This window comes from Oncorhynchus mykiss, chromosome 23 (genome assembly GCF_013265735.2).
Source record: "Oncorhynchus mykiss isolate Arlee chromosome 23, USDA_OmykA_1.1, whole genome shotgun sequence".
In the NCBI taxonomy this organism is placed as follows: Eukaryota; Metazoa; Chordata; class Actinopteri; order Salmoniformes; family Salmonidae; genus Oncorhynchus; species Oncorhynchus mykiss.
The window spans coordinates 47,960,828-48,030,205 of NC_048587.1; the positions used below are offsets into that span (position 1 = coordinate 47,960,828).

A 69,378-nucleotide genomic window follows, 5' to 3' on the forward strand; every position below is an offset into this window, starting at 1 on the left:
TAAACACCAAGCATATCCTAGGAAAACTCTTACAGTTACAATGTTTCCGGAATAATGTTATCTATTAACCTTTAATAACAAAACAAAAATGCCATACATTTACATATTCCATCTATCGTCATGACCACCATTGTGGCTGACGGAAACCATTGTTCCAAAGTCCCTTTATTTTATTTCATGTTTAATGTTCTGAGGTTGGTTCTCCATAGTAACAGGACAAAGAGATGTTGTCTGTGGCCTAAGATTTACCATGTGCGTGAGGGGTCATAAAACCCCCACATCTTCAGACCCCTAGATCTCTCCTCTTCTGTTGGGGGTGAGTGATAATCTGTAGGGCTGTGGTTTCCTGTAAACTGACCTGATCAGGACAGTCATGACAGTCCCCCTCTGGTAGGTTCAATTTGGAAGGATTCTGCATGTTGCAATGCACCATAAGAATGACCATCGGATGTCCTGGTTTGTGGATCATCATAGCAGTCCCCCCCCCCCCCGCCTCCACCAGAATGGAGGTCCGGCAGTTGCTCCATGTTCCGGTCTGTCATCCGGTTATCCCAGCTAGTGGACCTAGGCAGTAACTTGGCAGACGTTAATAACACACAGGAAATACATCATTACATTTCCTCCCCAAATGAGCGGCGTTGTGGCTCTACTGCTTCCTAAGTGTCAAAGGAAATGAAACAAAGAATTGGAATAGAAACATAAAAGTTTACGAAATGTGTCTACCACATCTTAATCATCTAATTTGGACTATGTTCTATGTATGTCCAAGGTCTTGGCTAAATGACTCTATCATGAGTCATTTGGCCTGAAGGCCAAAGCTTACATTGGGAACATTACTGGGTTGACCTAGCAAGTTCGGGAGAGGAGGCTGGGACTGGGACCCCTGAGGGGGTTTCAGGATCTATTACCGTCTTTCCAAAAATCGGGATCGCTTCCGTCCCACTGGTAATAGACCAAAGGTCTTCCATTGCACGTGTGCGCCTGTGTACGTGATAGGTGCACACGCCAAGGGAAATAAGACCAAGGATCATGGTAACAGGATCATGGTAACAGTCAGCACCATCCAAGAGTGGGCGACAGACCAATCTTTTGGTCTGTAGTCAGTCGGGTCAACTAAAAGTGCCTCATCCAGTACGCTAAGATCAACAGTCATGGGTCCCTCATACTGGATTTGGTTTTGAATGGCTTATGGTAACTCAAGGGAACATTTCGCAAAAGCATCCGGCATTTCAATCTCTGTGTCTATCCTGTCGTAGGGACGTTGGTATAGGGCGAGGTCGTCTATGTGAATAATCGCCCCCTCTGGTACTTCAACAAAAACAGTCTGGTTGGGGAGGTTCAATTGGATGATGGAGTCATGGCGTTCGTAAGTCATAGTGGCGGACACGAACGGTGTGTTGACCAACCATCGGTTCCCTATCACCTCCACTTGTGTGGTGGTGGCCCCATCCCTGGCTGTTAGTTTGGCTCTACAGCGTTCTTTGCTGGTGCTAGCTTTAATACCACAAAGATGCTCAGTGTTATCCCTGGCAAACGGTTTGCTAGGACAGAGGTAGTGGACATCTTTGGTTAGAGTACACATTAACAGGTTAGGGGTGAGATAGAAATCTGGGTTGTTTTCCTGATAAGCTACAACTGGGGTCGTGGTAATCTTTACGTGGGTACTGTCGCGCCAAAATCCTACATTGAGAACTGTTTTCAATCTGTAGATATTCTCCAGTTCAACAACTGGCAGCGCAGTAGAAATCCCACTTCATTACGATCAACATCAATGTGTATTGGGATGGCCGACCCCAGACTATAGGCCAAATGTGACTGTAATGGCTTATCGTGGTTGAAGTAGCTGGGGTCAATATGTTGTGCACCATTGAGAGGGGCACTAGATATGAGGGAATTATATTCATGGCCAAGTGGTCCATAGAAGAGCTAACTTCACAGAGAAAATCCTCCAGTAACAATCGAACCAATTGAACATGGGCATAGTCAAGATTCATGACCTCTGCTAGCTTTCCTACAGACAGGATAGTTTTGTTCAGGAGAGTAGTGTGTGTGTTGACCACCAGAATAGTGTCCTGGAGAGACTTTCCCACATGTTGCAACCTGAGGGCCTGTGCCTTCATCTGCTGCTGGATAAGTGGCATCTCTTCAGTAATCTCCCTAACATTCGTCTTGACTGTGGCTAGACTGACTGCGTTGACGGCAGTGGTACCAAGGGGTACCAAGGGGAAATAGTGACCCTACGGCTGCCCCTATCGATAGTAGCGCCCCGATGAATCGTTTCTCTCACCTGGGCTCGACTAGTTCTGACTGGGTTACTGTGAGAGTTGGGCCAACATATGGGCAGTGTCTAGCTGGGCGTGCTTAATTGCCTGGCTGGCCAGTCAGCCCCGGCCCAACTCAAATGCGCTGCAGGTGGAATGTGCTGGCGGTACACTTTCTCTGCATCTAGGCGGACATACACCCTCGTGTGTACTCTGCAATTAGTTATGAGGAGTCCTGGATCGTCGCGGAAAACGATTCCCGTAGGGGGTCCGTTCGTGATTACATCTGCTGGATTGGTTTTGACCTGGGCGCAGAGTGTCAAGATCAGCCAAAGGAACTCCATCCTACAGAAATGCATAATCAGAGATTGTTGGATTATTTAAGTTAATTGTTTTTGTAAACAAAAATGTTTTGACAACTATTTTGGGGGTTTTCTTATTTTTAAACAGTACAACGCAGGACAATATCAATAGTGACAACAGATGTATATCTGGTAGCTGGGAAGAGAATACAATATGTTAGGTGCAACGTACTGATCTCCTGGAAGGGATCAGCTGAGGGTACTTAAGAATTTTCTTAGTACCTCTGACTTTGCTAGGTTTTTATCTATTCGGTGCTGGCTAGCACCCCTTCTATTCCCATGGGGGGAGTGTACCACTTGATTTGGTGTTGTGTTGACCTTTGCTAATTCTGATCTGGTAAGCTACAGGTGATAGCTTCACCACAATCTCGTATCGCCCCGTCCAGTGGGGCAGGAACTCTGTTGCGACGCCCGTGGTGTATATGTAGTACCACACCTTATCCCCGACCTCGAACACCTGGTGTGAGGCCTTTTTGTCGTAATAGGTCTTGTCACCTTCCCAACTGTCCTTGAGCATACGCAAAGGTAGTCTGGAGATGGTTCCACAGGTCGGTCACGTATTGATGAGCCTTGTGGGTCTAAAATCTAAATTTTTTCAGAATGGCACAAATTCCCCGATATCAGGGTACTCATGTCAACATGTTTGCTTTCAGAGCATATTTGATCCCAAATTATAAGGGGGAGAGATACCTCGGTGGCCACCCTCGCGGTGGCTGCGGCGACATCTCCCGGTTGGTACAGGAGATGCAGTGGAAGCGTCATTTACCGGCCCATCATCATCTCGAAGGGTGTTATTCCTGTAGACCTGGTGCACGTGGCTCTGATCGCCATCAGTACCAATGGGAGTTTGAGGTCCCAATCTTTGTGGTTGGCTGCCACATATTTCCTCAAGATTCTGATGATTGTTTGGTGGCTCCTTTCTACCCTGCCCGAGCTCCTAGGGTGGTATGCGATGTGGAGTTTAGCTTTGACTCCCAGAAGCCTTCACAGTTCGGTCATTACGGCTGCCGAAAAGTGGGTTCCTCTGTCGCTGTCCACGGTTTCTCCTGGCAGGCCGAAATGACTGAAAACGTGGTTTAGCAAAAGAACGGACGTGGATTCCGCTGTGTCATTGGTCGCCGGCAGGCACTACACCCACTTTGTGAATGTGCAAGTCACTGTGAGGAGATACTTGTTGCCTCTGGCTGACCTGGCAATTGGGCCGACCCAGTTGATCTGGATCGAGCTCCAGGGGTAAGACACACCCTTGCGTTGCAGGGATGCTCTGTGAAGTGGCTTGGAGGGTTGAAACTGGCAGCAAACAAGACACCCCCTCACGTATAGTGCCACGTCTTGTTCCATGTGAGGCCAGTAGGCCACCTGTCGCAATGTTTCACATGTAGCCTTGACCCCCCTATGGACTTCACATGGCTTGTCGTGGGCATGGGCTATCATTATCTCACACTGTATTTTAGGAACCACCCACCTTCGAGCGTTGTCGGTTTCTGAAACATACACCAGTAGGTCATCTACAAGTGTGAGGTGCTGTTTAGTTGCGTACAGCGAACGTAAGTCGTGTGAAAGCCAGTTTGGACACTGGGTGGTTGACAGGATCCGACAGGAACGCCATCAAAGTGGCGAGGTACTCATCTTGGTGTGCCATTGCTACCAGGTCGCAATACAGGAATGAATGCGTTAGCAACACATTATGTTCGTGCGAAGATGTTTTCCGTGGTGCTACATGGCTACGCGTTACAGTAGACACCATAGCTTCCTCAGTGTTTTTTTTTTCATCTCGAGCATCAAACACCCAAGGGGTGCTGTGAATTGCACCGGATTTCGCCATGCTGTCAGCATGGTTGTTACCAAGTTTGTCACGACCAGGTGATTTGGAGTGTCCTTTGACTTTCTTCCAATACATCTGTATGTCGTGTTTGGTGGTGAGGTCATCTCAAGCTAGGATGAGCTCTTTGTTTTTCACCTCTTTACCACTTGAAGTAGTCATGTGCTTTTGTTTCCAAAACGACAAGTGGCATAAGAAGGTGAGTCTCGCGTAGTTTGAGTCTGTGCAGATCGCCAGTTCTGTTCTATTTCGTGTTACACCGCCGTTTGCAGGGTGATCAGCACGCCAGCCACTTCTGCAAACTGGCTGGTCTTGCTGCCAAGCTGAAATTGAAGTGGTTTGCACGGAATGTTGTTGTGCCATACCAATCCCACCCCAGCTTGCAAGTGGTCTAGATGGCGGCAAGAACAGCCATCTACAAATTCCATTGGCATGTCAAGACACACGTTGTCTTCAAAGTAGTGATGGTTCGTAGGCAATGGCGGAGCGATTTCATACGGGGGTGGTGCGGAGTCGGTTTCATCATCACCACAGCGTTGACACACCGCCAAAGCACTGCCCAAAGGCAGGTTTTTCGCTTTTGCGTAGTTGATTATGGCTCTGTGGCATCATGAGCCAAGCCGCTATCCTGCTGTTGTGTACAACACCCTCACGGATTCGTTGGCTTTTCAGAAAAGTCAGAGGCTGGTGACATGTTTCTATGATCACCTTTTGTCCTCCGACATAACTGGTGAAGTGTTTAATTGCCCAGACTGTCGACAGCAGCGCTTTTTTGCAGTCTGAGTATTTGTGTTCAGCAGTGTTGAGTGTTTTGCTCGCGTAAGCAACCACACGTTTGTCTTGGTCGTTTTTTTGGTACAACCCAGCACTTTGGCAGTGCTCTGAGAAAACGACTTCCAAGAAGAATGTCTTGTCTTTGTTGGGGTATACCAGGCAGGGAGCCTCGCAAAGCAGGCTTTTCAAGGAAGCCACAACTTTGTTGTGAGTGACATCCCAAACGAATGGGATGTTTTTCTGAAGAAGAACGGTTTTGACAACTCGGCGTAGTTTTCGATGAGTTGACGGTAGTAATTACATACTCCCAAGAAGCTGCGCACCTCGTGAAGGTTTGTAGGTGTTTTGATGTTGCGGACTGCTTGGATTCTGTTAGACTGTGGCAGGATGCCCTCGGCACCCACCAGAAGGCCAACATAGTTTACCTTGGTCCTGCACCATTGTCCTTTCATGATGGCCAATTTAGCCCCTGCAGTCCCGAGTTGGGTGAGAACATGGTACATTTCATTGAGGTGATGTGACAAAGTCTCACTTCTCATGAGAATGTCGTCCACGTAGATTATTGTCCCCCTAGAGGCTGCGTCTGGCATTGGCTTGTGCGGTAAGATGTTGAACTCGGAGGGGGAGTTCGCATACCCGAATGGGCAACGATTGAACGTGAAGAGCTTGTTCGAGAAAGAGAAAGCCAACTTATGTTGGTCACGAGGGTCGACTGTCATGGTCCAGAAACCATTAGCAATGTCGACGGTGGAGAAGTACTTGGCGTTTGCCACCTTTGGCAACTCTTGGTCGAGCTGTGTCATTGGCCAACGAGGCAAGGGAACCAGTTTGTTGAGTTGTCTATAGTCAATGGTAAGACGCCATTTACCCGTTGGTTTTAGAACAGGCCACACGGGAGCGGTGTACGTACTGTTACATTCCCTGATTATCCGTTTAGCTAATAAGGAATCGATAATCTCTTGTACCGCTGCGTATGCTGCGAGCGGGATTTTGTATTGACTAACAAAGGTAGTAGTTACTCCGGGTGGCGTAGCAATACGCACCACATGGATACCCGTAACCCCGCAATCCAGTGAGTCTGGATCTCACTGTGTTTGTTAAACAATTCTCTCAACTGATGGCGTCATCTTTTTTAGCGCACGTCATCTTTTACCGCACATGTCCCCGATGCAGCACCTTCTAATTCGAGTGATGGTTCCCGCCTAAGCTCAAAAGTCGAGATGTCCAGGCTCTTAGCCCAGCTTGCTTTTGATGCTTCATCTCTGCTGGTGGGCATAGTTGAGGGCTAAACTGGAGAGAACCTTCACAAGGCCTCCACCTGATGGTCTTTTTTGAAGAGCATCTGTCGCCATGTCTAAATTTTTCTCGCTTATGGCATCCAAATCTAACATTTTCAGCCCCTCGGCATAGTTAGGATTTGCATCGTTGCTGAGGTCAGCGATCAATCTTTCCGTGGGTGAAGGTTCACTGATTAGAGGGGTAATGGGTGGAAACCTATCTGATGGATTGCTCATTGTTATGATTATCAGTTATTTCAATTTATGTAATGTTTGGGTTTTTGAGTTGGAGGATGCAAAACACGATTTAACTCAGTTTGTAAGCGTCAATGAATCATCAAGACTGGGTCAGTAATGTGAGTTGGTTGTTACTGAACTTGCCAAAACAGACTTAATTGATTAAATCGATTTAATGATAAATCTAACCTGTATAGGCTATTTGGGAATTGTAACTTTAATTCACCTGAAAGAGTTGCTATCTCTAAGTTAACATTGAAAGTTGAACAATGTCTCAATGATTAGAACACATTAGTTTGCATATTATTCCAATAATTAACCTGAAAAGGTAGTGTAGCAATTTAATGTATGTATTAAATTGAATGAGACAGTGATATCCAATCAGTTGAGACTGGTTAGATATCGAACAATATAACCTGAATTATGTAAAAAATTATTACTGGTGATTCTTCATCACCGGAGGTCATTGTTAACACAAGCTAAAATCGACCAGATACCAGTGAAGGTAGAATTTCAAAGGTCTCCCTAAACACCATTTTAAGCTGGTAAAACAGATTTAATTTATTAATCCATTTGAATGATTAGTCAACCTCGTATAGGCTAAAGGAATTAGCTTTAATTAACTTAAAATAGTTGCTACAGTGGGGGGGGGGGGGGGAGTATTTAGTCAGACACCAATTGTGCAAGTTCTCCCACTTAAAAAGATGAGAGAGGCCTGTAATTTTCATCATAGGTACACTTCAACTATGACAGACAAAATGAGAAATAAAAAATCCTGAAAATCACATTGTAGGATTTTTAATGATTTTATTTGCAAATTATGGTGGAAAATAAGTATTTGGTCAATAAAAAAAGGAGAGTAGTGAGCCTCTAGGTCATATACTAGATCAAGATAAGGGCAACATCAGAGGGGACATACAATGGTTGCAGACACTGCCATACTCCTCCCCCCAATGGGAAAAGTAGGGAGTGACTGAAGTACAGACGTAGTGGTGCCCTTCACATGGTTTCACAGATATATTCATTTTGAAGACCATGTTCAAACCTGACTTCTCACTTTCTGATATTCTGCCTATTACAAGACATGTAAAAGACAAGCCTGACCTCTCCCCTATCTGGGCCCCAAGTGACTTTTCCCTAGAGAAGAGAGAGGAAAATGCAACTGCCAATAGTATAGTCCAAAAGAAGACATTCTAATGACAAGCATAAAATAAAATAAAACATCTCTTAAACATCTTAACATCTATGTTACCTAACTAATTCTGATTCAGCTACGTCATTCCCCTCTCAATGGACTCTGTCCCTTCTGGTGAATCAGAACAGTAACTTTACCTTACTAACAGTAGTTGCAGAGTATATGAATACATCTCAATATTTAAAATAAAATAAAAAATCAAATCCCTTCAATGTCAAATACCTTATCTTATATGTAAGCTTTCTCCCCTTGTAAACTAAGTTTACAACCTTTATTCTACAAGACAGACTTGCACAGGTTTAATCACACAGAATAATCCATTGTTGAGAAAAAAAAAGAAAAAAAACATAACTTAGAAATGCTCCCTAAGTTACAGGAGAACCAGTATCTAAACAAAGGCCTCATCTCAACATATAGGACAGTCATCCTTCTAAGTCCTCATGCTCAGAGATGTCGTCAGGAATAGAGAATAGGTCAGGGAAATCATTCATATTCCAAATCATAATTAAAACCCCAACTATTTATCCAACCAAAATTTAGAATGACATTGCTCAGTGATTCAAATTGGTCTTATCACTCAAAGTAAAAAAAACTCAATTTAACACACATCAATATTGGCAGAATATACATTCATATTAACATTCAGTATAATTATCCCATAATTCTACTATTAACTTTTTTTAATCACGATTATAATACAGATCAGTATCTCAATCCATTCTTAATCTAAATTACTATAATTTTACGTGGTGTAGACCAATCAACCTGATACCACAAAAGTCTAAAACATTTTTTTGGGGCACAGTTGACCAACTGGCACTGATTCTTCTGGCGTCTTTTTCCTTCTTCTTCAGATAACTCAATGTCTCACCTTTACCACTCATTATGTCTTGTCCAATATACCAGCCGTCAACCAATATACCAGCAACATAAGAAAAGTTTAGAACAGATCTCTCTCCATGCTCACTCCACATGGACTCCTCTCACACTCCTGAGAGAAACATGAGAGAAAAGCAATTGATAGCTTAGATCGGATACTGTACACCGACTTCTGGCTTGGTTCCTTTCTCCCGGTAGAAGTGGTCCAAACAGAGCCTTATTCAACGCCTTTGTCACTTTTCTTCAGCCAGTTAGAGGGGGTTTTGAGGTACACACACTGTTTCGTCTAATTATCTCTTCCATGCATTAAGATACCGTCTGATGTCACTTTTCATGATAACCTCGAAAGAACAGATCAGAACAACAGTTTAGTTCAGCTCAATTAACTACATGATAAATTACAACTTTTACCAATTATTGTTAATACACATATCTAAACATATTTGAAAGAGAATAACACACATTCTATTGAAACTATTCTTTCAAATTGGCTTATACTCCCCATCTCACTGTCAACTCCATCGTAGAGCCAAAGGATCAGGAAGTTAGACCTATATCCCCAGGGAATAGAACAGAACAAACACAACAATACAATGCACCCCTTCACATATCACTCAAGGTGTATAAACTTCAATTCAAAACCTCAAAGAACTGAATCCTCCCCCACTTTTAACACATATCTCTCAGTATAAGAGTAATGTGTAACATAACTACTATTGGTACAAAAGATCAAACAAAATTTCAAATAACATAATCAAATAAAATCACTACTCTGAAAAACTCCACAAAGAAAAATTATTTAACCTTTAACATATGGTCATAGGAAAATAGAATTAAAGCAGCCTTAGTTAATATGGCTAAGAATTATAAACTCAATCATATTTATCAATTACACAAATTACCTTCAAATCAGTATTAGAAATGACCCTAAATTCATTATCCAAATGGCTTTCCAATGAGGGTGATCAAGCCACAACGGAAAGTCATGATAGAGGTCATAGGTCATACAAAACCCTTTAAAGAAGTATCATTTACTATATTAGACAAATAGAAATAGTCCAACATTTCCTACATGCTGTATCCTAGATTCCCAGAACATTCCTTTCTCAAAAGAATTAATGTGTTTAATTAAAACTCAGAAAATAAAAATTCCATGTGCGTGCGTGCGTGCCCCTTTAACTTTTTATGGCTGCAGGGTCAGTATTGAGTAGCTTGGATGAAAAGGTGCCCATTGTAAACGGCCAGCTCCTCAGTCTCAGTTGCTAATATATGCATATTATTATTAGTATTGGATAGAAAACACTCTAAAGTTTCCAAAACTGTCAAAATATTGTCTGTGAGTATAACAGAACTGATATTGCAGGCGAAACCCTGAGGAAAATCAAAACAGGAAATGGCTTCTATTTTGAAAACTCCATGTTCCATAGCCTCCCTTTGCTGGATTTAAATGGATATGAACCAGATTCATTTTCCTATCGCTTCCTCAAGGTGGCAACAGTCTTCAGACATAGCTTCAGGCTTTTATTTAAAAAAATTAGCCAGAACAATAACATTGCGTCAAGTGGTCACATGAGTTTTGCTCGCGCAACAGAATTTGGACAGCCATTGTTTTCCCCTCTCCTACTGTGAAAGACATTTGCGGTTGATATATTATCTATTATATATTTTAAAAACAACCTGAGGATTGATTATAAAAAACGTTTGACATGTTTCTGTGGACATTATGGAAACTATTTGGAATTTTTGTCTGCGTTGTCGTGACCGCTCTTTCCTGTGGATTTCTGAACATAACGCAACAAACAAACGGAGGTATTTTGGATGTAAAAATCATCTTTATGGAACAAACGGAACATTTGTTGTGTAACTGGGAGTCTTGTGAGTGAAAACATCCGAAGATCATCAAAGGTAAACGATTAATTTGATTGCTTTTCTGATTTTCGTGACCAAGCTTCCTGATGCTAAATGTACTTAATGTTTTGTAGTGAGATCGATAAACTTACACAAACGCTTGGATTGCTTTCGCTGAAAAGCATAATTCCAAAATCTGACACGACAGGTGGATTAACAAAAGTCTAAGCTGTGTTTTCCTATATTGCACTTGTGATTTCATGAATATAAATATTTGTTGTAATATTCATTGAATGTAGCGCTATGCTATTCAGCGGTTGATGATGACACTTATCCCGATATTGGGATTGCAGCCATAACAAGTTGAGATACCTTTTCCTTAAAACAAAATTTTAAAACAAATCAAACATAGTATTTTAAAAACACCAACAAATAGTCATAACAAATGTTTTGTGTTTGTTGTTAAAGGAATTTCACAATTCCTATATGTGTTCATTAACTTCTGGAAGCTACCCATCCCTTAAGTGGGATAATTCTCATCAGCAACCGCTGAATAGCATAGCGCCACAGTCACACACAAAGTGTCCTATCCTAGGCCCCCCTAGGCCCCATCCTATCCTAGACCACATCCCTCCTTTGATACCTGGCTCTGCCCAGGTAACAACCTTGCTTACTCTAAACAATGACTTAGGGAAGATTAGTAAATTATCCTTATGTTCTGACATTATCATGTAGGAGCACCCCTTTCATTCTCCACATGTCCAATTCCCCCTTAGGTGTCCATTCATGTCTATCCTGTATCAATTCACTGTCAAGTGTCTTATATACTTTAAGAGGTATCTGTGCTGCTTTGTATGTACTTAAATATATATATGTTTATCTATTTAAACAGTAACCCTTTTTCTCATTTCTTATTTCACAGACACTAGTCCTCTCTGCTCTCAAACCTTCAAGGTATCAGCAGTGCGGGGAGGGCTCCTCTGTCTGCCTTTTCCCCTATCTGTCTGTAGCATTTTTTCCTCATAACAGTCAGTAACAACTATGCGTTGTTTCCAAATATTAACTAAGTGTCTCACTGTTTGGCTTTATCTAAAATCATTGATTTGAGAAAAAACATGTCTATGGTGGCAATCTCTAAAGTCCTTACGTAACCTTAATCAACCTATCTCGATCCTAACAATAATCCTAAATCATCACAGATGTCATATATCCCTGTTAACTTTAATACTTTTTAAATAAAAATCTTCTAATGGTCAAATAAAGCCGAAACTAATGCTAACCATATCTATCCTTTCTGTACTAATGAGCTCTTTCCTTCAGGGGTCCACAGTATTTTATCTAACAATAACATGAGTTATCCTTAAAATCAGTTTCATCAATAATTTAATATATGTTGCATAGTGTGGGATACCTTACCTATAGTAATTTACCATCCCTAAGAACTGAAACTTATTTATTTTCATTAATAATTTTAATGCTTATAAAATCACTATTTTTCTATCTATGTATTTTCCTGCCCTATTGGCTTAAAATATTTCCTCTCCAAACCTCAATGTACCATATCTTCCCCTATTTATTATCGATGATAAATATGATTTTTGTTCCTGTTGTAATACCAAATCAATAATAGCCAATTCGAAACCCTCACAGCCAATGTTTAAAACAAAATCCTGAACCTCTTCCTCTTTCTCACCAGAGTTTATTCCCCCGCTCCCCATAATTTGTCCTGCCTCAATTCCACATTCTCCTCTGTGGTTCAAACTATAATTATGTCCAAGACCTATAAACTCCATTATAATTAATTTACCGTAAAACCAGTCTCACAAATTACCACAAATTCATTATCCAAATGGCCCTCCCCTGAGGCTGATCAGACCACAAGGGAAAGCAATGATAGAGGTCAAAGGTTATACCACCCTTTTACAGTCGTTTTACTCAATTTATATATTCCCAGAACATTCCCTTATCAAAAGAATTTACGTGTTAAATTAAAACTCAGAAAATAAAACTTCTCATATTCCGCATGTGGGTACCCCTTTAAGATTTCGTGTCTATAGAAAAATTTCCTCAAACTCAAAGGCTAAATACAAACACAACATATCCAATTTTGGTAGAAACATGCCTCTATCTCACTCATTCGCTCCCTTCAAGATTACAGTCCGTCTGCGGTCAGTCTCCCAAAATTCTTAATAGAAATATCCTGCCATTAGATACCCACAACTGTGATTAGCATGCACTGTCCCTAAAATGAACTAACCTGCAATCCACTTTGGGGACCTTTCATTGTTCCCTGCAATGAATACCTTAACTTCCTGTTAAATTTCACTGGTGTTACCTGAACAATCAAACCAAAATCCATAACCGGGAACTATTACAAAAGTTTTACGATACAACTATTCACACCTCCCTCTCTTATAGCTAAATATAGCCCAGTGAACACCACCAATCCGTGATGGCCACCTAGCAATTTTGTTGCTAGTTTTAGCATCTTTTCGGACTACCCTGACGATATTCAGCTACTTTTTAAAAATCTATTAGGAACTTTTAGCAACTTTTGAAAAGTGACTCAAAGTTATAATGCACGCATTTTCCCTCTAAATGACACAAACAATTTTCTCTGTCACCCTCAGTCACAACATCATTGCCTGGCTACAAAAAGTGCATTGTGAGTGATGTCAACAACAGGCCCAGGCCGCAGCAACTTCAGCAAATTGCAAATCATTGTTGGCTGACTGCAGCAGCAGTAGTACGGGTTCGATAAGCCAAACCCAATTTATCACAAATGTTGGATCTTGAATATAACTTACAACATCAATCAACATCTCTCAATCAAAATTGTACTGCCAGAAGTACAGAAAAGATTGGGAGTCTATACCTGAAGAACGGCCAAATCAATTTGAGTAACGTTATTGTGTATTCAACGTAATGACGCCGTTTTACGTTATCACACATCAAATCAACCTTCCTCTAGGCAAAGATATACCCCCTATTTGGATTGAGTTCTGCTTGAATTCTATCGTAAAAGTAAAATCAAACTTTCCCTACTCCAAAATGTAAACGTACCATGTGCTAAATTTATAAGAACATTCGATGGGCACAACTCCATCGTAATTGTCTTTTCGTTATTATTTAGAATTCATTAGATTTAGGTAACAGTCTCTTCTATGATTCAGCATTTTCAATACGACTCCATTCCCAATACGTTATTCCAGCAGATCATTTAGGCAACAGACACCGTCTTGCATCGAAATTCGCTTCGCTATTGTTTTGAATGAATTAGTCTCTCAATTTAACCTAAACAATCTATTAAAAAGTTACATTTATCCATTTCTTTAAATTTGAACCAAACAAGCTATTAAAACGTTCAGTTTATATCTTATACAAACACCAGCAACCGTATATTAGTTGAAAATACAAATAGTTGAATTACAATCAAAAACTCTGAATTTAGTCAGAGCGTTGCCTGGGAACCGAACCCGGGCCTCCCATGTGGCAGGCGAGAACTCTACCACTGAACAACCAATGCTATGCAAATGACTACTACTCTCCGCAAATGAACCCACTTTACAATTGTCTGTATTCGCAAAATCAAGACACATCACTATCGGCAATTCTCAGAAAAATAGCCCCATTTTAAAGGTCCAAGCTTTTCCTCAGCGAGGATTCTCATTAATCTCGCTCTTGTTGTTTCTGCCTCTCTCTTTTTCTCCCGATTGTCGCGCCTGACCTTCCCCTTAGTTAAATTACAATCTCTGTGGTTATGTCCTACTCTGTCACAATGTTTGCAGGGAGCATTACCCTCCCGGGCGAAATGTCCAGTTTTATTACAATTAAAACATCTCAGCACCCCTTACCCCCTTCGCCTGACATTCCCTTTCTGTCTGCCCCCGTCCTGCTCTCTCTGTTTCTACCTCCAGTTGATCTGTCTTCTAGCACTGCCATTAAGAACTCATCTTTCCTATTCTCTTGACTGACCCTATATACTTCTAAAATGGGTTCCTGTCCTTCTTCCCCCGCCCGTGGGTTCAGTAAGGCAATTAGGGGATATTGACTGACCTCTTCTCCTTTCACAGCCTCTACTCTTTTCCTGGCTTCCGAAAGCCAGACCCTAGCTGTATTCAACCCTTGTTGATTCTGCTTCTTCACATCCTTACCACATTTGCATGTATCTGTTTTATAAGCAATTCTAGCTTTTCAGCATACAGACGGTCACATCCTTACCACATTCCTTATGTATCTGTTTTATAAGCAATTCTAGCTTTTCTACATTTAGACCGCCATCAAATTCATACTTCCTTTTCCATTTTGGACCGAAATCAATGTTTCTTTTATTTTTCTGCTCCATATAACGCTCATCTCCCATTAGTTCTGGGACCTCCTTTGAGGATTTACTAGCCATGTTTGATAAATCCTTGCCGTAACTAGTCGCTATAGTATTTATCACTATCTATGTGTATATATTTCTATGATCTATGTATGTGTTATTTACCATTACCTAGTTACTTTAGTTGCTCTCCTCTTTCACTATGTGTGTGTCTCTTTAATGATAACCAATGTGTATGGACTTTTATATATTTTTCTCCTTTCTGGAAACTTTGTCTATAGATTTGACTTTTGATTGGACATTAGATCTCACCCGTATACAATTATAAGCTCATTATAAGCTATTGTTCCTTGGGAGTTTCGACGTTAATATCTCATAACTCACTCCTCTAGATTAGGTTTCCCTCTCCTGATTTTTGGATAATACTTTCTTTCAGTTTTGAATAGGTTAAGTTATCCTGTTCGCATAGAATTCTCTTCTTCTTTTAAATTTGGACTATGACTAGTTTACCGCAGGTCTATTAACCATTAGTTATTCTTAGCTGTTCAAAACGACCGTCCTATTTAACCACACCTACTATATCCCTTCCTTCCTTCCGTTATTTTTATTTGTGGTAGTGCATGTTACCTCAGGTCTTTTCGGACCCGCCTTGCTTCCTATCGATTTTGGTTAAACTATAGAGTAGAAACCTAGTGTATCTGTTCAGAATAATGAAGCACCTATTATTGATTAATTCTAAGCATTTTTAGAACATCCAATCAAGGATATCTTAAATCATTCCTCCCAAATTCGAGAATATAGACTACAGTCCTGCAGACTGGGAAAAGCAATGTACGTTAAATCTCATTACCACCTCTTTCGTTTACCAGTTCAACACTGGCCTGAAATAAACCCTCAAGTCAGAGGTCAGGTCTTTGTCTTACGGATCCTGGATCCGCCCGTGCACGGTTTTCAGCAGTTCCTTGGAACGACAGAGGCAGGTCTTGAGATCCGGTTCGAAGGACCAAATTGTTAAAGGAATTTCACAATTCCTGTATGTGTTCATTAACCAATTCAATTTAAATCACTCTGTCTGTTTCTAAGAATTTGTAAGATCCTTATTAGGATAAAATGAACAGAGACCAGTTGTCGTGGCTGAATCAGAATTACTTAGGTAACATTGATAAATAAGATGTAAATAAAACATCTTAATAATGCTTATGTGAGATATGTCATTAGAATATCTTCTTTTGGATAATACTGTTGGCAGTTTGCAGTTATCCCTTCTCTGCTAGGGCTTAGTCACTTGGGGCCCAGAGAGGGGAGAGGTCAGGCTTGTCTTCATATGTCAATGTATCTGTTAAACCATGTGATGCTATGAAGAATATCAGAAGGGGAGGAGGACAGAATGGAGGCTTGTCTTCTTATGGGAATGTGTCTGTAACTATTGTATGTCCCCTCTGAGATTGCCCTTATCTTGATTTAGTATATGACCTAAGAGGCTCACTGTCTTTTCTGATCTTGTCCAGGAGAGGGGTATTTGAGATGGAAGTATCTAGAATTGACAATTGATACAGTGCCTTGCGAAAGTATTCGGCCCCCTTGAACTTTGCGACCTTTTGCCACATTTCAGGCTTCAAACATAAAGATATAAAACTGTATTTTTTTGTGAAGAATCAACAACGAGTGGGACACAATCATGAAGTGGAACGACATTTATTGGATATTTCAAACTTTTTTAACAAATCAAAAACTGAAAAATTGGGCGTGCAAAATTATTCAGCCCCTTTACTTTCAGTGCAGCAAACTCTCTCCAGAAGTTCAGTGAGGATCTCTGAATGATCCAATGTTGACCTAAATGACTAATGATGATAAATACAATCCACCTGTGTGTAATCAAGTCTCCGTATAAATGCACCTGCACTGTGATAGTCTCAGAGGTCCGTTAAAAGCGCAGAGAGCATCATGAAGAACAAGGAACACACCAGGCAGGTCCGAGATACTGTTGTGAAGAAGTTTAAAGCCGGATTTGGATACAAAAATATTTCCCAAGCTTTAAACATCCCAAGGAGCACTGTGCAAGCGATAATATTGAAATGGAAGGAGTATCAGACCACTGCAAATCTACCAAGACCTGGCCGTCCCTCTAAACTTTCAGCTCATACAAGGAGAAGACTGATCAGAGATGCAGCCAAGAGGCCCATGATCACTCTGGATGAACTGCAGAGATCTACAACTGAGGTGGGAGACTCTGTCCATAGGACAACAATCAGTCGTATATTGCACAAATCTGGCCTTTATGGAAGAGTGGCAAGAAGAAAGCCATTTCTTAAAGATATCCATAAAAAGTGTTGTTTAAAGTTTGCCACAAGCCACCTGGGAGACACACCAAACATGTGGAAGAAGGTGCTCTGGTCAGATGAAACCAAAATTGAACTTTTTGGCAACAATGCAAAACGTTATGTTTGGCGTAAAAGCAACACAGCTGAACACACCATCCCCACTGTCAAACATGGTGGTGGCAGCATCATGGTTTGGGCCTGCTTTTCTTCAGCAGGGACAGGGAAGATGGTTAAAATTGATGGGAAGATGGATGGAGCCAAATACAGGACCATTCTGGAAGAAAACCTGATGGAGTCTGCAAAAGACCTGAGACTGGGACGGAGATTTGTCTTCCAACAAGACAATGATCCAAAACATAAAGCAAAATCTACAATGGAATGGTTCAAAAATAAACATATCCAGGTGTTACAATGGCCAAGTCAAAGTCCAGACCTGAATCCAATCGAGAATCTGTGGAAAGAACTGAAAACTGCTGTTCACAAATGCTCTCCATCCAACCTCACTGAGCTCGAGCTGTTTTGCAAGGAGGAATGGGAAAAAATTTCAGTCTCTCGATGTGCAAAACTGATAGAGACATACCCCAAGCGACTTACAGCTGTAATCGCAGCAAAAGGTGGCGCTACAAAGTATTAACTTAAGGGGGCTGAATAATTTTGCACGCCCAATTTTTCAGTTTTTGATTTGTTAAAAAAGTTTGAAATATCCAATAAATGTCGTTCCACTTCATGATTGTGTTCCACTTGTTGTTGATTCTTCACAAAAAAATACAGTTTTATATCTTTATGTTTGAAGCCTGAAATGTGGCAAAAGGTCAAGGGGGGCCGAATAAGGCAAGGCACTGTATATATATTTTACTAGGCATGTCCATTAAGAACAAATTCTTATTTTCAATGACAGTCTAGGAACAGTGGGTAACTGCCTGTTCAGGGGCAGAAGTACTGATTCGTACCTTGTCAGCTCGGGGGTTTGAACTTGCAACCTTCCGGTTACTAGTCCAGCGCTCTAACCACCGCCATAATGCCCAGCCCTACCTTGAGTCATACTAAATCTCTACTCTGACAATTAACACTAGAAAAGCTGGGCATCTTGCAATCCAGTTCTGAGCCAATGCATTCGAACAGTCTAATAAATACATTTAATATATACTATTCAGGGTTTAATACCGGTGACTGGTATCCCGGGACTTCTTGACCAAGCTCCTTAATAATGATGGGTCCAGTGGACCAATAATATACCCCACCAGTTTAATGCCACACTAAAGTAAAGTACTAAATATGCGCGTGGGAATAGCTGCATGAAATGGACATATCAACTCTGACTTCATTCATACATTAGACCAGTCATCACAATGCTAGCAGCCTACCATATTTGGCCTACTCAACCTTAATGTCCTCAATAGAAACCCTCACTTACTTGCATAATTTCAATAAATTGCATTGATGACTATCATGTGTAGGCTAGGCTACCTCTCGACTGAAGGCAATCTCCATTTAATTTTCACAAATCTCCAAACTAGCTTTGTGGACTTGGCAGTGTCTCCAAACTGCAGCTACTTACTCACTGTTAACAAAATGGCTGGTACATTGAGTCTACAAACATGCTTGAGGAAATAGACATTTACAACATTGTTCCATTATATTACTATAACGAAAGCGAGTGCACGGGTTTGACCTAGTCCGATTGGCAGGGATTTGATCAACCACGGCGCCACCCATGGTTCTGAGTCTCCGCTACTAGGTTTATTTGCTTGTCTGTTTAGGGGAGATGTTTCCTGTGACAGTCACCACAATAAGCAGGTTCAGAAAGTGAAAACAGCCACAATCTTCTGAAATTCCCCTGATAGTCAGATATAAGGGGTGAGAAAAGGGCCAATAAGCTGGCTGACATCTTTCAGTCAAAGGTCTTCACAAATCTTCACTAGGCTGTACGCTAATAACCACATTTTAGTCCTACATTTAGGCTACATCAATGAAATAGTGAGGTGACTTTGACAGAACATTGAGTTGATTTTACATTGGGACAAATAAAACAAGCACTTTAGATTCCTGTTCATATTCAGCAATTTACAGTGGTATGATCATGTCAGATTGTTTTCGATGGTATTATATGCTTTTTAAATAGCATTTCCATTTTAGTTGTGAATACCAGGATTTTACCGGTATGGTTGCATTTTTCTCTGGAAGGAAAATGTGTTGATTTTTGGGAGAGAAAAAAAATGATGCTGTTGTTAAAAATAATCATTTGGTTGTGTTTATGAAGATTTTAGGTTGGCCTACTATTACAATACCAAAAAAGTAAATTACTGTAGGTTATATGTAAAAATGAAAAACCACAACATCACAATTCAAGTGTTATGCACTATCACAAAGAAATGCATTCACATTTTAAGGCAGGTCTTTAGAAAACAATAAAAAATGAATTGTATTTCAAAAGAACAGAATCTCATATTTGAAGTTGTGTTACTAGTCTGTGCTTAGAGCCTATGGCTATGCTGCCGCAAGTGCTCACATGTAGAACGCATCGAATAGCAACTGGAATATTCTAAAAAAAGCGATTTGAAATTAGGCCCTTGCCTTCATTTGAAGTTGTTTGGCAAATGTACACTACCGTTCAAAAGTTTGGGGTCACGTAGAAATGTCCTTGTTTTTGAAAGAAAAGCAAGTTTGTTTTTTTTGTCCATTTTTTAAAAAATAACATCAAATTGATCAGAAATACAGTGTAATGTTAATGTTGTAAATGACTATTGCAGCTGAAAATACCTTTCTTTTTAAAAAATATTTTGGAATGGAATATCTATAGAGGCCCATTATCAGAAACCATCACTCCTGTGTTTCAATGGCACGTTGTGTTAGCTAATCCAAGTTTATCATTTAAAAAGGCTAATTGATCATTAGAAAACCCTTTTGCAATTAAGTTAGCGGAGCTGAAAATGTTTGGACAGTTTTATTGCTTCTTTAAATCAGCACGTCTTTAGACTAGTTGAGTATCTGGAGTATCACCATTTGTGGGTTCGATTACAGGCTCAAAATGGCCAGAAACAAACTTTCTGAAACTCGTCAGTCTATTCTTGTTCTGAGAAATTAAGGCTATTCCATGCGAGAAATTGCCAAGAAACGGAATATCTTGTTCAACGCTGTGTACTACTCCCTTCACAGAACACCGCAAACTGGCCCTAACCAGAATAGAAAGGGGTGAGAGACCCCGGTGCACAACTGAGCAAGAGGACAAGTACATTAGTGTCTAGTTTGAGAAACGGAGGCCTCTCAAGTCCTCAACTGGCAGCTTCATTAAATAGTCCCCACAAAACACCAGTCTCAACGTCAACAGTGAACAGGTGACTCCAGGATGCTGGCATTCTAGGCAGAGTTCCTTTGTCCAGTGTCTGTGCCCATCTTAATCTTTTATTTTTATTGGCCAGTTTGAGATATGGCTTTTTTTTTCAACTCTGCCTAGAAGGCCAGCATCCCGGAGTCGCCTCTTCACTGTTGACGTTGAGACTGGTGTTTTGCGGGGACTATTTAATGGCTGTATTTACATTTCTGATACTTATGCTGCACTGTCTGTTGCAGATCATTATTCACCCATGTCATCCTATAATAATGTATCCGAGCGGCTATTCCTCACGCACCTAGGACCCAAAATGCTTCAATGGCCTAAATATTTGTCATTTAACATTTAAAATGTATTACTTTTTTATGTGTGGCATAAACACAACCTGTCACAATGTTTTAATCATCTGATTAGGCTACTTAAAAAATCTAATTTAGCCTACCTGCCCACGTTCGTCCAAAATATAATTCCAGCATCCAAACTTGTGGAGTTGAAAATGCAAATAACTATACTGAAGTGCCCAACATCGGGCACTTTATTGATTGTGGTGCATTGGCACAGAAACCTGTTGGTGGAAATTGCATTGCATATATTTTATATTATTATAAATATAGCATCAATGTTGAAAAATGTATTTCCACCTGGCTGATCATTGTCTGCATCCTGCTCTGCTCGTAATGTAGGTCTATTGAATCCGTCAGGGAGAGCTGTTAGCTCGTCCGTGGTGGTCAGTGAACCCTCAACCTTCTGGTTGGTAGCCCTGCGTCGGACAGAGGTGCCGTGCATTTGAAAAGTATTCAGACCCCTTAACCTGCTTTTACACATTTTGTTACATTACAGCCTTATTCTAAAATAACCCATAATCACAAAGCAAAAACAGGTTTTTAAAAATGTTAGCAAATTTATTAGAAATAAAAAAACTGAAATGAACTCTACTCAGTACTTTTTTGAAGCAACTTTGGCAGCAATTACAGCCTCAAGTCTTCTTGGGTATGACACTACAAGCTTGGCACACCTGTATTTGGGGAGTTTCTGTGGATCCTCTCAAGCTCTGTCAGGTTGGATGGGGAGTGCTGCTGCACAGCTATTTTCAGTTCTCTCCAGAAATGTTCAATCGGGTTCAAGTCCTGGCTTTGGCTGGGCCACTCCATGACATTCAGAGACTTGTCCCGGAGCCTCTCCTACGTTTTCTTGGCTCTGTGCTTAGGGTTGTTGTCCTTCTGGAAGGTTCTCACATCTCCACAGAGGAACTCTGGAGCTCTGTCAGAGTGACCATCGGGTTCTTGGTCTCCTCTCTGACCAAGGCCCTTCACCCCCCCATTGCTCAGTTTGGCCAGGCGGCCAGCTCAAGGAAGAGTCTAGGTGGTTCCAAACTTCTTCCATTTAAGAAAGATGGAGACCACTGTTCTTGGGGACCTTCAATGCTGCAGAAATGTTTTGGGACACTTCCCCAGATCTGTGCCTTGACACAATCCTGTCTCGAAGCTCTACGGACAATTCCTTTGACCTCATTGCTTGTTTTTTTCTCGGTGGGACCTTATCTAGGCAGGTGTGTGACTTTCCAAATCATGTCCAATTAATTAATTGGATTTACTGCAGGTGGACTCCAAGTTATGGAAACAGGATGCACCTGAGCTCAATTTTGAGTCTATTGCGAAGGGTCTGACTACTTATCCATACGGTTTTTCTGTTTTTCATTTTTAATAAATGTATAAAAAATTATACAAACCTGTTTTTCCACTTTGTCATTATGGGATATTGTGTGTAGATTTGACGAAAATAACTTATATATATATATATATATATATATATACACACATATATATATATTAGAATAAGGCTGTGAAGGGGTCTGAATACTTTCCGAATGCACTGTCACTCACTGAGGTCAACTTAGGGCTCAGTCATAAATGAGTGAATAAGGATGATAGAACCAGACCCTTGGGATACGTGCTTGCGATGACAACACCACAGAGACAGCCAAGGAAGATACTTGACAGATCAAAGAAGGTAGAGATGAAAGTGAGAGTGAAGTGGTGCTGCCTGCGACACATCAAACAGGTCACTGGATCACACAGGTCACACACACACACACACACACACATACACACACACACACACCTGACAACACTCTTGTTTGAAATAGGATAAGCTATATTTGAGATTTTACATAATACTTTGTCAGAGCCTGAGGAAGCTAATATGGTTAGGAAAACAATAGTGAATTGTTTTTGCATAATGTGTTGTGATGATGATATATTTAGCCAAACTTTTTAAAGCTCCTCTCCTCATCCCAAAAATGTGTCCAGTAATTTAGATTTTGAATGGCCATTTATCTCATTAAAACTTCTTCAGGATTGGTGGGTCTCCTGCGGGATGGTTGAGCTAACGTAGGCTAATGCAATTTAGCATGAGGTTGTAAGTAACAATAACATTTCCCAGGACATAGACATATCTGATATTGGCAGAAAGCTTAAATTCTTGTTAATCTAACTGCACTGTCCAATTTACAGTAGCTATTACAGTGAAATAATGCCATGCTATTGTTTGAGGAGAGTGCACAGTTTTGAACATGAACACGTTATTAATAAACAAATTAGGCACATTTGGGCAGTCTTGATGATACAACATTTTGAACAGAAATGCAATGGTTCATTGGATCAGACTAAAACTCTGCACACTGATGTCATCTAGTGGCCAATATCTAAATTGCACCTGGGCTGGATAAATACATTATGTCCTTTCTCTTGCATTTCAAAGATGATGGTACAAAAAAACGTTAGTTTTTTTCTTTGTATTATCATTTACCAGATCGAATGTGTTATTCTCCTACATTCCTTTAATTTCCACACACTGCAAAGTGTTTCCTTTCAAGTGGTACCAAGAAAATGCATATCCTTGCTTCAAGGCCTGAGCTACAGTCAGGTAAGGATCTGATCAGACTGCTGTGTTTATTATGGAGGGAAGCGGTTGCCAGATGTTGATTTCTTAGTCCTGTCAAAACGGGCTCTGCACCAATCATCCGATTCTAACCTCCACATCAGTAATCTGAACCACCCAGCCCATTTTAATAACCTCTTAAACTTAGGCTCAATGAACTATAACCTGTAGACCCCAGTCTATTGATAGATGCCATCACCTCTTCAGTTCTGCCTTCTATTTTATCCGTTACTGTTACATGGCCTCATGGGTCACGGACGAGGGTAGGTTTGTTGTGACATGGCCTCATGGGTCACGGATGAGGGTAGGTTTGTTGTGACTTGGCCTCATGGGTCACAGATAGGGTTGCACATTTTGGGGAATATTCAGAGGTGTAAACCTTCCGTGGGAATTAACGGGAATTAATGGGAATTAACAGAAATGTATGCATATTAATACCATGTAAATGTACATTTTTTCTGCATTGGATATATTTACCATATCATATGGAAACATAAACCTTTTACCTTATCATAAGTAGACATAATTGCAAATTATTAAATTTGCAATAGAAATAAAAAATATATATTTAGTTACGAATTGAACTTTAATTAAATGAATTGACTCTTCACATGGGACGATTTCACTGAACAACAAAAGGGAATATTGACTGATTCCCAATGATCCATCGCATGTTCCAAAAACGGTTTCAACATACATCTGTAAAATGAGTCTAGAAACTAAGGCTTTGGTTGTCTTCCTCTCAGGCTTCCATGTCTTCTCTCTGGACCTCCTCAATGTCCACCTCTTGAACATCAGACTCTGAGGCCTCATCTCCACTGTCACTTCCCAACCTTGTCAGGCTCAAAAGCCTAAAATTTGCCCGGATGGTCACCAATTTTTCGACCCTTGTATTGGTTGCGTGCTTTGGTGTGTGTGTTCCCAAATAAGGACCAGTTGCACTCCGAGGCAGCTGATTTTGGTGGGATTTGGTGGATGATGGAGGAAACAGGGGAAAGAGCCTCAGATCCACAAAGTCCCTTCCACCAGGTGGCTGATGAGATATGTAGGCACAACTGCCATATTGGATCTCCATCCCAAAGCCCTTGCTTGGAAGTGCACTTTGCCTGACTGCCAAGTGTACTGGCTAATGTTATAGGTTTCAGGAGTTTCAGGTTGCTTACCACTCTTTCCCAAAATACATCATCCAGCAGGATCCTCTTGATGGGGCTGTCCATATCGGCAGACTGTGATATGGCCATTTCTTGGAGGTACTCCTTCCCCTCCAGGAGACAGTCAAACATAATGACAACACCACCCCAACGGGTGTTCCTGGGAAGCTTCAATGTGGTGCTCTTATTCTTCTCACTTTGCTTGGTGAGGTAGGTTGCCGCTATAACTTGATGACCTTTCCCATACCTAACCATTTCCTTGACTCTCTTGTAGAGTGTATCCATTGTTTTCAGTGTCATGATGTCCTTGAGGAGCAGATTCAATGCATGAGCAGCACAGCCAATGGGTGTGATGTGAGGGTAGGACTCCGCTTTAGACCAAGCAGCCTTGATGTTCGCAGCATTGTCTGTCACCTGTGCCGGTGTGTCTGTTGTCTCTTGTGTCTGTGCTCTTGTAGGATACTGGTTGAGGGGTGGAGATCATGTAGTTAATTATTCTTTGCGCATGAACATTCGACCACCCATCAGAGATGATTACAATACAGTCTGCTTTCTCTATGATTTACTTGACCTTCACTTGAACTCTGTTGAACTCGTTTAAAACGGAACGTTTTTTATCCAAAAATGAAAATACTGCCCCCTGGTCACAAAAGGTTAACAAGTTAGAAATGATTTAAACATGCTTTGCTGTAGGCTACTATTTACTAGTTAACAAAAAATAATGTATGTCATAAAATATATTCACCCCACCCAGTATTGTAATCAAAACGTACCAGAAAGCATGTAGTCCTTGGCTCAGACAGTGTAGTAGTGTGGGCTCAATAACATCTCATCAGTGTGCAAGATCTTGAGAATCAGCTGTACATGTGATGGAAGAGTGCACTGCACATGTGATGGAAAAATGCACTGTGCATGCAGACGGTTGCATTTCCATTGAATTGGGGATAGTTTAACCAAAATATGCTACAAGACCTAGAATTGCCTTGTGTGTCCCACAAAAAAGGTTCACTGTTATAAGCTAACTTTTCAAAATGAATTTAAGCAAAATTCCCAGGGTTAACTTCCCATGGAAAACTTCTGAAAAACTTCTGGAAATTTACAGGAAAGTTTCAGACCCTAGTCACAGACGAGGCTAGGTTTGTTGTGACATGGCCTCGTGGGTCACAGACAAGGCTGTTTGTTGTCACATGGTCTCATGGGTCACAGACGAGGCTAGGTTTGTTGTGACATGGCCTCATGGGTCACAGACGAGGCTAGGTTTGTTGTGACATGGCCTCATGGGTCACAGACGAGGCTGTTTGTTGTCACATGGCCTCATGGGTCACAGACGAGGCTAGGTTTGTTGTGACATGGCCTCATGGGTCACAGACGAGGCTGTTTGTTGTCACATGGCCTCATGGGTCACAGACGAGGCTAGGTTTGTTGTGACATGGCCTCATGGGTCACAGACGAGGCTAGGTTTGTTGTGCCTACCTGTTTCTCGTAAATAGAAGTGCCACTAACAACAGCCACTTTCAAGGCAAAAGCCTAGCTTGTCTGCTCTTAACAAAATTACTTCAAGTAGGAGCGTGCTTACTGCTTTGGATTGGATGGATTTTTTTTTGAAATGCTGCAGCTGTATGGCAGGAAACAACAGCCAATCTGGCCAGCTGGCTGAGGGAGTAGAGCCAAACCGAGCAGACCCCGACTATAGTGAACTCTATGACATAAGCCATAATAACGTCAGCTGGCATTGGCCTTGTCTCCAGTCATTTGTCTTGGCCTATTTTAATCACAGAGAAGCCAACTGCAGTAGCTTGGATTGGGAATGAGGGTCAATACTGTCCACAGCACAATATACTGTGACTGGGCTGTGACTTGCTGCAAAGGGACTGAATATATTTCTGACTGACACACACCAGGTGGGTGACTAGAGGAGAGGACTGGGTATTTACCCTGACTGAACAGAGGGGAGAGGACTGGAGCATTTACCCCGACTGAACAGAGGGGAGAGGACTGGGTTTTTACCCTGACTGAACAGAGGGGAGAGGACTGGAGCATTTACCCCGACTGAACAGAGGGGAGAGGACTGGGTTTTTACCCTGACTGAACAGATGGGAGAGGACTGGAGCATTTACTTGTGTGTTTTTAGACACTTAGCTGATCTATGACCTCCTCTGTGTAATGAGGAAGTGTGTGTGTGTGTGTGTGTGTGTGTGTGTGTGTGTGTGCTCTTGACATACAGGTCTGTCATATTGTTTCTTTGAATATTCTGGAGAACTATGGTTTTGTTAACTAAGGCTGTAGAGATTGTGATATTATGCAACATTATCATATATTATTTGCTAAGTTATGTTAACTGTTAGGCCATATGTCACCATCCTGCGTCTGTATGCCCAAAGTTGGTGATTTGGACCTGACCGTTCCGTTACGACTTCTGAGTCACCATAAACCGTTTCAGTAGGATACTACTCAGGAGGAGCAGAAGGTAACCTGTTTTACACACCCTCATGCATTATCATACACTTAAACCATTCTTGACTTTGCACCCAACAACCTTCAGCCTCATGAAAACACAAAACAGTATTTTAAAGCTGAATTGTAAACACCAAACACATTTATATACACGCTATGCCTATAATCTCCATAGCCATCTACCATTAGGTGTAGCTGGGACCCATCGTGTGGGTTTCCCTTTGATGAACACATGGTACTCGTTGTTACTGCCTGTAGCAGAGTAGAACAGCACACACGCAGGGTCTGCCTGACCATCTGGGCATGGGCTGTGATTCTGCCAGGAGGAGCACGGTTGACATTTACCACAGTGTCTAGTCATGCATGATGTTTGTTTTCTCTCTGCGGGAACCAGGTACATCCCTCTGTTTTCCCTCTGTTTTGAATGTAAACAAAGCTGTTGACCTCAATCTACAGTGGTCGCTGTGGTCAGTCACCAACTGTGCTCCTGCAGTGCAAAAGGTTTTGTGCATGCTCACTGTTTTGTTCCAGCCCAACACTAAAACACCTCCTGATTCAATGATCACCAATACCTTGAGTTGAGTCAGGTGTTTTAGCATGACTTGCGCGCACACACACTCTGTCCAGGCTTGTTGCCATTGGCAACCTATGATTTGAGGAGAGTGCACTAGAAGCTCTGTAGCTTAGAGACTGTCCTGCAGTGTTTTGTGTCTTGTTTGAACTGGTTGGTGCTGCTGTCACAGGGTTGCCCTTCCGTGAAAATCCCCTCGTGTCTGAGAGCGTGTCCCGCTATTGCCTTTCCTTCTCTCTCTTCTCACCTCCGGAACATCCCATTGCCACAGAGACCACAACCTGTTGTTGCTATAGCAACCGCCGCTTGCCGCCACAGCACATGTCCCTGTGTTTCCTTGCAGAGCCTTCCTTAAGCCTCTGTTTTTGGCCTCATATAGCCTACATTGTTCATGATTTTCTGATTGATACAAATCTTACGAAGGTTTGTGGTCAAGATCTTCGACATATTCAGATTTGCGCAGAAGGCTTTCTTTGTTCTCATGGGGTGTTAGTTGTAGTTCGTTGCAGAATTACATTTGAAATGATCTCTGTCTTCTCTCCCCAGGTCTGTCTCCATGGCTCAGTGTGCTGTACCAGCTGGACCCAGATAGAAGTCTCTCTTCCTCTCCTCCTTCAGCCCTTCTTCCAGCGGTGGTAAGGAATGGCATTATGACATAACGTTGCCGTAACGAATGGAACTAAATTGACATTGTGACTTGCCAATATTTTTACTAGATAATTATTTAAAAGCTTGTCAGGACTCATCTTAGGCTATATAAAAACCTTTATCTGAACTATGTCTGTATAACTGTATTCCGTTGTCTAGCAATAGTCATAGTCTAGCCTTTTAAAGTTCACAACCCATGGTAGAAAATTACCCTACTCCATTCAAATAGAACGATTACATCATCCTACATGAGTTGGTTCCATTGATATCAAGCCTAAGTCGGATATGAATGACCAACTACTTGAATTTGGAGGATAGGTTTGTTTTCCTCCCCATGTGTTTTCTTCCCACCCCTTTTATCTCCCCAATTTTATGGTATTCAATTCTTAGTAGTTACAGACTTGTCTCATCGTTGCAACTCCCGCACGGACTCGGGAGAGGCGAAGGTCGAGAGCCATGCATCCTCAGAAACACAACCCAACCAAGCCGCACTGTTTCTTGACACAACGCACATCCAACCCGGAAGCCAGCCGCACCAATGTGTCGGAAGAAACACCATACACCTTGCGACCTGGTCAGTGTGCACTGCTCCCGGCCCGCCACAGGAGTCGCTAGTGTGCGATGAGACAAGGATATCCCTGCAGGCCAAACCCTCCCTAACCCGGACAACACTGGGCCAATTGTGCGCCACCCCATGGGCCTCCCGGTCCCGCCTGGCTGCGACAGAGCCTGGGCTGGAACTCAGAATCTCTGGTGGCACAGCTAGCACTGCGATGCAGTGCCTTAGACCACTGCGCCGCAGTGCCTTCGACCACTGCGCCACCCGGGAGGCCCTCGTTCGTGTTTCTTACTAAAAGAAACAGAAGTTTGAGTGAAAACTCTGAGCTGTGGGCTGCACTCACTCCTTCTCTGTATTGCACCACACTGGAACGTTCACAATTCGTTCTATTGTGTAGAATAGGCACAACTCTCTATGGAGGAAGACGTTATGTAATGTAGTTGGGGATCATGTCAGCTCTTCATTAAATTCATCTGATTCTTCTACAGTCAGAACATTGCACCCAATGACCCTAATATGTCTCCAGTCCACCTGCACCTGCCCCGGTGACATAATACCTTGAATAACCAGGGCCTCAGTATAGAGTAATTTGAACTGAACTGTGTTTTAACTGGCTCCGGTGGTGAGTTCAACTACAGTGCCTTGCGAAAGTATTCGGCCCCCTTGAACTTTGCGACCTTTTGACACATTTCAGGCTTCAAACATAAAGATATAAAACTGTATTTTTTTGTGAAGAATCAACAACAAGTGGGACACAATCATGAAGTGGAACGACATTTATTGGATATTTCAAACTTTTTTAACATTTCAAAAACTGAAAAATTGGGCGTGCAAAATTATTCAGCCCCCTTAAGTTAATACTTTGTAGCGCCACCTTTTGCTGTGATTACAGCTGTAAGTCGCTTGGGGTATGTCTCTATCAGTTTTGCACATCGAGAGACTGAAATTTTTTCCCATTCCTCCTTGCAAAACAGCTCGAGCTCAGTGAGGTTGGATGGAGAGCATTTGTGAACAGCAGTTTTCAGTTCTTTCCACAGATTCTCGATTGGATTCAGGTCTGGACTTTGACTTGGCCATTCTAACACCTGGATATGTTTATTTTTGAACCATTCCATTGTAGATTTAGCTTTATGTTTTGGATCATTGTCTTGTTGGAAGACAAATCTCCGTCCCAGTCTCAGGTCTTTTGCAGACTCCATCAGGTTTTCTTCCAGAATGGTCCTGTATTTGGCTCCATCCATCTTCCCATCAATTTTAACCATCTTCCCTGTCCCTGCTGAAGAAAAGCAGGCCCAAACCATGATGCTGCCACCACCATGTTTGACAGTGGGGATGGTGTGTTCAGCTGTGTTGCTTTTACGCCAAACATAACGTTTTGCATTGTTGCCAAAAAGTTCAATTTTGGTTTCATCTGACCAGAGCACCTTCTTCCACATGTTTGGTGTGTCTCCCAGGTGGCTTGTGGCAAACTTTAAACAACACTTTTTATGGATATCTTTAAGAAATGGCTTTCTTCTTGCCACTCTTCCATAAAGGCCAGATTTGTGCAATATACGACTGATTGTTGTCCTATGGACAGAGTCTCCCACCTCAGCTGTAGATCTCTGCAGTTCATCCAGAGTGATCATGGGCCTCTTGGCTGCATCTCTGATCAGTCTTCTCCTTGTATGAGCTGAAAGTTTAGAGGGACGGCCAGGTCTTGGTAGATTTGCAGTGGTCTGATACTCCTTCCATTTCAATATTATCGCTTGCACAGTGCTCCTTGGGATGTTTAAAGCTTGGGAAATCTTTTTGTATCCAAATCCGGCTTTAAACTTCTTCACAACAGTATCTCGGACCTGCCTGGTGTGTTCCTTGTTCTTCATGATGCTCTCTGCGCTTTTAACGGACCTCTGAGACTATCACAGTGCAGGTGCATTTATACGGAGACTTGATTACACACAGGTGGATTGTATTTATCATCATTAGTCATTTAGGTCAACATTGGATCATTCAGAGATCCTCACTGAACTTCTGGAGAGAGTTTGCTGCACTGAAAGTAAAGGGGCTGAATAATTTTGCACGGCCAATTTTTCCGTTTTTGATTTGTTAAACTTCTTATGGAGGTGATCCCTGCACAGGGATAGCTCAGCGGAAATTTCAGAGCGCCACCTATAGTACTTGAGTAAAGTACTCGATAAAGCTCAAACTTTCATAAAAATACACATGCAAGTTACTGAATTAAAGCTACACTCGTTGTGAATCTAGCCACCAAGTCAGATTTGTAAAATGCTTTTCGGCGAAAGCATGAGAAGCTATTATCTGATAGCATGCACCCCCCAAAATACCAGCACGACACGTAAACAACAGATTTTGCGGTAGCCGCCGCTACCCAAAACGCAGAAATAAAATATAAAACATTCATTACCTTGGACGAGCTTCTTTGTTGGCACTCCTATATGTCCCATAAACATCACAATTGGGTATTTTTCCCGATTAAATCCGTCATTGTATACCCAAAATGTAATTTGCTGAAGACCAGTCTGATGCTTAGAAAAGTCCATTTACAAGACGCAACGTCACTTTTTAAAATTACAAAAGTCGCCTATAAACTTTTACAATTCACTTCAAACGACTTTTCTAAACCAACTTTAGGTATTAATAAACGTTAATGATGTATCAAATTGATCACGGGGCGATCTGTATTCGATAGCAGCAAGTCTGGAAATCATCGTCCATTTTTTCAGTTTCACAACATCCTGTGATGCGCTGCAAGAAAGGAGGGGTCTATTCGTGTTGTAACCAATGATAAATTATTCTGATATTGATAGCAATGGCGACACCGTGTGGAAGCTGTAGGCGTTTACAGGGGGTTCGCATATATTTTCTCTTAAACAATTCATTGTTTCGTCTTAAACAATTCATTGAATGGCGGACAAATATTTTTTGTTTGTTTTTGGTAAACAGTTTTACCAGGGATTTTTACTCCTAAACACGTTCTGTTATAGCCACAGACCCGATGTAACCAGTTTTAGAAACTTCAGAGTGTTTTCTATCCACACATACTTATCATATGCATATACTATATTCCTGGCATGAGTAGCAGGACTTTGAAATGTTGCGCGATTTTTAACAAAAAGCTGCGAAAATTCGCATCATTCATAACAGGTTTTAATTTAAAAAAGTTTGAAATATCCAATAAATAGGGCAAGGGTTGCCTTCCAGAGAGATATCCGGGATTGTAACATTCTCTGTTTCACGGAAACATGGCTTTCTCAGGATATGTCGTCGGAGTCGGTACAGCCACCGGGATTCTTTATGCGTCATGCCGACAGAAATAAACATTCTCTCTGGGAAGAAGGGCGGGGGTGTATGCTTCATGATTAATGACTCATGGTGTAATTGTAACAACATACAGAATCTCAAGTCCTTCTGTTCATCTAAAATCAAATGCCGACCATATTATCTCCCAAGAGAATTCTCGTCGGTTATTATCACAGCTGTGTATATCCCTCCTCAAGCTGATACCACGATGGCTCTCAAGGAACTTGACCTGAACTCGATGCAAACTGGAAATCATATATCCAGAGGATGCATTTATTGTAGCTGGGGATTTTAATAAAACAAATTTGAGAACAAGGCTACCTAAATTCTATCAGCATATTGATTGTAGCACTCGTGCGGGCAATACACTGGATCACTGCTGCTCTAACTTCTGGTCTGACCAATCGGATTCCATGCTTCAAGATTGTTTTGATCTGGGAAATGTTCCGGGCAGCCTCAGAGAATAACATTGATTTATACGCTGACTCAGCGATGTTGGCGATGTTGTACCCACTGTGACTATTAAAACCTACCCTAACCAGAAACCGTGGATAGATGGCGCAAAACTGAAAGCGGTAACCATTGCATTTAACCATGGAAAGATGACAGAATATAGACGGTGTAGTTATTTCTTCCGCAAGACTATCAAACAAGCGAAATGTTGGTTTAGGGACAAAGTGGAGTCGCAATTCAACGGTTCAGACACGATACATATGTGGCAGAGTCTACAGGCAATTACAAACTACATAAAGAAAACCAGCCACGTCACAGACACCAACGTCTTGCTTCCAGATAAACTGAACACCTTCTTTGCCCGCTTTGAGGAAAGTACAGTGCCACCGACGTGGACCGCTACCAAGGACTGCGGGCCCTCCCTCTCCTTCTCCGTAGCCGACATGAGTCAGACATTTAAACGTGTTAACCCTTGCAAGGCTACCGGCCCAGACAGCATCACTAGCCGTATCCTCAGAGTATGCGTTGACCAGCTGGCTGGTGTGTTTACGGACATATTCAATCTCTCCCTATCCCAGTCTGCTGTCTCCACATGCTTCAAGATGTCCACCATTGTTCCTGTACCCAAGAAGGCAAAGATAACTGAATAAATGACTATAAGCTTTGGATGGTACTACTTCTTTCATCATGAAGTGCTTTGAGTGACTAGTCAAGGATCATATCACCTCCACCTTACCTGCCACCGTAGACCCACTTCAATTTGCATACTGCCCCAATAGGTCCACAGAGGATGCAATCGCCTGCACACTGCCCTATCCCATCTGGACAAGAGGAATACCTATGTAAGAATGCTGTTCTTCGACTACAGCTCAGCATTCAACACCATAGTACCATCCAAAGCTTATCATTAAGCTTGAGGCCTTGGGTCTCAACTCCGCCCTGTGCAATTGGGTCCTGGACTTCCTGACAGTCCGCCACCAGGTGGTGAAGGTAGGAAACATCTCCACTTCGCTGATCCTCAACACTGAGGCCCCACAAGGGTGTGTGCTCAGCCCACTCCTGTACTCCCTGTTCACCCATGACTGCGTGGCCATGCACGCCTCCAACTCAATCATCAAGTTTGCAGACAACACGACAGTAGTGGGCTTGACTACCAACAAAGACGAGACAGCCTACAGGGAGGAGGTGAGGGCCCTCGGAGTGTGGTGGCAGGAAAACAACCTCTCACTCAACGTCAACAAAACAAAGGAGATGATCGTAGACTTCAGGAAACCGCAGTGGGAGCACCCGCCTATCGACGGGACAGCAGTGGAGAAGTTTTAAGTTCTTCACCGTACACGTCACAGACAAACTGAAATGGTCCACCCACACAGACAGTGTGATGAAAGCGCAACAGTGCCTCTTCAACCTCAGGAGGCTGAAGAAATTTGGCTTGTCACCTAAAACCCTCAAACTTTTACAGATGCACAATTGAGAGCATCCTGGTGGACTGTATCACCGCCTGGTACAGAAACTGCACAGCCCACGACCGTAAGGCTCTCCAGAGGGTGGTGCCGTCTGCACAACGCATAAACTACCTTCTTTCCAGGACACCTACAGCACCCAATATCACAAGAAGGCCAATAAGATCATCAAGGATGAAAGCCACGTGAGCCACTGCCTGTTCACCCCGCTATCATCCAGAAGGCGAGGTCAGTACAGGTGCATCAAAACAGGGACCGAGATACTAGAAAAACAGCTTCTATCTCAAGGCCATCAGACTGTTAAACAGTCGTCAATGACACAGAGAGGCTGTTGCCACTTTAAAAATGGATCACAGTCACTTTGATAATGGCATTTTAATAATGTTTACATATCTTGCATTACTCATCTCATGTGTATATATTGTATTCTATACCATCTATTGCATCTTGCCTAAGCTTCTCTGTCATCGCTCATCCATATATTTATATGTACATATTCTTATTCCATCCCTTTACTTAGATTAGTGTGCATCAGGTAGTTGTTGTGGAATTGTTAGATATTACTGCACTGTCAGAACTAGAAGCACAAGCATTTCGCTACACTCGCATTAACAGCTGCTAACCATGTGTGTGTGACCCACAAAACTTGATTTGATTTTGTTAAAGTGCAGTGTATTTGACTGTGCATATTAGATGTACTTGTGGGGATACTTTTTGATTTAAAACAGGGTTGGGGAACTGTGATGTGGTGGGGGGCACAAACAAACAGAACTCATCATGAGGGGCCGCAGTGGCTCCACTGAGTCTTGTGTGGGTGAGACTGCTGGGTCTCTTAGCAACAGTGGCTACATTCAAGTCACTACTGTGGATCAATGTTCCCGCTTATTTTTTTCAGGCACGGAGCAAATTTTTGTTCTTGTGAGCTGAATGTTTTGTGCAACCTCCGGTGCGCATTCACAGTGAACACTGAGGCTGTACCCTTAGTTTCAGACTGTAGTCAATAGGCCATTGTGGCTATTGTGGCCAACAAAACCAATGGATCAAATTCCATAACATTTTCACATGGAAATAGCTTTTGATGCAGGCCTACATTGCACAAGACTTTTAAAAGCGTTTTTACATTATGAAGGGCTTTTACATTAATTCATAATTTTTTTACTTTGATTTTTTACATGGGCAAATTAGGTGACTGTAAATTGCATTGCATTGTATTGTGTCGTATGATGTAATCCCAGACTCAATCTTGCAAAGTTAGTTGTGTTTTGGTTTGTTGCATTGAAAAGGGATTGATATAATGTTAATTAAATCACAGAAGAAACGTTGATCTATATAGTGCAAACTAAAGGGGGGAACTCAGTGAAGTTCAGTCTCTTGCGTCTCTGCCCGGCCTGGCATTACTTCTGGAGGACATGCACGGCCACGCACGCAGTTTACAGGGAACATTTGCTCTAGACCATGTATGAACATGTTTACTATTATCCAGCAGATGTAAACAATACAGTTATTCAAGTATTTAAATGAAGGAACTGACTGCAAAGGAATGAAGAGAGACATTTTTCTATCCATGTAGAGCATCAACAAGGCTCGAGGTTCACAGAAAACCCCAGATATTGTCAGCGGTATGGTGTTGGTTACAGATAAGTTTTGTTTTCACAACAACCCAAAAAAATGGAGTGTGAGTTCATGTACCCCACTTTACAGAGACGCTCGTCAAATCTTTGTCCTTTAAGTTGGTACATTGGTACATGTTGCTGCTGGTTCCGAATCCAGAGGCGAGGCAGAGAAAGGATGTTGCTGCCATGCCAATACCAACATGTCAGGGTTGTTCCACTTAGCTGTAGATGGATGTGGTTTGAAATGGCTGAATGGAGCTGATGGTGGAATGGGAGCCATCCATCATACACTGGTTGTGAGGTTATTGGTAGCTATGGTTACCCAACTGTTTGTTTTGCTCCCCCTAAAGCCGTTCCATTCCCACTGTTTCAAACCACCATCATGACGTGATTTCCAGATTATAAGGCAGTAGGGGAACTCTGGATTTGATGCATTCAGCTTCTTTCTTATTATGACTGTTGTTTAAAACAATTATTTCACTCTCACACACATGCATCACTAGCTCCTAAATTAATAACATGGGTAGAGAGCTCTTCCAGATGGTAGATTCTATATTAGACCTTCCATACCACCACGCCCAGTATGTTGAGTCATGCCATTGATGCCAACCTGGTAATCATGTTGAGTTGAGAAGAACACTGTTATCCCAGGGCATGTTGTAACATTCTTCACTGTTTTTAAAATGTAGTAGTAAAGGTTGATTCAGCCTTTTTCATCGCTTCCCTGTTCTGTTCTTTGTGTCTTGTTAAAATAAAACAAATAAACCTGGATCCTCTTCTCTTTTCCCATGCAGATATCACGTGACATCACCATGGGATGATAACTGCACCTGCTGGTTGCCAGGGAGACCCCTGACCCCCAGACCCCCTGTGGAGATGGAGCCCCAGGGGCGGTTCGGAGCAGAGGGGGATTGTGGGATGTTGGGTCTGCTGTTGCCCAGTCCCCAGAGTGAGGCGTTTACCCATGAGCTGGAGAAGCTGTCCCTACAGCCCAGTAACAACCTACACCCCCTCAATGAACGCAAGAACAGTGAGTGGGGAGGAAAGACACACACACACACAGTGAAACAGACTAAGTGGTTATAGTCAGTCATTATAAGGAATCGACTGTCTAGCATGCATTGCAGGCTAACCATTACTCACACAGCCCAGTTGTTGTTCTGGCAGCTCTATGGGTCTGGCTAAGGCACTGATGAATGAACACATGATTACTGGGTTGAACAGGGCTTTAGAAACGCCATTCTGTTTGCCAGGTCCTAATGACAGCTTAGATGGCTTAAATGAGAATTCCACCCAAAAACGATCTCTCGTTAGTCCATTGTTGATATAGTCCCACATTATTTTTGCATGTCAGCAATAGATGATATATATAAACTCAGCAAAAAAAGAAACGTCCTCTCACTGTCAACTGCGTTTATTTTCAGCAAACTTAACGTGTAAATATGTGTATGAACATAACAAGATTCAACTGCTGAGACATAAACTGAACAAGTTCCACAGACATGTGACTAACAGAAATGGAACAATGTGTCCCTGAACAAAGGGGGGGGGGGGGGGGGGGGTCAAAAACAAAAGTAACAGTCAGTATCTGGTGTGGCCACCAGCTGCATTAAGTACTGCAGTGGATCTCCTCCTCATGGACTGCACCAGAGTTGCTAGTTCTTGCTGTGAGATGTTACCCCACTCTTCCACCAAGGCACCTACAAGTTCCCGGACATTTCTGGGGGGTATGGCCCTAGCCCTCACCCTCCGATCCAACAAGTCCCAGACGTGCTCAATGGGATTGAGATCCGGGCTCTTTGCTGGCCATGGCAGAGCACTGAAGTTCCTGTCTTGCACGAAATCCCGCACAGAACAAGCAGTATGCTGGAGGGTCATGTCAGGATGAGCCTGTAGGAAGGGTACCACATGAGAGAGGAGGATGTCTTCCCTGTAACGTAAAGCAATGAGATTGCCTGCAATGACAACAAGCTCAGTCCGATGATGCTGTGACACACTGCCCCAGACCATGGCAGACCCTCCACCTCCGAATTGATCCCTCTCCAGAGTACAGGCCTCGGTGTAAAACTCAATCCTTCGGCGATAAACGCGAATCCGACCATCACCGCTGGTGAGACAAAACTGTGACTAGTCAGTGAAGAGCACTTTTTGCCTGTCCTGTCTGGTCCAGCGACGGTGGGTTTGTGCCCATAGGCGACATTGTTGCCAGTGATGTCTGGTGAGGACCTGCCTTACAACAGGCCTACAAGCCCTCAATCCAGCCTCTCTCAGCCTATTGCGAACAGTCTGAGCACTGATGGAGGGATTGTGCGTTCCTGGTGTAACTCAGGCAGTTGTTGTTGCCATCCTGTACCAGTCCCGCAGGTGTGATGTTCGCATGTACCGATCCTGTGCTGGTGTTACACGTGGTCTGCCACTGCGAGGACGATCAGCCGTCCGTCCTGTAGCGCTGTCTTAGGCGTCTCACAGTACGGACATTGCAATTTATTGCCCTGGCCACATCTGTAGTTCTAATGCCTCATTGCAGCACTTTCACGCAGATGAGCAGGGACCCTGGGCATATTTCTTTTGGTGTTTTTCAGAGTCAGTAGAAAGGCCTCTTTAGTGTCCTAATTTTTCATAACTGTGACCTTAAATGCCTACGGCATTTACACACACACACACACACACACACACACACACACACACACACACACACACACACACACACACACAGTACCAGTCAAATGTTTGGACACACCTACTCAAGGGTTTCTTTATTTTTACTATTTTCTACATTGTAGAATAATAGTGAAGACAAACTATGATATAGCACATATGGAATCACATAGTTACCAAAAAGGTGTTAAACAAATCAAAATATATTTGAGATTTGAGATTCTTCAAAGTAGCCACCCTTTGCCTTGAAGACAGCTTTACATGCTCTTTGCATTCTCTCAAGCAGCTTCATGAGGTAGTAACCTGGAATGCATTTCAATTAGCAGGTGTGCCTTGTTAAAAGTGAATTTGTGGAATTTCTTTCCTTCATTTATCCAATCAGTTGTGTTGTGACAAGGTAGGGGTGGTATACAGATGATAGCCCAATTTGGTAAAAGGCTATGAGGAATGGCTCTCATGAGTTTCATCATAGCGCTTGATGGTTATTTCAGTTTTGATGTCTTCACGATTATTCTACAATGTAAAAATAAAGAAAAACCCTGGAATGAGTAGATGTGTCCAAAATGTTGTGTGTGTGTACACAACAGACCTACAAGTCCTCAGTATAGCCTCTCTCAGCCTATTGTGGACAGTCTGAGCACTGATGGAGGGATTGTGCACACACACACACATTTATATTTACACACACACACACACAAGTATTTTTTTACCCCTTTGTTCTCACTAATCTCACTAATTTCATGGTATCCAATTGGTAGTTAGACTTATCCCATTGCTGCAACTCCCGTACGGACTCGAGAGAGGCGAAGGTCGAGAGCCATGCGTCCTCAAAACACGACCCTGCCAAGCCGCACTGCTTCTTGACACACTGCTCGCTTAATCCGGAAACAAGTCGCAACAATTTGTCTGAGGAAACACCGTACTACTGGCGTCCGAAGTCAGCGTGCATGCGCCTGGCCCACCACAAGGAGTCGCTAGAGCGTGGTGGGACAAGGACATCCCTAAGTTTTTTATATATATAAATATATATATAACAGAAATACTGCCGGTATGACTCATTTTGCGTCATGTAATGCTACATTTAGAAATTGTAATTGCTCAACCGTCGTATGCTTACGCTCGCATCTCTCCCTTCTCCCAGAATGCATCGCTCCCTTTGCTACACAGGGACAGGGCAGATATAGGACATGACAATGGCATTAATACATGCTGTTACCTAAATCGTTAACTATCGAGATAACTAGGCTATATGTTTTGAATTTGTTATCTAGTCAGTCTGTCTATCATTATTTATTTTATAGGCTAGCCTACCTGGTGCTGCAATGCCTCCGCCTGGACTTTTCATAAACATATGAACCCTGTTTGCTGACCAAAAATGTGCTATAAATCGGCAAATGACTCACTAACTAACAAGGAATTTCAACAAATGTGGCTTCACGCGTCTCCGTGATTGAAAGACTGCCAATGCCTCTCAATGCAATAATTCTATTCCGATGAGCTCTTCAGAGATTGAGAGAACAGTGTGCAACACATCACATCCAGAGGGTTTTGATCCAATTCTGATCGGACTAATTGTTTGATATTGTGATTATTCTTTTTTTTACTTGTCCATTCGGGACAACTTCAGACTATATTCTGCTTGCTAGACGTATTATTATTGTTTTGACTAGTCCCGGACAAGGGGATAAGCATTAATGTCAAGCCCTGATACATCTCTTTCCACACATCACCTGTACTTCAGACATTGAGCAACTGGAGAAACTACATACTGTTAAAAGATTAACCACATGGGAGTTGTGAAAGTGTCAGACTCCTTGGAATCCTGGTCAGAATCTCTTACCCTCATAGCTGACCTGGACTGAGTTCACTGAGCTGACCCATATCTTAGGAAACATTGCAGAGACTGTCTGTGTTTGCATGTAAACTGTCTGTGTGTGTGTGTCTGTGTGTTAACTCAGCCCTACATAGACCAGTGTTTACATAACACTATGACTGACAGTCTGGTCAGGGTGTTCCCCAGAGGTCAGTGTTATTACTCCATTGAAATGTGAATCAGCCAGACAGACCCTAGTGTCACTTAGCTAGTGTTATGACTTTCTGTTCTCCTAAAAGATGCTGTAAGGGGTGATGGGCGATCACTCACTGCAGGGGTTAACTTGAACCAATCCTGTTCTGCCTCTTGTTTCTTACTGATGGGTTGATTGCTACTGACTGATGAGGACAGATACAATCCATCAACTGAAGCATACCGACAGAAACAGTCAGATAGCGAGAAAGCGAGTGAAAGAGGGAGGGGGCAGTGGTTGATCTGCCTACAAGAGAGAAATTGTGTGAGAGAGAGAGAGAGAGAGAGAGAGAGAGGAGTATTAGAGTAGCGCATTGAGAGAATATCAAAGCATGCATATCCTGGTAGACTTGGAGTCTGGTGATTCATCTCTCCTGTAGCTCTCTGTGAACTAACACTGACATATGGGACGATAGTTAGTCTGTAGCATTCAGACCTTCCAGAGCTCCCTCAGCTCTGTCCTGCGTGGCTGATATTAACTATGGCTTGTCTGAATGTGGAGACCCCCTCCGTCTGCAGGGACCGATTCAGATCAGGTGACTCGCTCGCTCGCTCACTCAGCACCCTCTTATTACCTTTGCTTGTTTGTGGTTCTGGAGTATCAATTTGTTGAGACATAGTGTTTTGGGTAGGGTGTGGTTTAGACCCCTGTATAGGCCAACTGAGTGTAGAGGCCAGATACATTAGGAGATTCTCCACTTATTCTGTTGTTTCTTCGGTTATGGCTTTTTTGGCAGTGGCGCATTCAGTGAGACTTGTGATTCAGGGAGTGAGGGGCATTTCCATGTAAAAAACTCCAATAGCACTAATATGTGAAGTTTATCAAATTTGTTGTCAAATGAAAGCTAAGATTCTATATTTTGGGGAAATTAATCCCTATATACAGTACTAGTCAAAGGTTTGGACACATCTACTCATTCAAGGGTTTTTCTTTATTTTTACTATTTCTACATTGTAGAATAATAGTGAAGACATTGAAACTATGAAATAATACATATGGAATCATGTAGTAACCAAAAAAGTGTTGAACAAATCAAATATACTTGAGATATATTTGAGATTCTTCAAAAAGTAGCTACCCTTTGCCTTGATGACAGCTTTGCACACTCTTGGCATTCTCTCAACCAGCTTCAATGCTTTCCCAACACTCTTGAAGGAGTTCCCACATATGCTGAGCACTTGTTGGCTGCCTTTCCTTCACTCTGCGGTCCAACTCATCCCAAACCAGCTCAATTGGGTTGAGGTCAGGTGATTGTGGAGGCCAGGCCATCTGATGCAGCACTCCATCACTCTCCTTCTTGGTCAAATAGCCTTTACACAGCCTGGAGGTGTGTTGGGTCATTGTTCTGTTGAAAAGCAAAATGATAGTCCCACTAAGCGCAAACCAGGTGGGATGGTGTATCGCTGCAAAATGCTGTGGTAGCCATGCTGGTTAAGTGTGCCTTGGGAACCACACATGCGGAGATCATCCGTTCACCTACTCTGCGTTTCACAAAGACAGAGCTTGGAACCAAAAATAAAACATTTGGACTCATCAGACCAAAGGACAGATTTCCACCGGTCTAATGTTCATTGCTCGTTTCTTGGCCCAGGCAAGTCACTTCTTCGTATTGGTGTCCTTTAGTAGTGGTTTCTTTGCAGCAATTTGTCCATGAAGGCCTGATTCACGCAGTCTCCCCTGAACAGTTGATGTGTCTGTTAGTTGTAGGAATAAACAAAGGTTTAGATTTCTGAACAAACAGATGGAAAAGGGGTCTCAGACAACATGTAGCAGAAAAAGTATTTTGAAATACATCAATACACAATGTTGAACTAATATCAACACTTAGATTTAGTTTTGGAGCATTTTTTTCTGCCTTCTGTAACTTTAAGAAACATTGCCTTGGGCCTTGTAATTCTGCCCCAATATCTTTAATATATTTTCTAATATCTTTCCCTCGTGAGGAGGGAGAATAATGAAAGTTCACAGAAGTAACAAGCAAAGGTAGACCTACCATTTAGGTTTGATTTTACTAATAAAACAATTTGGTTTATGATTTATTAAGTGATTAAAACATGTCATTCTGTTACCAAATCAGTAACAGAATGACCCAAAAAACATTTAACAGAATGACTGCAACTGAATTGGCTACAATGGGAATTCATAGTAGTCACAAACCCACAGTTGGGTCACCTGCTACTGTCCTTCCTTCCACTGGCATACTGTTGTGTTCAGCTCATAACTGTTTTCTTTCTGTCACATGGTCAAATCAAGACTGTTAAACCTCTCCCTCTCTCTCCAGTTAATGTCACCTCTCCCAGCTCTTACTGATACCTAACCATGCTCTTACTAACTGGCTCTTACTAACTGGCTCTTACTAACTGGCTCTTACTAACTGGCTCTTACTAACTGGCTCTTACTAACTGGCTCTTACTAATTGGCTCTTACTAACCATGCTCTTACTAACTGGCTCTTACTAACTGGCTCTTACTAACTGGCTCTTACTAACTGGCTCTTACTAACCGGCTCTTACTAACCTGACACCGAGCAATGCAAAACACTCACCAGAAAACATTTTTGTAACAGAATCCGTTCTATAATGGGGAAAATCAAACTTCTCTTTCGGGGATGCTGTTAGACAAACTACCTGTGAAAAGCAGCATTTATTTTGACTATCCGGATATACAAAGAAAAGTCATTATTTGAATAGTAAAATCTTTTCAAAATCCCATCCCTACTATACAGTAGAGTACAGTAAAGCACACGAGTACAGTATCATTTACAGTATTGTACTGTACTATACTCTGTTTTACTGTACTGTGATGTCCAAACTTATGAAACCTAGACGTCTATGATTGATTGGTTCAGATTTGGTCCGGACCAAATTTGGTCTTGTTTGGGGGCAGAGCTCATTAGAATAATAGCCAGTGTGTAGAATTATACCCAAATATGCAAAGGAGGATATTAAATATTTGTACCTTTTTGTGTACCTATTCAGGATACATCACCATGAAGAGAAAAAAATCACATTTATAAATATGTATTTCTGTATATTACAGATCAGGCAACCTTGATGTCATTCTGTTAATGTAATTTTCTTAACGGGTGTTAATCCACTTCACTTCACCTTCACTTCACTTACTGTAGTTCGATAACCAAAAGATGTGTTGAAACACAAGTTGTCATGTCATAGCTGACACTCCGTTCTTTCTGCAGACATCTTCGAAAATTAATTCGGAGTAGATATTTAAGAGTTTTTGGAAAATGTGGTCACACAAAAATACTGAGGTGGACTTTACGGTCATTCTGTTACCACACATTATACTTCCACTGTACTTTGAGTAAATGTGTTTTTGTAAAATTTTCAATGTAAATTGTTAAAAGTAGTCCTTGTGCATAGAGTTGCACAGTTGAAGTCAGAAGTTTACATAGACTTAGGTTGGAGTCACTAAATCTCGTTTTTCAACCACACATTTCTTGTTAACTAACTTTAGTTTTGGCAAGTCAGTAATTCCACTTTGTGCATGACACAAGTAATTTTTCCAACAGTTGTTTACAGACAGATTATTTCACATATAATTCACTGTATCACAATTCCAGTGGGTCAGAGGTTTATATACACTAAGTTGACTGTGCCTTAAAACAGCTTGGAAAATTCCATAAAATTATGTCATAGCTTTAGAAGCTTCTGATAGGCTAATTTACATAATTTGAGTCAATTGGAGGTGTACCTGTGGATGCATTTCAAGGCCTGCCTTCAAACTCAGTGCCTCTTTGCCTGACAGCATGGGAAAATCAAAAGAAATCAGCCAAGAACTCTTGTAGACCTCTACAAGTCTGGTTCATCCTTGGGAGAAATTTCAAAACGCCTGAAGGTACCAGGTTCATCTGTACAAAGAATAGTACGCAAGTATAACACCATGGGACCACGCAGCCGTCATACCGCTCAGGAAGGAGACGCGTTCTGTCTTCTGGAGATTAACGTACTTTGGTGCGAAAAGTGCAAATCAATCCCAGAACAACAGCAAAGGACCTTGTGAAGATGCTGGAGGAAACAGGTATCTATATCCACAGTAAAACGAGTCCTATATCGACATAAATTGAAAGGCTACTCAGCAAGGAAGAAGCCACTGCTCCAAAACCGCCATAAAAAAATCCAGACTACGGTTTGCAACTGCACATGGGGACAAAGATCGTACTTTTGGAGAAATGTCCTCTGGTCTGACGAAACAAAAATAGAACTGTTTGGCCATAGTGACCATCGTTATGTTTGGAGGAAAAAGGCGGAGGCTTGCAAGCCGAAGATCACCATCCCAACCGTGAAGCACGGGGGTGGCAGCATCGTGTTTTTTGGGGGTTCTTTGCTGCGGGAGGGACTGGTGCACTTAATAAACTAGATGGCATCATGAAGAGGGAAATTGATGTGGATATATTGAAGCAACATCTCAAGACATCAGTTAAAGCTTGGTCGCAAATGGGTCTTCCAAATGAAAAATGACCCCAAGCATACTTCCAAAGTTGTGGCAAGATGGCTTATGGATAACAAAGTCAAGGTATTGGAGTGGCCATCGCAAAGCCCTGACCTCAATCCTATAGAAAATGTGTGGGCAGATCTGAAAAAGTGTGTGCGAGCAAGGAGGCCTACAAACCTGACTCAGTTACACCAGCTCTGTTAGGAGGAACTTATTGTGAGAAGCTTGTGGAAGGATACCCAAAACGTTTGACCCAAGTTAAACAATTTAAAGGCAATGCTACCAAATACTAATTGAGTGTATGTACACTTCTGACCCACTGGGAATGTGTTGAAAGAAAGCTGAAATAAATCATTCTCGCTACTATTATTCTGACATTTCACATTCTTAAAATAAAGTGGTGATCCTAACTGACCTAAGACAGACAATACATTTTTACTATGATTAAATGTCAGGAATTGTGAAAAACTGAGTTTAAATGTATTTGGCTAAGGTGTATGTAAACTTCTGACTTCAACTGTATGGTTTGTTAAACTTTCCAATGATTGGTTTTTGTTTGGCTGTCTTTTAAAGTGAAAAATCGTAATCAGTGTCATTCTGTTACTGTGGAATTGCCCAGAGCGGATGGGAGTTTGTTTCTCAGGGTCAGATGAAGGTGTCGGTCTGTTTGCTCAGAATGACTCCGAGGTCACAGGCTACTCAGCATTCTGTTAATGCAATGATGTGTCACATTGGGAGGTTTCGCCACTCTAAATTGTACAACTCAATGCATGTTCTGTATTGAGGTAATAGGGTTGTTTTTGATCTGGTGAATCAATTTGGTTTCTTGGTTGCAGTAATGTTGTTTATTGTAACAGGAAGGAAACACAGAGCTGTTATGGTAATCAATGTAGTCAAGTACATTTGAGCTTTTTTCGCTGTTAAAAAATAATAATTCTCGCATGTTTCGCCATTTGAGATAAAATCGCAATTCTCCCTGATTTCTGTTCCTGTACAATTTTCCAAGGACCAAAGAATGAAACAGTTTTAAGGAATGACATTGTTGTTCAGATAAGGGATTAAAGTGAGACCAGTCACATTCTTAATGAATGGACGGACTGGGTTAGCGGAGGACATTCCTTTGGTCAGTTTTATGTTGTCACACTGCTGGCTAGAGTGGAAACGAGTAGCAGTTGTTGGTGGCCGTGGGGGTCCAAACCCCCCTGGTATGTTTCTAGCGGTCTATCAGAACCACAATCTGCTCCGAAACCTCAGTTACTCATGATGACTCCAGACCCTCCGATGCAATGCCGTCTGGTTGTTTACTGAAGGGTCTACCCTTCTCTCTCTCTCTTCTCCAACAGTCCTTCAGCTGAGGCTACAGCAGAGACGTACCCGTGAGCAGCTGGTAGACCAGGGCATAATGCCACGTGAGTATGGGCACTGCCACTTCATAAAGTCATAATGTAATTATCTGTCTGTTGATGAAGCTGACATGTGTTTCTGTCCATGCAGCTCTAAAGAGCCCAGCAGCATTCCATGAGCAGATACGTAGCCTGGAGAGAGCCCGGGTAAGAGCTCAGCCTTGCAAATACATTCCTTTAATATATTCAGTAACTTCTTACATTGAAATGACTTGACAATGCCCTGACCCCCTGTTCCCTTCCCCAGACTGAGAACTTCCTGAAGCACAAGATTCGCAGCCGACCAGAGAGATCTGAGCTGGTCAGAATGCACATCCTCAAGGAGACTGGGGCAGAGCCCTCCTTGCAGGCCACCCAGATGAAGCTGAAAAAGGCCAAGCTGGCTGACGACCTGAATGAGAAGCTGGCTCAGCGCCCCGGTCCCATGGAACTGGTAGAAAAGAACATTCTGCCTGTAGAACCCAGCATCAAGGAGGCCATCATTGGTGAGGGAGAGGAGAGAGAGAGAGGGGTTGAGAGGAAGATGGTGATATGGAGCCGTATGTATCAAGTCTTAGTGTAGGAGTGCTGATTTATGATCAGTTTTGTCTTTCTGGCTCATAATGAATAAGATTAGATGGACAGTCGAAATCTGATCCTAGATCAGCACTAAACGGGCCCAGATCACACAATTCTTAGGCCTCTTCATTCACCTTTCGCTCTTTTTAACGTGGCCCTTAGTTAGTGTTCTGTATTATTGTTGACTGTGTTGGTCCCTCAGTAAACTACCCCAAAGCACTGGACGCCTACGGGTTTGAGGAGGACAGCGGGGATGCCCCGTCTCCAGAGCAACCGGCCAGCCACGAGTCCCAGGCCGCCGCACCCTCCCCTGGGGAACCCCGAGCCCTGGAGACCCCCTGTCCACCACCGCTGCCCACCATAACCAACAACCATACCATCCTACAGGTAGGGACTAGGGAGGATCTTTATCCACTCAAATATCCTCTTGAAGGACAATACATATGCTTCATCATACCTAGTGTTGAAAAGGGAGGGTATATTACGGGAAACTTTCTAAGTTTACCAGTAAACTACCAGAATTTTGGTAGCTTTCAAGGTTTTTGGGGAATTGTAAAATGATGTCTAGTGGCTTTTTAGGTTTCTGTAATTAAAATAATCAAATAGCATGATTAAAAAACAATTATGACAAAGCTGTAAAACATAAATATAAACCAGTAACTTATTCAATACCCTTGGTGTACCATGTAGCTCAGTGGGTAGAGTGTGGCACTTGCAACGCTGTGGGTCTGATTCCCATGGGGGACCAGTATGAAAATGTATGCACTCACTACTGTAAGTTGCTCTGGATAAGAGCGTCTGCTCAATTACTAAAATGTAAATGTAATAATGTGTTTTAATATGAGGGGTTCAGCATGGAACATCCTTTCTAATTGTTATACACTTATTTATTTGACTATGTCAATATGACTTTGTTGTAAATGTTTTGGCGCCAAACTAGCAGTTGTGAAAAAAGTTAGTTGAAACGTTGCAGAATTAATAGAAAAATAATGCCATTGTTGATTAGATGCTTTTTTCATTAAGTTTTCTCTTGAACCATATGGTCTAGCCATTAGAAATGCATGGACAATATGGACACAGGTATAAAAAATGAATATTATAAATTACTGAAGATTCCGTTAACTTTGGTAAATTACTGGTCGCTTTGCATCCCTAATATATTTTTTATTTATTTTACCTTTATTTAACTAAGTCTGTTAAGAACAAATTCTTATTTTCAATGACGGCATAGGAACAGTGGGTTAACTGCCTTGTTCAGGGGCAGAACGATAATGATAATACCCCTCATTCTTTGTCTACCCCTGAAGGATTGTAATAATTCAGCATTGAACTAAATAAAATTAACTTGAAACATAGGCTTACCTGTCATGACTGAAATGTTAATGTTTTCCTCTCTTCTTTTTCTGTCCCAGCCCTTCCCTGTTGTCACCCAGGCAACAGCAGACTTTCTCAAAGCTCTCTCCACCAATGAGCCACCAGTTAGTCGCCCAGCTCCAGCACCTCAGCCAATCACCACTGTTGCTTCTCAAAAGCCAGGGCCCACCCTAGTGAAAGTAAGCAGGCACATTATTCTGTCTACTGTTTAGTGAAGTAGACTTTCCAAAAATACAAGTTCACATAGAAACAAAAGCTCCGTCTTTGAACTAGCATTGAATCCAAATCGCTGAATAAATAAAGGTGTTTTACATGTTTTAAATCTTTCTGTACTCAAATCTGAATTCAATCATCTTCCAGTTATTGAAAAATACAGTGCTTAAGTCACTTCTAAACACATATTGTCAGAGTTGACCCTGTTCATTAAAACAAGTCTAAGACTAACCAAACTTCTATAACCTGTGAAATGGGAGACAACACACAGCCAATCAGTTGTACTAAAAGACACCAACTGACCTTTCTGCCTAGAGTGTACAGACTGACCCTGTACTCTTCCTGGGTTCATTTCTTCAATTCTTAACTGGATTGTGCCCAGTAGTAAAAACATAACTTAAAAAAGGAAATCCTTTTTTAGATGACTGTTTTTATGTCAATGTATTTTAGTTTTTATTTTGTGTAGAGAGCTTGTGTCATATTGTTATGCAATTATGTTTTCTATAAATAACTTGTAGCTTTGAAGCATGTACATCTTCTTTATCTTGGCGTTTCTCCTCCTCTTATCCCACAGCAGAGCCAGCCCAGGCAGCCCGGGGAGAGGAATCGCAGTAAGAAGGGCAAGGAGCCCAAGCCCCGGATCAAGAAGTTAAAGTACCACCAGTACGTCCCCCAGGACCAGAAACAGGAGGCCAGCGAAGCCCCCATGGACTCATCCTACGCCAAGATCCTCCACCAGCAGCAGCTCTTCCTCCAGCTGCAGATCCTCCACCAGCAGCAGCAGCACTATAACTACCACACCATCCTCCCAGCACCCTTAAAGTAGGATATTACTGTAATTTCAGGGACAAAGTATGTTCATAAAACACTTCTGACACTCCTAGGGGCAAATCCTAAGTTCTACTTTGTCAATGGGAGACCAAGTGAAAATGTTATTTAAATGGACCGGATCCGTCTACCTGTTGTTCAAACTAAGGTTTACAAGAGAACGTTATGTTAGCTGGAAAGTACCTAAAAAGCAACCCAGCTGTTGTTGTTTCCAATGGCCCAGATGGCAAATGGACAATTAGCTAGTTTCCAATAACAAATCCTCTGTAATGATATTAATAACCTGCAGGATGTTGTCTTAGTGGGAGTCCAAGGCCCATTAGAACTGTGTATGTCAGTTATTGTTGGAACTCTGCATTGTTCCATTTACTGACTGTGTACTGAGGCACCAGGCAGAGGAACCTCCTTAGTTCCCTTCATATTGCTAACACGCTTTCTCTCTCTCTCTCCCACATTTCCCTTCTCCCTCCTTCGTCATCTCTCACTCCACCATCTTTACTCTCCCTCCTTCCCCTTGTTTCGCTTCCTCTCTTCCTTCAGGCCTGTAGCTGAGGGTCAGAGCAGCGCTGTGAACGGTCTGCCAACCTCTATAGTGGTGTCCCTGCCGCCTGCCGTCACTGTCCCGCCTCCCACCCCTGTCCGCCCAAACAGCCTATCCAACCGCAAGCCTGGCCACCTGCCCCCCAACCTGGAGGACATGAAGGTGGCCGAGTTGAAACTGGAGCTGAAGTGGCGAAGCCTCCCTGTGTCAGGGACCAAGACTGATCTCATTGAGAGGCTGAAGCCTTACCAGGAGAGCCCCAGCACCCCAGCTCTGACCCCCGGCCCGAACACCCTTCCATCCTCAGTCCCCACGGAGGTCAGCTCATCCCCCGCACTTTTCCTAGCTGCCCATCAGTTGGCACCAGAGAGCATGAGCTCCACACCCCCAGTATCCCCAATCCCCACTTACCTCTCCACCTTTAAAGACAACAGAGGGGTGTCCGATCTATTTTTCGACCCCCAGAGGGTTAGTCCCGGTCGTGCAGGCGTGGGGATGTCCCCCCTGAGGCCGGGTGTCCCGGAGGAGAATGACCCGCGGCTCCATGAGAAGGAGCGTCAGATCAAGGAGCTGATGAGGAAGCTGGAGCAGGAGCAGAGGCTAGTGGAGGAGCTGAAGATGCAGCTGGAGGTGGAGAAGACCCAGCTTCTACAGGGACCCTCCACAGACCCTGTCCCCATGATCCAGACCTCCAACAAGGTCAAACTGGAAGACAGAGTCCTCCCTAACTGCTCAGCCATGGTTACTGCAAACATGGCTCCCCAGACTCACCCTCACTCTCTTTCCACTGTGGTGAAGCTGGAGGATGTGCTCTGCAACTCCCAGCCCCCGCACCAGCCCTACCTCACCCCCACCCTGCCCCAGTTCTTCATCAGCCACCAGGGGACAGTGTCCCAGGTTGTAGGTCAGCCTGGCACCCAGACCCTGCTTGCAGCCCAGGATAGCACTACTCAGATCCTCCTGCCTGTCCTCCAGGCTACGATATCAAATCAAGCCCCAGGCCTGATCCAGGCCTCAGTGCCCCAGGTACACACCACCAAGATGGAGACTCGGCAAGCCTCAACTCAACAGCAGATACTTAATCATAACCACCTGCTGCAGGTAAGTCAGATCACACCATGGACCAGTTCCTGGAAAATATGGACCTGAAACCTGCTTGGAATGAGATCTAGTAGAATTGGTGATGAAGTTAAGGTTAACCCCTTACTGTGTGTCTCTCTTCTACAGACTTTCACAGCGTGCAACGACCCTGGCTCTGGGATGGTGGAGAACCAGACAGGGCCTGACATGCATCCCCAGTGTTTCCTGAGAAGCTCCCCAGATAACAGGCTCTCTCCCCGGGGGGCTTCACCCAACCCCATCCTCTCCAATGGGCCTGTCAACAAGGTACACCCAGGTGTATTATTGGGAAAACATCATCCTCTAGGCTAAATGTGATGCAAAATACACATTGTAAACCATCAACCTTTCCAGTTCCACTTTCTCCCTCAAATCCTGTTAAATCTTACATTGGTTATATGAGTCGTTGTTATAGACAATGCAGGCTGTGATGGTTATAGACAAGGCAGGCTGTGGTGGTTATAGCAAGGCAGGCTATGATGGTTGTAGACAATGCAGACTGTGGTGGTTATAGACAATGCAGGCTGTGGTGGTTATAGACAATGCAGGCTGTGGTGGTTATAGACAATGCAGGCTGTGGTGGTTATAGACAATGCAGACTGTGGTGGTTATAGACAATGCAGGCTGTGGTGGTTATAGACAAGGTAGGCTGTGGTGGTTATAGACAATGCAGGCTGTGGTGGTCATAGACAATGCAGGCTGTGGTGGTTATAGACAAGGCAGGCTGTGGTGGTTATAGACAAGGCAGGCTGTGGTGGTTATAGACAAGGCAGGCTGTGGTGGTTATAGCAAGGCAGGCTGTGGTGGTTATAGACAAGGCAGGCTGTGGTGGTTATAGCAAGGCAGGCTATGATGGTTATAGACAATGCAGGCTGTGGTGGTTATAGCAAGGCAGGCTGTGGTGGTTATAGACAATACAGGCTGTGGTGGTTATAGACAATGCAGGCTGTGGTGGTTATAGACAATGCAGGCTGTGGTGGTTATAGACAATGCAGGCTGTGGTGGTTATAGACAATGCAGACTGTGGTGGTTATAGACAATGCAGGCTGTGGTGGTTATAGACAAGGCAGGCTGTGGTGGTTATAGACAATGCAGGCTGTGGTGGTCATAGACAATGCAGGCTGTGGTGGTTATAGACAAGGCAGGCTGTGGTGGTTATAGACAAGGCAGGCTGTGGTGGTTATAGACAAGGCAGGCTGTGGTGGTTATAGCAAGGCAGGCTGTGGTGGTTATAGACAAGGCAGGCTGTGGTGGTTATAGACAATACAGGCTGTGGTGGTTATAGACAAGGCAGGCTGTGGTGGTTATAGACAATGCAGGCTGTGGTGGTTATAGACAATGCAGGCTGTGGTGGTTATAGACAATGCAGGCTGTGGTGGTTATAGACAAGGCAGGCTGTGTTGGTTATAGACAAGGCAGGCTGTGGTGGTTATAGACAATGCAGGCTGTGGTGGTTATAGCAAGGCAGGCTGTGGTGGTTATAGAGACAAGGCAGGCTGAGGTGGTTATAGACAATGCAGGCTGTGGTGGTTATAGACAAGGCAGGCTGTGGTGGTTATAGACAATGCAGGCTGTGGTGGTTATAGACAATACAGGCTGTGGTGGTTACAGACAAGGCAGGCTGTGGTGGTTATAGACAAGGCAGGCTGTGGTGGTTATAGACAAGGCAAGGCAGGCTGTGGTGGTTATAGACAAGACAATGCAGGCTGTGGTGGTTATAGACAAGGCAGGCTGTGGTGGTTATAGACAAGGCAGGCTGTGGTGGTTATAGACAAGGCAGGCTGTGGTGGTTATAGACAAGGCAGGCTGTGGTGGTTATAGACAAGGCAAGGCAGGCTGTGGTGGTTATAGACAAGGCAAGGCAGGCTGTGGTGGTTATAGACAAGACAAGGCAGGCTGTGGTGGTTATAGACAAGACAAGGCAGGCTGTGGTGGTTATAGACAAGACAAGGCAGGCTGTGGTGGTTATAGACAAGACAAGGCAGGCTGTGGTGGTTATAGACAAGACAAGGCAGGCTGTGGTGGTTATAGACAAGACAAGGCAGGCTGTGGTGGTTATAGACAAGACAAGGCAGGCTGTGGTGGTTATAGACAAGGCAAGGCAGGCTGTGGTGGTTATAGACAAGGCAGGCTGTGGTGGTTATAGACAAGGCAAGGCAGGCTGTGGTGGTTATAGACAAGACAAGGCAGGCTGTGGTGGTTATAGACAAGACAAGGCAGGCTGTGTTTGTTCAGTGTTTTTATCTTCCTTCTCCTCCTCCAGTCCCCCTCTCCGTCTCCATCCCAGCCCAGCTTCATCCTCCAACCCTCCTCCCTCGTGACCCAGCCCCCCATGACCAGGGAGCCCCCTCGCTACGAGGATGCAGTCATACAGACACGCAACCTGAAGCAGGCTAACAACCTCACACAGGTGAACACACACACTCATACAGTGGTGTAAAGTACTTAAGTAAAAATACTTTCAAGTAGTTTTGGGGGTATCTGTGCTTTACTATTTCTATTTTTGAAAACGTTTACTTCACCAATTTCCCTATAGAAAATATTGTACTTTTTACTCCGTACATTTTACCTGACAACTAAAAGTACTCGTTACATTTTGAATGCTTAGCAGGACAGGAAAATGGTCCAATTCACAGACTTATCAAAAGATTTGGCGGACTCACTAAACACACATGCATTTGTAAATTATGTCTGAGTGTTGTAGTGTTCCCAAGTCTAAAAAAAGGAGGAGTTCGGAATTCGGCCACCAGCTTCATGGAGTACTGCAGTGCATCTCCTCCTCATGGACTGCACCAGATTTGCCAGTTCTTGCTGTGAGATGTCACCCCACTCTTCCTGCAAGTTCCCGGACATTTCTGGGGTGAATGGCCCTAGCTCTTACCCTCCGATCCAACAGGGTCCTAGACGTGCTCAATGGGATTGAGAACCGGGGCTCTTCGCTGACCATGGCAGAACATTGACATTCCTGTCTTGCAGGAAATCACGCACAGAACGAGCAGTATGGCTGGTGGCATTGTCATGCTGGAGGGTCATGACAGGATGAGCCTGCAGGAAGGGTACCACATGAGGGAGGAGGATGTCTTCCCTGTAACCTACCGCAATGAGATTGCCTGCAATGACAACAAGCTCAGTCTGATGATGCTGTGACACACCGCCCAAGACCATGACGGACCCTCCACCTCCAAATCGATCCCGCTCCAGAGTACAGGCCACGGTGTAACGCTCATTCCTTCGACGATAAACGCGAATCCGTCCATTACCCCTGGAGAGACAAAACCGCGACTCGTCAGTGAAGAGCACTTTTTGCCAGTCCTGTCTGGTCCAGTGACGATGGGTTTGTGCCCATAGGCGATGTTGTTGCCAGTGATGTCTGGTGAAGACCTGCCTTACAACAGGCAGCCTCTCTCAGCCTATTGCGGACAAGCTGAGCACTGATGGAGGGATTGTACTTTCCTGGTGTAACTCGGGCAGTTGTTGTTGCCATCCTGTACCAGTCCCGCAGGTGTGATGTTCGCATGTACCGATCCTGTGCTGGTGTTACACGTGGTCTGCCACTGCGAGGACGATCAGCTGTCCGTCCTGTCTCCCTGTAGCGCTGTCTTAGGCATCTCACAGTACGGACATTGCAATTTATTGCCCTGGCCACATCTGCAGTCCTCATGCCTCCTTGCAGCATGCCTAAGGCACGTTCACGCAGCTGAGCAGGGACCCTGGGTATCTTTCTTTTGATGTTTTTCAGAGTCAGTAGAAAGGCATCTTTAGTGTCCTAATTTTTCATAACTGTGACCTTAAATGCCTACCGTCTGTAAGCTGTTAGTGTCTTAACGACCGTTCCACAGGTGCATGTTCATTAATTGTTTATGGTTAATTGAACAAGCATGGGAAACAGCGTTTAAACCCTTTACAATGAAGATCTGTGAAGTTATTTTGATTTTTACGAATTATATTTGAAAGACAGGGCCCTGAAAAAAGGGACTTTTCTTTTTTTGATGAGTTTAGTATTTTACTGGGTGAATTTTACTTTTACTTGAGTCATTTTCTATTAAGGTATCTTTTACTTTAGTATGATAATTGGGTACTTTTTCCACTACTGCACTCATACAATAACACACACACATTCATAAATATATGAGGTGCTCTCCGAAGTCCTGAGGGAATGTATTGCTATTGGTCACACCTCAGAGACTGTAATGCTGTTGGTCATGCATCTCCACCCTCTTACCTTATTGTCTCTTTCTCAGGTTTCCACGGCAAATAGTCAGCAGATGGACGACCTATTTGACATCCTGATTCAGAGTGGAGGTGAGAGTTCACAGCATCAGGAAAGGTTTACACCTTTAGCTCCTTGTCCTAACCCTGAAGGGACTGACTTAGTAATGACCATCTGGTCTTTTCATTTCTGTAAACAGTGATAAGGCTCCTTTCTTTTTCGACATTAACATTAAAGAAGCCTGTGTTTTAATATAACTGATGAATTTCTCCCCATCTTCTGTTTCATCCAGAGATCACTCCTTTCATCCAGCAGCCGGACCTTCTGTCTCTCAGCACCAAGACTGTTCCTGTCACAGCCAACATCACTACCCTCCCTGTCAACACCGCCCTGTCCAGGCCTCCTCCACAGATCCAGGTAGCTCCCCCTCCCATCTCGCCCGTCGACCCCCTCCATCTCCCAAACCTGGCCTCCATGACCTCAGACAAGCTGTTAGAGGCCTTCCTTGAGGGAACCCTGAACGATCTGTCCCCAACCACGGACCCCCGCACCCTGGGTCTGATCGAGGATCTGCAGTCCCAGCTTCTGGATCAACCCTACTCCCCCATGGACACCTCGGAGCTGTCCTTCTGCGACTCCATGTCTCCCCCCTCCTCCCTCAACATGGGCATGTCTGACACAGCCCTGGACAACATGGAGTGGCTGGACCTAACCATGCCGCCCGGCCCCGCGGTGGGGCTTACGCCACTGGGGATTCCTTCAGACGTCCTGGATACACATGACCTACAGCTGCACTGGGACTGATGGAGAGATGGATGAGGACAAGGATGGAGGGGAAAGGAGGAAATGGATAGAGGGACCGAGAGAAGAGGAGGATAGCAGTGGTTGAGGAAATGAAAAAGGATAGAGGCACTCAACATAATAAATCCGGACTTGGTTAGTCAGGTTATAGTCCTGGTGCATTTTAAAACTTTATTTTTTAATACAAAATTGTCTTGTTTATTTTTTGCTACCATGTCCTAGGATTGGCCAGCCGGTGATGGGGGCATTGGGTGTTGCTTAATAGAGTAGTGGGGCCAGAGCCAAATGAACAAGGATGCAGACATTGTGGAAATATCCTGTAAATGATGGAGATATTTCAATCAGAATAAGGTTAGATGTTCCCTCAGCCCTCCTGGAGTTTTCATTGGGTTGAACTCCTGACAACTCCTGACAGTCAGCATGTACGGTGGTCAGCTTGCCTTGCGGTGAACACGTGGATGTGTTAACTTAGCATGCGTTTCACATCAGTCATATTACAGGGTCTTCATCTACAGCCATTTCTCTGTGGACGCATGCTGTTTGGTTATTACAGATCTGTTGTACACAAGCCACGACAGACAGCATAACTGACAGATGTAAACCAGACAGAGTACAAGGCTGTGTTTAACACTGGTCTTTTATTGCAACATACCTATATTTGGGGTTTCTGACCCTTCTGATACATATTGTATTGGTTGAGACAGTTGGACTATTTTAAGCAATGAACTGAACTGACGACGAGAACAAAATCACTCCTATTGGACAAGGAGGAGTAGTCTCCTCCCACTATGAGCTATGCACTAAGGAGGCGGGCCTTACATCGCCTTCATCTCACAAGGAAATGTGAATCACAGATAATGATTTTGTAGATTTAATGGTTTATTGAAACAATGTTGATCCACTTGTTGGTTATCTCAGTGTACTAGCGCCTTCAGTTCAAGTCTAAGTTGATCCATCTGAATGTAAATGGAGACTTTACATTGTTGGCAGCTTTATCTTCTGAAAGACAACTGATGTGTCAGTGGAGAGGGACCAAATATGGTATCACACAGGTACACTACATACAGGTTAATGTGTGTACTTACTGTATGCTAGCCTGGTTCCATCTCTGTTTGTGCTCTTGCAAACTCTGTTACTCATTGTCAAGCCAGATATGTTTGGCATAGCAATGAGTGACAAGAAGGTGGCATGATAGCCTGAGTGCCAGTCTTTTTGTGCCAACTGTATTCTTCCGTGTTTGACATGTTTTAATGTGGCTGCATGACCTCTGGAGAACAGAGGTGTTATACTTTTCTGTCTGTCCTGAATTCTGTCTGTCAACTCTCTACACTTTGTCTCTGTGTGTCAGTGGTTCTGTCTCTGTGTGAGAAAGTATGCATGTGTCTAGAGCTGGGCGAAATGGCCTAAAACCAGGGGCGCAACTTTGGTTTTAGAAGTGGGGGGGACATAATAATTACTAGTATTATTACATTTTTTTATCCAGTCGAATAATCACATTCAAATGATAAAACGGAGGGACAAAAATGCAATTTCAGAATGTGGGGTAGACATGTCTCCCCCATCCCCAGTGAAAGTTGCGCCCCTGCCTAAAAATCATTTCTATTATTTTTCAAACTTATGGCCCAATATATATCAAAACACATTTTTATGTTTTCTCTAAGCTTTGTTATACAATTAAAGGTCAAATACACTACATTTAAAACAGTTACCAATAGTCTAATCAATTCAGAGGTTGGTAAATTATACAGAGGCTGAATATATGCCTTCCACAAACATGAGACCCACTAATATTTACATTATTTTCTCAAAATAGTTGTACTTGCTTTTTATTGCAATTATCACTGATCTGGATTTCAGGTCTGTCTATAAAAAGGCCCTTTTTGTTACAAATTTAACCATAACCATGCATAATGCACATTCACTAATCATGTAGCAGACATTATAGAAAATGAACACAGGTCTCATAAACAATCTCTCAAGCACAAGCCCACGTGCTCGTGAGTAGTCAGCGAATATTTATATTTCAAGTTTAGCCAACTTAGATCTAGTTATAATTTGACAAGTTCTGAATTCAGCTAACAAGTCAAAACCGTTGTAATTGTTATAAACACAACCTGTCCGTCTCCAACTGTTTGAACAGCATAGTAGCCTGTCCACTTTTTTCAGATGTTGAAATCATGTGGCCTACCTTATTTTGCAGAATGAGAATGAGTTGCCAAATCCTTATATAATTGTTTCATGTGTATTGCATATTTATAAAACACAGACTAAACAGCTAGTATAGCAGTCTTTATTTGACTAAAATGCTGCTAGCGATACCGTAATGCATGCGACAAACTGAGCATTCATTTTCCAGAATGAATGTTCATTGTTACATCTGTTTTAGAAGTGTCTTCTCTGCACAAAATTTGAAGAGTTGAAATGGTTCGAAAGGTTTACAACTTCTCTATTACAGTAAAATAGTATCTCCATGTGTTTCGGTGTCCATATGACTGATTTATGTTGGACCAAACCTCAAATGCAAATAACGAGTTGAAACCATATGACAGAGAGGAAGAAGTGATATCTCATCGTTGTTGTTGTGAGTGGTGGCGGGAGGTCCTTGGGAGAAAGAGGTGAAGCGAGAGGCTTCACTCTCGCCAAAATCTATCCAAAATAAGCCCAATGCATTTCTATGCTCTTATTTTGAACCTGAGCTTGCCGCCTGCCTTCCCGCTTTTGCGACAACGACTCCCATTGTTAGGGCTGAGACGTGATGATCTCTTCATTATATACAGATCTCTGGTGTAAATGGGAAGGACCGAACGAGACGAGATCAAAAAGACAACATGAGAACAAGCGGACATAAATGCTCATAAAAATGAAAAAAAAAAAAACTTGATTTAACTCGAATTAATGTTAAAAACATGAATTCGATATATCGCCCAGCCCTACATGTCTGTCTATAAGTAAGAGTCCCTTATGTCTGTGTGTCTGCATGTGTGTCAGGGTGTCTTCTTGAATGCACGTTTTAATAAGTGTCTGATATCTGGCTATATTTGTCTCTGTCGCTGAGTTGGCTGCAACTCATTTGAGTCCTCTTCATTTCTATGAAGTTGGACGTTCATCAGACAGCACGATCTTTGCCAAGTGAGCACATTTTACAGGCTGAGTTTTTAAAAGGTTTGGCTCACAGAACAGCTTTTCTCTGACTGTTCCATCTGTCCTGTTTGGTTATATGTTCAAAACGCATACAGACACCCCCAGTGGTGTGCCCAGCATACAGGGTAAACTACAAGGGACTACGCCGTAGCTTCTGGCATAGCTACCATTTTGTGGATGAATTCTACCATGAAGAAGATGATTATATGTATGATACATTGAAACTAGGGTTGTGTAGTTCTTCTACCTGGCATATCATGCCAAACGAGTTACTAATATTCAGTATCTCAATCCAAATATTATTCTGATCAATATTGTATAGAATTAATACGGTTGTACTGTACAGCACTTTAGAATACCATGGCTTTTATTTTTCTGTCATTGTTCGAGCAATCATTCTTATCCAACAAGTCAAACACTAATAATCACCTGTGTCCAGGTAATAATGCCAAATACTGTACACACGGTCTCTGACCATTGGGAACCAAATATTCCTAACTGTGGTTTAGAGCTAGTAAGGAATTATTTGTTTTTCAATTGTTCAATTGTTGCCTAACATCAGTTAATATCTACTGTTGACCAACAAAAATGATCGTATTTCTAAAATGTTTACAAAATCATATTATTTTTCCTGTATATACGCAAGAGGAATATTACTGTAAAGATTACTGGCCAATTGTGCGCCGCCCTATGGGACTCCTGATCACGGCCGGTTGTGACACAGCCTGGGAACGAACCAGGGTCTGTAGTGACGCCTCTAGCACTGAGATGCAGTGCCTTAGACCAGTTGGTGCATTTTTTTATTTTGTCAGTACTTTAGAACGAGATGTCATAGGACAGCAGATTCGTCTTCAGCACTTGTCATATCAACATGTTGATCATTGCAAGCAAATATTGATTTGTCCTACCTAATTCTGTGTTTTCTGTACTGTACTGTCTCGCATTCAACCGTTGTTCTTTGTCTGAATTGTTGTAACTAGTAAGACATCTGCCAAGTCTCTCATCCTCTGTATGCCATACATACATACATTTTGCACATTGTGTACATATTTATATAGATGTCATGCATATTTTTATACATGTGTAGCACAGCCATGTGCTATTTTGTAAATAATATGAGAAAATATGTATATATATGTACTGTATGCTTTTAGGCGTCAATAAAACGTGGTTTATTGTGAAGGTCTCCTAACATCTGTGGCTGGAGGCTCACGTGTGATTTGGTTCTGGGCTGCTGAGATTATTGTGACCGTACATTTTTACTGTGAATATCTTTTGAACTGTTCAGCTGTCAGAGCAAACAGCATCAAACCCCATTGTATTATTATGTAAACGTAGTAAAACATTTTATGAATTATTACATTTAGAAGTGATAACATGTAGTTCCACAAGATTAATCAAAACACTTGAAGGAGAAAAGAACATTGTTGTATATAATCCGCTCTGTCAACAACATTTGTCAGGTTAATTCGGGGGCGTTGAATAGAGTAGAATATACAGGCCATTTGCATGACCAATACGTTGATTAGGCTTCAATAGTACCATTCTGATACGCTCTCTGGGAAGTACCAACATATATTCTCTCCAGAATATGCATTAACTGAGTTTACAAGCACGATGAAGCTCTGAACAGGCTGCAGGAAACCTTCCCAGTTGAAACAGAGCCCAGTACCCTGAAGGGAAGCAGAAAAAACAGACAAGCACACTAAGCTACATAAAGTGATGCCCAAGACCAGCTGATCGTAAAATTGAGACAATATTCCTTCCGCCTCCCCCCAAAACAATCTAGATTCTATTGTCCCCAATTAACTGTTCTTCTCTAGGAAGTAAGGATAGAATTAGCCAATGGTAAATAAGATACATGGACAATGAAATTACAATATAAAAGAGGAAATACAGTGTCAATAACTGTCAGTAATTGTTCTATGGGTGTGTGTAGGTGAGAGGGTGTGAGTGGGTATATGTGTGTGGGTGTCTGTCACAGAAGGTTGGTGGCACCTTAATTGGGGAGAACAGGCTCGTTTTAATGATGAGTGGAATGATATCAAACATGGTTTGCAGGTGTTTGATGGCATTCCATTTGCTCGGTTCTGGCCATTATTATAAGCCGTTCTCCCCTCAGCAGCCTCCTGTGGTGTGTGTGGACAAGAAGAGGAGAGGGAGGGTGAATATGTGTCGGAGGGCGGGAAAGTGATGCATAGAGGGGTTGGGATAAACTTGGCCTGGGAGGGTAAGGGAGGGCCAGGAGGAGAGGTGGTGGAGTAAGGATGGGAGGTGGGGATAAGCTTGGCTTGGGGGGGTAAGGGGGAGTAAGGATGGGAGGTGAGGATAAGCTTGGCTTGGGGGGGGGGGTAAAGGGGAGTAAGGATGGGAGTTGGGGATAAGCTTGGCTTGGGGGGGGGGGGTAAAGGGGAGTAAGGATGGGAGGTGGAGATAAGCTTGGCTTGGGGGGGTAAGGGGGAGTAAGGATGGGAGGTGGGGATAAGCCTGGCTTGGGGGGATAAAGGGGAGTAAGGATGGGAGGAGAACAGGGAGGGGTGGTGGAGAGGGATCAATTTGGTTTGGGAGAGAGAGGAAGGAAGGAAGGACTTAAATATACTACAATGAAATGTTTTACTTTATTTTCATGACTTGTAAATCCGTTGTAAAATGAATAAGGATATTCAATTATTGTTGTTCCTTGTTTGTCATTACAACTAAGATTCAATGCTGGTTATTGGTGAGAATGGAGTGGGACTATATCTGGTGGGATTGGAATGGGGTGACTGGGAGGGCATCGGACACTTCTCTGAGGTGAGAGGGGCTATATCCAGGGGATTGGGATGAGGTGACTCACTCCAAGTAGACCCTCACCAGCCACTATACTTTAATTGAACTTATAAGATAATACAAACCAACCACAGTACTTAAGTGACAGTCTTTCTTCAAATGTATGCACAATGTATATATCCTCTTTTATTTTTTATTTTGATTGGGAGAGGAGGTGGAGCTTAAAAGCCCTAAAAAGGCATAGTGCCTCAAGTATAAAGACATACTTTGCTTAGTTTTTGTTGTTGTTAAATGTCTACTCAGCCCACATGCCCACACACATGCTATATATGTAATGTATACAATAACTATATATTTATACTATGATCCTCCCATTCTATGGAATTCCCACTGCCCTCATATGTCATGTCTGCTAAAATGTTTTATTTGGTTCTTCAATGACATATGGAACAGACAAGGTTAACTGATTCTATACAAGTAAAGACCAAACAATTCCAATTTATCACATGGAATGTGCACAGGCTACATGTTGGGGGGGAAAAGCATTAGGTTCTCAAACACTTAAAGAGATTGTCAGCGGATGTGGTTCAGAAAAAAATGAAAAATGTAACATTTAAAGGGGAGTTGTGTTGGAGAGGCATATGCTGCCCTCTACTCTAGTAACAGCAGAGGTGTAGGCATCCTGATAAATATGAAATCACAATTTTCCCTTATCCTAGCACATGGACCGAGAAGGCCGTTTTCTAATGTTGAATTGTACTTTACATGGTGAAAAATATACATTGACTTCATTGTATATCCCACCAGGGCCAAATCTGGTGTTTTTAGATATAATTCAAGCTATAGATCAAATCCAGACAGGAACCATTATTTTAGCAGGTGATCTAAATCAAACATTCAATAAGATTGACAGATGTAGTAATAAAAGGCAAATTTAGGGAGCCTCCAAAGAGTCTGAAAAATGTAATCTGCAAACAATTTACATGACACCTGAAGATTACAATTCCCAATTACAAAATACTATTCCTTTTTTTCTCAAAGTAAGACAAGTTATTCAAAAATGGACTACATTTTTATCTCCAAAAATGCACTCAACAATTTACTGGATTCAAAAATTAATGATATAGTGATATCGGATCATTCATTCATGTGTAATTACACCTATTACACCTATTACACCTATACACTTATTACACTTACACCTATCACACGTATTGACAGAATTTGGAGAATTAAACAGCATGATCATTACACAGGTTCACCTTCTGCTGGGGACAATAAAAGGGCACTCTAAAATCTTCCGTTTTGTCACACAACACAATGCCACAGATGTCTCAAGTTTTGAGGGAATTGGCATTCTAACTGCAGGAATGTCCACCAGAGCTGTTGCCAGGGAATTTCATGTTCATTTCTCTACCATAAGCCGCCTCCAACATTGTTTTAGAGAATTTGGAAGTACGTCCAACCGGCCTAATAACCGCAGACCACATGTAACCACGTTATCACAGTGCCATCCGTTTTGTTACTAAAGCACCTTATACCACCCACCACTGCGACCTGTATGCTCTAGTCGGCTGGCCCTCGCTACATATTCGTCGCCAGACCCACTGGCTCCAGGTAATCTACAAGTCCATGCTAGGTAAAGCTCCGCCTTATCTCAGTTCACTGGTCACGATGGCAACACCCACCCGTAGCACGCGCTCCAGCAGGTGTATCTCACTGATCATCACTAAAACCAGCACCTCATTTGGCCGCCTTTCGTTCCAGTTCTCTGCTGCCTGTGACTGGAACGAATTGCAAAAATCGCTGAAGTTGGAGACTTTTATCTCCCTCACCAACAACCAGCTATCTGAGCAGCTAACCGATCGCTGCAGCTGTACATAGTCTATCGGTAAATAGCCCACCCAATTTTACCTACCTCATCCCCATACTGTTTATATTTATTTACTTTTCTGCTCTTTTGCACACCAATATCTCTACCTGTACATAACCATCTGATAATTTATCACTCCAGTGTTAATCTGCAAAATTGTAATTATTCGCCTACCTCCTCATGCCTTTTGCACACAATGAATATAGAATCTCTTTTTTTTTCTACTGTGTTACTGACTTGTTAATTGTTTACTCCATGTGTAACTCTGTGTTGTCTGTTCACACTGCTATGCTTTATCTTGGCCAGGTCGCAGTTGCAAATGAGAACTTGTTCTCAACTAGCCTACCTGGTTAAATAAAGGTGAAATAAATAAATAAATAAATAAATAAATAGCAGTAGCTGTAGCCTTATGGTGTTGGCCTAATTCATTTGCATTGAAGCCTCTTCAATAGTGGTATAGAGTGGATGTCTTATGACAAGGATGCCCAAACCTTTTCACTCGGGGCCCCCCTTCCAGCATTGCACGCACCACATCTATTTCTATGGCCACAGTTTGTTCATGATACAAACTGTTCACACCCCTCTTGTTGGTGGAGAGAAATTTGGGGTACAAAGAACATTTAGCAGTTTTCAAGTTCATTTTCTTGCAATTCTACACATTTTGCCATGTCTAATGTGTATTCTAGTGATATTTGAATAACAAATAAATTAAATTAAATTAAATTAAATTTGACAGACAGTAGTCAATCAAATCAATCAAATGTATTTATATCGCCCTTCGTACATCAGCTGATATCTCAAAGTGCTGTACAGAAACCCAGCCTAAAACTCCAAACAGCAAGCAATGCAGGTGTAGAAGCACGGTGGCTAGGAAAAACTCCCTAGAAAGGCCAAAACCTAGGAAGAAACCTAGAGAGGAGCCAGGCTATGAGGGGTGGCCAGTCCTCTTCTGGCTGTGCCGGGTGGAGATTATAACAGAACATGGCCAAGACGTTCAAATGTTCATAAATGACCAGCATGGTCAAATAATAATAATCACAGGCAGAACAGTTGAAACTGGAGCAGCAGCACAGCCAGTTGGACTGGGGACAGCAAGGAGTCATCATGTCAGGTAGTCCTGAGGCATGGTCCTAGGGCTCAGGTCCTCCGAGAGAGAGAAAGAAAGAGAGAAAGAGAGAATTAGAGAGAGCATACTTAAATTCACACAGGACACCGGATAGGACAGGAGAAGTACTCCAGATATAACAAACTGACCCTAGCCCCCCGACACATAAACTACTGCAGCATAAATACTGGAGGCTGAGACAGGAGGGGTCAGGAGACACTGTGGCCCCATCCGATGATACCTCAGGACAGGGCCAAACAGGAAGGATATAACCCCACACACTTTGCTAAAGCACACCCCCCACACCACTAGAGGAATATCTTCAACCACCAACTCACCATCCTGAGACAAGGCCGAGTATAGCCCACAAAGATCTCCGCCACACAACAACCCAAGGGGGGGTGCCAACCCAGACAGGAAGATCACATCAGTGACTCAACCCACTCAAGTGACGCACCCTTCCTAGGGACGGTATGAAAGAGCCCTAGTAAGCCAGTGACTCAGCCCCTGTAATAGGGTTAGAGGCAGAGAATCCCAGTGGAAAGAGGGGAACCGGAACAGGCAGAGACAGTAAGGGCGGTTCGTTGCTCCAGAGCCTTTCCGTTCACCTTCACACTCCTGGGCCAGACTACACTCAATCATATGACCCACTGAAGAGATGAGTCTTCAGTAAAGACTTAAATGTTGAGACTGAGTTTGCATCTCTCACATGGGTAGGCAGACCATTCCATAAAAATTGAGCTCTATAGGAGAAAGCACTGCCTCCAGCTGTTTGCTTAGAAATTCTTGGGACAATTATGAGGCCTGCGTCTTATGACCGTAGCGTACGTGTAGGTCTGTACGTCAGGACCAAATCAGAGAGATAGGTAGGAGCAAGCCCATGTAATGCTTTGTAGGTTAGCAGTAAAACCTTGAAATCAGCCCTTGCCTTGAAATTACAACATTATCTATGAACTAAAAAAAACGAAATACATTTATTTTGCTGACATGGGCTAGTTGATCTGGACATTTCTGACAAGTCATAAATAGCTCTCTAAGGTGCAATGACTAACATGACAAATGGAACTGATGATACACTACTCAATATATATTATTATATTATCTGTGGACCCCAGCCCACAGTTTTGGAACCACTGACTTAGGACACTGTATATGCTGTTGTTATTCAGGTAAACCACCACTAGAGAGCAGCCTCATACACAGATTCCCAGGCAGCCTGAGGCCTGTCATATTGAATAATTCTCTGGTATGAAGTAGTCAGTAGAACAGCTCTATGTGTGCTCTGCCGCGCTGCGTCATACAGAGGTAAAATATTACCAGACGAAGAGATCTGCCCGCCTCGCTTCCCTACTTCCTCCTTTCCTCCCTCACACCCCACTCTCAACTAATCTTCCTCTCTCTTTCTCTCTCTCTCTCTCTCTCTCTCTCTCTCTCTCTCTCTCTCTCTCTCTCTCTCTCTCTCTCTCTCTCGATTTGCTCTTTTGATTATTTTTCCAACTCTTCCTTGATTCTCTCTCTCCTCCCCTCACTCAATTTTCTTTCTCTCTCCCAGGTGACATGAGTGAACATAGTTCAGGCATCCTCCCACAGGGGGTCAACTCATCGCTATTCATTACCACACACGCACAGAGGGTCCACTCATCGCCATTCATTACCACACACACACACGCACACGCACGCACACACACACACACACACACACACACACACACACACGGGTGATAGTGTCCTGCTGCTCCCTACACTCTCCTGTGAGATGTGACATACAGTGCACTTGGAAAGTATTCAATTCAAAAATGTATACAATGATTTTTTCCCCTCATCAATCTACACACAATGCCCCATAATGACAAAGAGAAAACAGATTTTTAAAAGATTTATTTTGAAGCACCTCAAGTCTTCTTAGGTATGGTACTTCAAGCTTGGGGAGTTTCTCTCATTCTTATCTGCATATCTTCTCAAGCTCTGTTAGGTTGCATGGGCAGTCAAGGGGTCTGAATACTTTTTGAATGCACTGATAATGGCGTGACAGACAGAGAGGATCCATGTCAGTGTGCCAGCTGTCTCAGTGTTACCACCCAGGGAGGGACACACAACACATGGAGAAATAGTACACCGGAGGTATATAGGATGTGGACATGAAGCGAGGGTTTAGGTTAGGGTTATGGTTATGGTTATGGTTATGGTTAGGGTTAGGGTTATGGTTATGGTTGAACTGGGAAGTGGACATGAAGCTAGGGTTTAGGTTAGGGTTAAGGTTAGGGTTATGGTTAGGGTTAAGGTTAGGGTTATGGTTATGGTTGAACTGGGAAGTGGACATGAAGCTAGGGTTTAGGTTAGGGTTAAGGTTAGGGTTATGGTTAGGGTTAAGGTTAGGGTTATGGTTATGGTTGAACTGGGATGTGGACATGAAGCTACGGTTTAGGTTAGGGTTAAGGTTAGGGTTTAGGTTAGGGTTAAGGTTAGGGTTTAGGTTAGGGTTAAGGTTAGGGTTTAGGTTAGGGTTTAGGTTCAGGTTAAGGGTTAGGGTTAAGGGTTAAGGGTTGAGGATATGTTTGAGCTGGGATGTGGACATGAAGCTATGGTTAAGGTTAGGGTTTAGGTTCGGGTTAAGGTTAGGGTTAAAGGTTAGGTGAAAGCAATGCACGGGCACGTGTTCTCTAATTCTATTGCTCCTAGGGAGACATCTTTATAAAAGTTGTTATATGAGGTGAGTAAACATTCCCAAAGGAAGGTTAAAGTTAGGGCCTCAGTAAAGGGTGGGGTTAAGGTTAGGGCCTCAGTAAAGGGTGGGGTTAAGGTTAGGGCCTCAGTAAAGGGTGGGGTTAAGGTTAGGGCTTCAGTAAAGGGTGGGGTTAAGGTTAGGGCCTCAGTAAAGGGTGGGGTTAAGGTTAGGGCCTCAGTAAAGGGTGGGGTTAAGGTTAGGGCCTCAGTAAAGGGTGGGGTTAAGGTTAGGGCCTCAGTAAAGGGTGGGTTAAGGTTAGGGCCTCAGTAAAGGGTGGGATTAAGGTTAGGGCCTCAGTAAAGGGTGGGGTTAAGATTAGGTCAAGGATCAAGGGCATGACTTGGTAACCTGTAAGTGCTGGGTTTAGGTTAAGGTGAAGTGTTAGGGTTTGGGTTGGGGTTAAATAATGGGACAAAAACTGTTAACCTCAAGGGATACAGGGTGCACGGGCACTTAATACAATTACCCCACTCATTTTATGAACCTCTAGTTAAAACCAAGGTACCATTCTAACCCACTGTAAAAATAGATGAAGTGGTCCCAGAAAACTCTAAACTTCCAACCAGAACACAGGGTTGTTCCCTGTAATATTTGTTAGTGGTCACTAAATGGCAAAAATTCCCATCAACAGCGTACCATAAAACAGTTGGCGCCAAGTGCCTTTCTCAACGGAACACCCAAAATATTTATTTTCCCCTTCCCTTGGGGGATTCAAGGCTAGGGTTGGGGTTAAATTGGGATGTGGACATGATGCAAGGGTTAGGGTTGAGGGTTTGGATTAGGATTGAGGCTAAGTTTAGGGTTGATCTGGGATGTAGACATAAAGCTAGGGTTAGGGCTAAACTAACCCTTTAAGTGCTCTCCACAGTGATTTCATAGTTGCGTCACGTTCCAAAAATTCAGCTGCACAAAAGTATATGTGTGTGTGTTCTCAATATTTGTCTGAATGAGGCTATTTCCCATGTAGCACTGAGCAGCTGGCCTGTGGATGTGAGTAATGCCGGGAGAATGAAAGAACTGACACATGACATGATGAGAGACTCACAGCCACTAATCACTGTTCAGCTTTCCTCCTCCTCTCTCTCTCTCCCTCTTCTGCTCTTTCCGTCCCTTCTCTATCAATCTCCTCCTCTCACTCTCTCCCTCTCTCCCCTCCCTATTTCCCTCCCTCTCTCTCTCATGCTGCAGCATATTCAGGACACAGAAGAGCAGCCGTCTCCCCACCGACACATTGGCTAAACGTGAGCTGCAGTGATGTCATCATACCAGGACATGCGTGGTTTCGGACGGACTGGTCCACTGCACCACTGACACACACACACACACACTGTCTGTGGTGCAACGTGGAAGGCAGATTGGGAGTTGCCGTAGTAAAACAAGTCAGCATCAACATCCTTTTCTGAGACAGAGCTGAATGTCTTCACCAGAGGTCAGAAGTGTCTTCGTACATAGTGTAGCTTAGAAACCTCTCTCTCTCTCTCTCTCTCTCTCTCTCTCTCTCTCAGATTGAGTGTGAGTGTTTTTTGGGTGGGGGACACTGGAATGTGTCTGTGTGTTGTCAGCCGCAGGGGGGTGGAGCTTTATCACGCACACAGGAGGGAGTGAAGGAGTGCGAGGGAGAGATAGAGGCACAGATAGAGCCACAGATAGAGGCACAGAGGAATAAATGTGCTCGCTGATGCATTTTGTTGTTATTAGCCTTGTCTGACCTGTTTTGTCAGTGTAGGCACACACATACGCACACGTACACACACACA

General features: G+C 42.9%; 1 protein-coding gene across 1 annotated transcript; it reads left to right on the top strand.

Moving 5' to 3' along the window:
• Nucleotides 1-46,348: 46,348 nt before the first annotated feature.
• LOC110502893 (myocardin-related transcription factor B-like) lies at nucleotides 46,349-60,302 on the top strand. The gene is made up of 11 exons (XM_036960771.1): nucleotides 46,349-46,370; nucleotides 46,456-46,511; nucleotides 46,612-46,849; nucleotides 47,125-47,309; nucleotides 48,335-48,475; nucleotides 49,084-49,331; nucleotides 49,878-50,979; nucleotides 51,106-51,264; nucleotides 53,261-53,407; nucleotides 55,239-55,299; nucleotides 55,500-60,302. The coding sequence occupies exons 1-11, from the start codon at nucleotides 46,364-46,366 to the stop codon at nucleotides 56,009-56,011; spliced, it is 2,856 nt and encodes a 951-aa protein (XP_036816666.1). The 5' UTR covers nucleotides 46,349-46,363; the 3' UTR covers nucleotides 56,012-60,302.
• The last annotated feature ends 9,076 nt before the right edge of the window (nucleotides 60,303-69,378 follow it).

Bases quoted from the DNA above. Each gene is read 5' to 3' on its own strand.
- LOC110502893 (XM_036960771.1), top strand. The intron at 48,476-49,083 runs GTAAGCAGGCAC...CTTATCCCACAG, and splicing joins CAGGGCCCACCCTAGTGAAA to CAGAGCCAGCCCAGGCAGCC. The intron at 49,332-49,877 runs GTAGGATATTAC...CTCTTCCTTCAG, and splicing joins ATCCTCCCAGCACCCTTAAA to GCCTGTAGCTGAGGGTCAGA.